At 34.4% G+C, this 72,089-nt stretch overlaps 2 protein-coding genes and 1 long non-coding RNA gene across 16 annotated transcripts; 1 reads left to right on the plus strand and 2 right to left on the minus strand.

The window, feature by feature from the left end:
- Positions 1 to 4,374: 4,374 nt before the first annotated feature.
- On the minus strand, positions 4,375 to 8,395 carry LOC112283277 (SKA complex subunit 1 homolog). 2 transcript variants are annotated; one of them, XR_016503298.1, is made up of 10 exons: positions 7,956 to 8,393; positions 7,482 to 7,600; positions 7,176 to 7,285; positions 6,716 to 6,782; positions 6,384 to 6,451; positions 6,103 to 6,208; positions 5,929 to 5,958; positions 5,523 to 5,636; positions 5,154 to 5,395; positions 4,375 to 5,042 (listed from the first exon to the last, which is right to left on the minus strand). XR_016503298.1 is itself a non-coding variant. In XM_024521799.3 (9 exons), exons 1-9 carry the CDS (start codon positions 8,059 to 8,061, stop codon positions 5,321 to 5,323), a joined length of 795 nt encoding a protein of 264 aa, XP_024377567.1. In that variant the 5' UTR covers positions 8,062 to 8,395; the 3' UTR covers positions 4,533 to 5,320. The 2 variants fall into 2 exon arrangements, 1 of the variants encoding a protein (XP_024377567.1); XM_024521799.3 differs by having other exon boundaries at positions 4,533 to 5,395; positions 7,956 to 8,395.
- Positions 8,396 to 10,190: 1,795 nt separating this feature from the next.
- Positions 10,191 to 15,223, plus strand: LOC112283981 (lysophospholipid acyltransferase LPEAT2). 13 transcript variants are annotated; one of them, XM_073534912.2, is made up of 8 exons: positions 10,200 to 10,344; positions 10,745 to 10,835; positions 11,850 to 11,893; positions 12,224 to 13,203; positions 13,596 to 13,873; positions 14,066 to 14,183; positions 14,360 to 14,518; positions 14,665 to 15,223. In XM_073534912.2, the coding sequence occupies exons 4-8, from the start codon at positions 12,403 to 12,405 to the stop codon at positions 14,794 to 14,796; spliced, it is 1,488 nt and encodes a 495-aa protein (XP_073391013.1). In that variant the 5' UTR covers positions 10,200 to 10,344; positions 10,745 to 10,835; positions 11,850 to 11,893; positions 12,224 to 12,402; the 3' UTR covers positions 14,797 to 15,223. The 13 variants fall into 13 exon arrangements, with proteins under 13 accessions (XP_024379175.1, XP_073391014.1, XP_090107303.1 ...); XM_024523408.3 differs by lacking the exon at positions 11,850 to 11,893; XM_090251173.1 differs by lacking the exon at positions 11,850 to 11,893 and having other exon boundaries at positions 10,339 to 10,485.
- LOC149989143 (uncharacterized) lies at positions 14,687 to 18,083 on the minus strand. The gene is made up of 2 exons (XR_016503299.1): positions 15,542 to 18,083; positions 14,687 to 15,306 (listed from the first exon to the last, which is right to left on the minus strand). It is a non-coding gene; the product is annotated as an uncharacterized LOC149989143 (long non-coding RNA).
- Between the last annotated feature and the right edge of the window lie 54,006 nt (positions 18,084 to 72,089).

Raw genomic sequence — 72,089 nt, forward strand, 5'->3', positions numbered from 1 at the left:
TGGATCTTGAACAAATGTCACAGAAGAGGACAAAATCCTTGATATCCTTCCACATTTGGGGCCACCAAAAATCTCAAGAAATAAGTTCGAAGGTCTTATTGAATCCAAAATATCCCGTAGTTGAAAAGTCATGTCGAGATTGGAGAACTTAGAGTCGTGCTCGTCCCTTTGGAATATACAACTGCTCTTCAAAGTATCAAAGATCTCCTTCTACCTTGAACTTGTCATTATTGACACGTTACATGATATCAAGGACTATAAAATCTCTAATAGTCACAGTCCGTAATTGGTTGAAGAAGTCAACAACAATTGGCACTATAGCAGAGCAAAGCCTGAATTGTTTCAACTTCAACAATGTTGTACACTGTTCATCAAACGCTGCTTTTCCAACCTTTGGCGCTAGATACGATCTCCTTGATAATACATCAAATAGTCCTTATTGCTTCCCAAGCTGATAAGTAATAACAAAGTCAAACCTGGATAGCAACATATTCCATCGAGCTTGATCACAATTCAGAAGTCAAGCAGACATGAAGTACTCTAAATTCTTGTGATCCACATATACGGTCACTTGATGCACAATTCCTTCGAGAAAGTGATGCCACTCTTGGAAAGAATCCACTATCGCAAGAAGTTCTTTATCATGGATCTTATAGTTGATCTCGGTAGTAGAAAAATTTTGAGAGTAGAATGCAACCAAATGAAGCTTCTCGTCTGTGCCTATCTACAAAAGTACAGCTCCCATAGCAAAATCTGAAGCATCGATCTCCAAATAGAAGGCCTTTGTAAAGTCCAGATGTACCAAGATTGGAATCATAGTAAATGTTGTCTTAAGAACTTGAAATACTTTTTTCGCTAGAGGTTCCCATTCGAGCTTGTCTTTACATGTCAATCAAGTGAGCAAAGCAGCAACTTGAGAATAATTCTTGATGAAGATCCGATAGAAGTTAGCAAAGCCAAGAAAGCATTGTACATCTCTAATCATCTTTGGAACTTTCCATGATACAATTACTTCCACCTTCTTAGGGTCCATCTTCAAACCTTCTATAGTTGCAATGAATCCCAAAAATTCCATCTCAGTTTGGTTAAACAACCATTTCTCTAATTTGGCATAAAGTCCTGGCTCGCGGAGTTTTTCAAAGACTAGACAAATATATTTTTTATGCTCTTCTATGTTTTTGGAAAATATCAGAATATCATTTAGATAGATGACAAAAAAAATCATCAAGGTGCTCCCGAAAGATGTCATTCATCATGTGTTGAAAGACCACTAGAGCATTGGTAAGACCAAAAAGCATGAAATTATATTCAAAATGGGCATACCTTGTATGTAAAGCTGTCTTCCATTTGTCTCCTTCCTTGATTTGCATGAGGTTGTAAGCTCGCCTTAAATCAATCTTTGTAAAGATCCTTGCATGCCTAAGTTACTTTAGAAGACTTGATATCAAAGATAATGGATAACAATTCTTCTTTGTCACCTTGTTGAGACCTTGATAATCTACGCACATCTGTAGCGAGCCATCTTTCTTCTTCACAAATAAAATTGGTACCCCAGTTGGAGATTTCGAATGATGAATGAAATTCTTAGCTAGATTCTTGTTAATATACTTTTGTAACTCTGCTAACTCTGTCTGCGACAAATTGTAGATTAGGCCAAAAGGTGGTTGTGCTCCTTCCTGCAAGTTAATGGCACAATCATATGGTCGATGCTCTAGTAGCATGTCGGCATTCTTCTTTTGAAACACGTCTTCAAAATCCTTATATTGCTCCAATATACTTGCTGTCGAAATCTTCTCTCTACTAATTGGAGTCGCATAAATGACAAACAATGTGCCTTCATTAGACGATGTTATAAATGCTTTTGCTCCAATAAATAAGGATTTTTTGATTTGGGATCTTTTAATATGTTTACTCTCAGAATGTTCTATAGGAAATATCATCTTTTGTAACCTCCAATCTATGGATGGGTTATGTATTTCTAACCAAAAAAGACCAAGAATAATAGGGTTTGACTAGGTTCTAATAATATTGAAAATAATATAACTACTATGGTCTTTAAACGTCACCTCTATATGTTCTGATTCATGGATGACACTACCAAACAATAAAGGTTGTCCATCTATTACTTCTACGTGAACGGGTTTAGATTTTTGTACTAGAGGAATCTCATGACGCTTAGCAAATTCTTCGTCTAAAAAGCAAGCAGATGCTCTTGAATCTAATAACGCTAAGGTTTTTAATTTTTGACGGCCAAAAGGTAGAAGAATGGTAAAACAATGGGCAGGCTGAGCGAAAAGAGAGGAACTTGATTATTGATGTGGTATTGAATTGTCCAACTGCATGGTCCCTATTATGGCTAGGCATCCTCGTTTTTCTAAATAAATATGCCTCTAGTCCTGATAATGCGTCGATTTTGCTTCTTAGGGCAGTTTCCAGCTCTGTGGCCTTCTTCACCACAATACAAGCATAGTCCTTCCTCCATACGCTACTTTTTTCTTCTAGAATTAGGAATTTGACACATATCACATCAATTTGCATGTCTTCCATCTCTAAATGTGAATTCAAACTGCTTTTTGATATAATTGGAGCATGGTGCAGCGTATGTTGTCTTAAACGTTGATCTTAGTGACGTTGGAATATGCGGTTATCGCACTTCACAGCTTGACTAATGGCTTTGTTGAGCGTTTTTAGATCGAAAAGAGAGAAATCTTTCACGTTGTCCCTCAAGCCCCAATAAAATTGACTCATCAATGCTTCCTCGTCCCAATTGATGTCGCATGCTAATTATCTGAAATCTGATGCGTAGACAGACACGAAACGTGTTCCTTGTCGTAGTGACCAAATCTTTGTTGTAGCCCATCACATCTTATCATATTTGCTAAATGCTTCCGCAATTACCTCCAAAAAAATTTTGAAGTTGTTCAAAATTGATAATCCTTTCTCAAATAAAGGAGCAAAGCATGATAGAGCTTGCCCCGTGAGCAAAGTTCGAACGAGTCCAACACGTGACTCTTCCATCGGATAGTGTTTGGACTGTAAAGCTATTATCAATCTAATTTGATTGACAAAACCTCGAAACTTGGAATGCGTACCATCAAACTTATCTGGAAGACTAATTCATGGCTCCTTTCGTTGTAAGACCAACAATCCTTATTGAACTAGAGGCAAAGTTGCTTCTCTTAGTGCTGAAGCTTGAGGTTGGTGAATCCTCAATTGTGCCATCTCGGATGTTCCATCATTATGAAGTCTTGCAATGATTCCTTCAATCTCTGCAATTCTCTGTGATAACGTAGCAAGAGCATTCATAATGGCATCCAACTTGGACTCCGAACTTTTAGTCATACTAATATCTTGACCTCCGACTATTCTAAGAGAAGGCCTTAAAATAATTCCTACATTCATACTTTAAGCCTTAATTGAAGTCTCATTTTTACTTTCAAAGTAATTGATGTCAAATAGTTGGTTGGATATTAGTATTAAAAAAATAAGTTGATAAGACCAAAGTTTTGTAGAATTATATAAATCTAGTATTTTTGAATTAACTTTTTTTATACTCTTTAGGAATTCAAAGAGCACAACAATTGAAGCATGACTTTTTTTTTGGAGATGGCTTTTTTGGAAAGAGCTTGCAAGGTTTGTAAGCTTTCAAGAAGAAGCTTACTTACTCAAAACCTAGTTATAAATATCCATGTTATAATCACTTGGCACATCTAGCCTCAAAAAGTGAGAATCCAAAATCAAAGAAGACAAGAAACAAGTAGTGAGGTTAAATTATGGTCTGTTTTTGGATTATGCTTGAAAAACTAGCAACCCCTTTTAAAGAACTCTTGAGCTCATAGTGGGGCATCTTGATGCCACATTGCACAAGCTCAGTAGTACTGCTACAATTTAGAGTGAAGTTTTAAGTATTGGTGATTTATTACATGGCATTTAACTCTATTAAGTAACAATGCCTTTGCCAATACTACAACAAACAATGAACAAGGCGTTGATAAAACATCTTTAATAAAACATTCAAGGACAGGTGCTTATGATCTTCTAATAATGTTTATAGTAACACATTGCACCTTGACAATCTATTTTCAAATTTGGAATTAATACAAGTACTACTGTTAGTAGATAATGATATACTTTTTGGTGATTCTGATGATGGGTGGATCAAATTAACGGCTGGTGGAGTCAATTTAACATTCTCCTAAATATAAATTAAAGAAAGAAATCATATTGAAAGCTGATATCAAAGGTGATCATGCATGTGCTTCACTTTAGTCGGACTTTTGAGATGTTTATTTATCATGTGGGGGTTCATCTTCCAATTTAGCTGTAGAATTCATCAATCAATGATTCGAGTACTTTACCATCTTTCACAAACAATTTATCTTGAATATGTTACCAATATATGTTGTCAGATGTGTCTTTGTGGCACCAGACACGGCTGGGAACAGGTATGCATGTCCCATCACACCAACAAGATGAGCTGTAAGTGTCAAATTGGCAGATCTTACACTCTGCACAGCAGCCTCACCATGCCCTTTTGTAAAACGCGTGGGTGCACCAAAATAAATCACTCAGGATAACGTACATATATGCAGTAGTAAGTTAAATGAACTTCAAAAACTACAAGGAGACAGCTCCACCAAATCTGAACAAGTAATCTGTCGCAAATGTTAAGTAAATACATCTAACATTTATTTAGCACAAATGACTTTGGAAGCAAGTGCGGCAATAACTCTTGGCTTATATTGAACAGCTAGCCAAAGGCTAAGCATTCGAACACTGTCAATAGCCAATATTTCAAGGTACCAGCATTTTGTGGGCAGTTTCAGATATTGGATTCAACTCTGTATTCTGGGTCTGTCCATTCCAGGTCCGCATGTGAAAGTGGAGTACTTCAAATGGATGTCGAAATGTCTGGAAACGTCCCCATGTTCACGTGTGCCATCTAAGAGTACAGTAGCTTCACACACAGACTTCTCGCGATTGGAAACTACGAATAGAGTGTCAGCAACGCTTCCTTAGATGCTCGTGTTGAGAAGTCACGGCTGCAACACATTTCTTGCCCTTGGTCAAAAATTAAATCAACTTCAGATGATCCAGATGGAAGAGGGCTTCCATACCGTACTAATGAAACAAGGCATCCATAATGTAAATACCTGGTCAACTTCAGGTGGTTGTGGCCAACTAGAGTAACTTATGTTGGTTGAACGGTGTCTCAAATTAACTGCAAGTATGAAGCAGATGAATCTTGAGGAACGACCACAGTGAGCTTTGAGCGAAAAACTCCATTTACGAAACATTCCACTGCCTTTTTTTTCACGACTCAGTTTCTATTTATAGAAAAAACTCGGTTCCGACCACAGCGAATTTCATTGATTCGACCAAGGTGTCGCAAAACCTGTTGAATTTCATGGTTAGAGAAGACGGTTATTACGTTTCGACATAAACAGAAGCAAATTCAAGGAACAGAGCAAAGTAATCAGTTTTTCGCTAAATAATTCATTGTAAATCATAACGGTACTCACAGTTAACACTGCTTTTCCGGTGTGATCCAATTTGAGGACTTCACCCTTCAAATCTGATTCCAAGAAAAAATGTTTCCCTTTGACATTTTCCGCAATTGCTATATCTCGGAGTTCCTGCGTTTATCAAGCATGTGTAAGAGCTCAACTTTAGCAAAAGTTCAATGAACAACTAGCACATCCTTCGAATTTGACAAATAATTTTGGGACAATGGGTCAAAAGATAGAAGTGCAGCTCCGAATTTCATTAGCGACCTGTAACAAAAGGAAAGGAAACCCGAAAGCCATGCACTGAGAATCACCCAAATCTAGGTACATAGATTTGGGTGACTTTATGTTAAAAAATAGAGAACAGGTGAAAATATTTCCAAATTGCGCGTATTAAAAATTAAAATTAAGAGCTTCTTACCAAAACTCTATTCCATCCTTCTTCGCCGAGCTGCAAAAATGAGGGTCGGGGTCAGAAGCAACACAAATACAACGTCATAAAGCAAAGTCGTTCTTCATAATTTACGTACTAATAAAAATACTTGGAAAATAAATTTCACAAATTTGCTGGTGGGTGGGGGGAGATTTCACATGCCTTTTGTCTAGGAGCAGTGAGAAGTTTAGCATTTCCAGTCGCAAATGTAGCCATTTCATCAATAGCAGTATTTAACTTCTCAAGTGTGAGACGACCTCTCATATAACTGAATCAGGAACAGCACGGTAAACGTTAGGACCCCTTCAATCACTAAATCACAGAACAAGCCTTCCCATTTCATCAAAGCATGAATGCATTCGCCACAATACAGAGATACTGCCCAAAGGCTGATTATTAAATTCAGCATCATTCAATCATTGTTAGAGACGGTGCTGGAGTACCTTGAAAGTGATGAAAGCTCATCCACACTCACGTACCATCGAGGGGGTGGTTCTTTGCCTCTCTTTTCCTGCATTCAACTCTTCAATCTTATGAGAAATCAGAGCAGAAGAGTCATGTTTCCACAAAGTTTGCAAGATAACAGTAGAAGTACATTTGACAGAGAAAAGACGCAGCCATACAGACTTCCTTCAAAGTTCTGCATTACTTGAAGCAGAGACATCATACTATACCAGAAGAATAATCAACAAAACTATCAGAAAAAATCTAATTTGAATACATCAGAAAATTCTAATTTGGAGAGATATCACACAAAAATATAGGAGCTCTTTACTTTTGGAGGAGCAGTCTTTGCAGGGACAGCTGTAGAATTATTGGCTTTCTGAGGATTCGACGTAGAGCTGAAGTGGTCACAACTACACTGTGAGAAGTATTTTCCAGAGAAAAAAGCAGGAACTATCACCTTTATTTAAAAATGTATGCCAAAGTACCACTAGTGCAAACCTTGTCACGCCCTCCTCAATTCTAAATAAACAAAGCTAAATTCAATCCTAAATACCAAGGATGAGGAAGACGGAACATAAGCTCTAAATATGGGAAGTGTTAAATTAGCATATTTTCTCAAGTCCATGTCACATATAATTTAATACCAAAGGATTTTTACATGAGGCTAGTTCATGCCTCACTAACACCGCCAGTGGAAGTGTAACTAACAGATGTATCCACTTGCATAATAACAGGGGCATATGTAAAAAGTTGAGAGAATAGACTAAGGATAAGAAACGAAGACAAACCTAGCGACAGCTGGCTCCACATGCATCTCGTTTCCAGGCAAGCGGGCTGGTAAATTGGAACAAATCTGTTGCAATTTTGCTGTTTGTTGCGAAGAAAGTTCAACTAACACCTGTCATTAAAATTCAGGTTCCAGAGTCAAGTCGGTAAAAGGTATAGTACTTAGTTCTGGTAACCGATGAATCCTGGTTTGATCATATTTTAAAAGACGGAAAGGCATACACAAAGCCCCGAAATATCTTTTGATGCTTGAAATAATTCTTTGATACAAATGTTTCAACACCAGGTTTTTGAGACAAACTTGGCACCTGCACTTTAGCCAACGACTCAGCCTCCCGCTTCATGAAGGCTTTGATGACTCGCAAGTGGTGCTCTGCTGTGCTCAGAGCTGTATCCAAAGACTTTAATTCTCCTACATGTGAACCTCCTGCTCTTGTAGCCACGATTCATGTTCAGTACTTCAAGAAAGTGTGCAATTCGGCCAGACAGGTAATTGCATGTCCTAACGTAAAGAAAATAATTGAGATTTGCAGATTAAATCAGGAATTCAAATCGAGGCTATCCAACATAATCCATACTACAAACATTTTGCACATTTAGAGATCACCGTAAACAAGTGAACACAGTGCACAAAAAACATTAGAGACCAGAGGTTACTACTCCTGAACCGTGCAGACATTCAGAAGGCGAGTAAATGAGATGAATAATCTCAAACCCTTCCAATACAACGGAGCAAAATGCCAAAAAGCAAGAGCACAAGAGGGATGAGAAATGCAACTCACCACTGCGCACGAGCGTGAGATTCCGAAGCAGATTGATTCGCTCATTGAAGGAAGCCATGAGGGCGTCCAAGTCCACCTTGGCTGTCCCTGTTGCAGACATCTCCATTCTCACAACCTAGAATCTGTCAAAACCTAAGTCAATGTTCCACTTGCGCAATCGCTCCAATAGGCAATCGACTCGATCGATTCAATCAAGCGTGCTCTAAATCTTCGGCACAATCTCCAGAGTGCTCATTCACTGCATCCACCTAACCACCCTCGTATACGATCGTGCAACAATTTCCTTGGAGAAGGATCGATAGTCAGTCAGCCACTGAGCTGATTGTTGTAACCCTAATTGTCCCAAACAAATTCCTCCCACGTCTTCAGTGATGATCGGCGAGTCCTCATGCGATGAAGCATTGGCGGAATGGACGGATCGTTCAAAGATAGATAGCAAAACAGAAGCGTCGTTGAAGGCAAAATCTAGAAGTGTCTTTCTCTGTTTGCCCCTCGATTCACTTTTACTTTATTAATTCAAAGTTTTAAGAAAGGGCGGGAGTGGGATTCACGGTCAGGTGCTCCTCCCACGATAATGAACGCCCTTCAGTCCGTCTTCATTTCGACACAACTATGTCATGCATCGTTGGTATTAGAATTGTTGTTTTTCTTGGAAAATATTAAATTGCGAGATTCTAAATATTATTTTAATTTTTTTTATCATTAAAAAAACTCTCCTCAGACCATAAATTTTTCAAACATAGAATTTGATTATTTGATCGTGGAATTATTAAGAAAATTCATTTACTTATGGAATTTTAATCATGGTTTTTGTAGTTTTCAGTCATAGATAAAAAAGATGTAATCCTTGGAAAATAGCTGATTTTTATTTTTCTAATTAATGAAATATAAATTTTATTATTTTATGCTCTAATTAAATTTAAAATAGATGTATAAATGTATGTATGTACATCTATTATGTAAAACAAATTAGAAATAAGTCAAAGAAGCCTTCTAATTGGCTATGAAGTAGGGAACATGGAGAATGCGAGAGCACTGAAACTTGAGAAATATGGAGAACACAGAATTTGACACATCTTATAAGTCATAAAAATATGTATGGTTTGAAATGAAACCATGTGTATGTTTGATTGAATCAATCAAGTTGCATGGTTTCACAATATATAGTTTCACACATTTTATAAGTTATAGAAAAAGAACCATACAATGTCTAATTTAAACCACATAAAAACAACAAATATACTAAAATAAACAAACTCTTCAAAATGTTATCAACAAGTCACAAGAAGAAGTGCTTCAAGAACCTAGTTGAAAGATCTGAATATATATATATATATATATATAAAAACAAAAAATTTATTTAGAATATTTGAGTCATTAATTGATAATAAAGCAATCCAAGACTAGCATGACAAACAACTTTAATATGACAGGAACAACATTCTGAAGGTTTGTTCAATGATTGTGAATGATTTTACACTTTTTACCTTTTAAATGTATACGTGTACAATGAAGTTCAAAATAGAAGTTTTTTTTTACTTTATTTATAGTAATATTTATGGTCTTGAATTTCATTTTCTGTCAGTTGATTGTTTAAATTTGATGCACACTGGTCAAGATTTGTTTTAAAAAATGTAAAATCTTCGATTTTTCAATTTTAGGCACAAACGAGTAAAAGAAGTTATTTCATTAATAGTATTTTATTTATATCTTTATTAAATATATTAAATATGAATTTGAGTAAATTTATACCTTTGACAACACTCAGTGTATCCCAATGTTTAAGTTTGACATTATTGTCAAACACATTAAAAAAAATCATATATGAATAATTTGGGACTTTTAAATTTTGATAGGGCAAAGAATGTGTGATGTTTATAAGATAGAGACGTGAAGTCTCAATCAGACCATAAATGCAACAAAAGCGTGAACAACATTAAGGCAGAGCCACTGATGGCGACATATTTTCACTCGGAAATAGCCAAACCCTTATCTCAGCAAAAAGGACAGGAAGCAACAAATCCCATCGGAGGACCCACCCTCCAACTATTAGTCCAAATCCCGACGTTGCGACCACATTCCGACGTCGACACAAGCACGAGAAACGAGAGGAATCCCACTCAAATCTTTCTTTCCACGTCATCCATACAGGACACACGCTGGAATTTCATCCACCACGTGGACTGTTCGTCGAGAATACACTCTGGTTTGTTCATCCAAATTCGTCTTCGCCGCATTTGTCTCCCGCAGCATCCTCTGTTGGCTGCATTGCGGGATCCTTTGCCACAGCTTTCCACCTCGTCACGCCATGCCACTCTCGATGCCGATCGCTTCCTGTCTGCTCCAAGCTCACCGCTGCCTGTAGTCGCAATGCTGACGCATCCGCCAGGTTCAGTTCGCCAACCCTGATTGAGACCGGTTTCTTCTTGTTAGCCTTCCCCCTGGCGATTTGCTTAGGGTTGTTTGCGCATCGAGCTTCTGCTGTCGTTTTCCCCTGTTCATTTCGGTGAATTGAACTTGTTGATTGATTGTATGTTGCCATTGTCGAATCGCTTGTTTCTCTTAACATCCTACTGGTTGTGGTCCCGATTAATGTTTTCCATCTGGTGCTTTACTTCCAATTCTATTTGCCTGCCTTGTCTGCTTGTTAGTTTTAAATATCATGTTTGGAAGATTTGAAAGTTGTAAACAGAGCGATTAGAATGTGGAGGAAGCTGGTTAGTCTGGGCTTTGATGGTTGGCTTGAACCGCGAGGTAGATTTTTATAAATTCTTTTTTTTTCTTCGAAGGTGATCGTTCCAGCACTAGTGGAAGTTCACTTGTTTTGTGCGTTTGGCGTGGAGGATGCTTCGCGGAGTAGTGTTTGGAATCATGCTGCAGGTCAGATTATACCAAATGACTGCCTGCTGGATTCGTTTATTCATCTTTGATTTGAAGGTGTCTTCGATTGGCTCTGCTACTATTTTGGCTGTATATAGCAGCTTTGTACCCTCTCAGCGGCCAGTTGGTCTCGTGTAGCGGTCTCTTGAGCACTCTTGATGCGCACAGTTAATTGTGGCATTTAAGCAGCTGTACATAACTCTTTCTGTGGCATTACTGCGTCTCAACCGGGAGTTTCGCATCGTGTTACACCTATCATAGTAGGTTGACGAGAAACTTTTTTGCTGAGGAGCTGCGAAGTTCAATTAATACTCTTTACTCATTTCAAGTGGTTTTACCTGTGCAATATCCGTTTCGGAGTTTGGTGCGAATAGAATTTTCCCTTGTGGATCCCCTGCAGTTCCTACTCGGGTAATTTGGAATTTTATGAGTCTTGATTGCGTTCAGACACGGCATAATTAATCTTTTAGTTGATATGCTTTGTTCTCTTATGTTTTGGAATCGGAAGTAGTTCATTATTAGGTGGACATTGGTAAGCTTGGTTGTGAATATTTAAGGCTTGAGGTTCATCTCAAATGACTTTTACGATTATTGGGGATTTTACGCATCTCCTAGAGCATATTGGCATTTTCCATTGCATTCAAAATTATATCTGGAGATAATTGCTGTACCTTGGGGTTTGGATTTTTTCATCATTAAATACATCCTTCATTTCAACTTGATCCTCTTGCTCTTGCTCTGCTCTTTCTTTGATTTCGTTCGTCACCTCTTATCTTCCATCGATTTACCATGGCTTCATGTCAATACATGACAGTAAGTTCTTGTCAGAATTGTGCTACCGATGTTGGGAAATAGATATGATTGTCATCGGAACATGAGAAAAATTGCTTATAGCACCAAGTAGCTAAAAGCTTCGTTTTTGTTCACCTTTTTATTGAACCTGAATATCTTTCTTCAATTGATGTATTTCCAGAACTGAGATGTTACTATTTGCATATGCCTTTGACTAAACAGATGAGAAATAACAAAGTTAAATAAATTCAGTATTATTCAATGAGGTACGATCTTGTAAATTGTAAATAATGGATTAACAGTCAGATCGAATATTGAGCTTAAGTATGTTGATCTTGAATTATGTGTATGTTTATAGTTGTTCTTTTGACCTTGTATTGAAAGTCGTGAAGTCAACCATTCTAAAACCCTATACCCTGGTTATTTAGATTGTGTCAAAGCATTATGTACCCAGTTTTGACTCTTTCATACTTTACATCCCCTTCGGTAGGAAGTTTTTTGATTGTGCTGTATAATTTGCAAGTATCTTCGCGGCTGTATTCACACAAATGGTGTAGGAAGACGTTAAATTAATGTGATTGTTGACGATTTTGTAGGTGAATTTTGCAAGAGGGCAGCGGTAGCAAATTGGTGAATCATCACAGGAAATTGAACTTCAAAGGAGACAAGTAATTGTTGGTTTATACTGGGGGTAGAGGGGGATCCTCTTTATGTGGTGAAAAGCTTGTTCTTAATCCATGTGCCTCAGTTTAGAAGGCACAAACGACGTTGCAAAATGAATTCTGAGCAGCGAAGGAAAGAGAGACAGGGTGCAGGGGCTCTGGGGCAACCACCAGAGATTGAGCTGAATGAGACTTTCAACCCATTTCGCAATGATAACCATTTTGATGGAGCATACGAGATACTTAAAATTATACTCTTGCTACCCGTAATGGTGGTGCGACTCTTAGTTTTTGTGACTTCACTTCTTTTAGGATACTTGCTTACCAAACTAGCTCTGTTCAGAGCTACGAATGTGTTGACAAGTCCATTTCCTCAATGGCGTCGTTCATTGATGCTACCAGTTCGTCTCTGTGCCCGGGTGAACCTTTTTGCCTGTGGCTTTCATTGGATTCATTTGAAAGGTAGGCCTGCTCCACGTCATGAGGCTCCCATTCTAGTGAGTAATCATGTGACGTTTGCGGATCCATTGTTCCTTTTCTTCAAGCATCTGCCAGTAATAGTCACAGCTTATGAGAACCTCAACTTGCCAATAGCTGGTGCTATCATTAAGGCGATGCAAGCAATTGCTGTTGATCGAATCTCAAGAACATCCCGTCAAAATGCATCTGATGCAATCAAGCGGAAAGCTATGTGCAATGACTGGAGTCATGTAATGATATTTCCTGAGGCTACCACGACGAATGGCAAACTTCTCATTTCCTTCAAAGCAGGGGCCTTTACACCCGGCTTCCCTGTTCAACCAATCCTTATTCGATATTCATATGTGCACATGGACCCATGTTGGGTTGCAGAGGGACCGGTCATTTATTGGCTTCTCTTCCGCTTAATGACCCAGTTTCATAACTTCATGTCGGTATGTCCTCCAAACCTATTGATGCTATTTCTTTTTATTCATTATAACTCCTTCAATCATCATAACCGTGTACGCTTTCGTGTAGTCGACTGGAATTGGTGGTGCCAAATGTCCTGTGTCGTACGGAGCAAAATGTGATTTTCTTGCTGGTTCATCCTGTATCCGCACATATTATTATCGTAAATACAGAGAATTGTTATTCTTTTGAAGATTCTTGAAAGACGCATATACTTATTCGCATACGTCAAGAGTAGTCATTGGGTTTGTCAAGGAACATAGTGAATCATTATTGTTATGGCCCTCCATTGAACTGAATTGTTTGTCTTTTTTTGTTATGTTTGGAATGTATCAACACTTAATCAGATGAAGATGAATCGGTTGAATATCTACAGGTTGAATATCTCCCTATTATCTATCCGAATTTGGCAGAAACAAAAAATCCGCAGATGTTTGCAGAACGGGTGCGCCTCACAATGGCACGAGCCATGAACACATCTGTGACTCAGCATACATTTGAGGATGCCACTCTGGCCATGGAAGCAGTGAGACTGAACATCGATAGTGGGTCTGCTCTTCTTGAATTTGGGGAATTCAACAAGATCTCTCCATTCAGAGTCAAGGACGCTAAGCGATGCTTATCTAAATTTCTAACCATGGATTCCTCAAAAAGGTTGGTTAATGTATTAGATGGAGGCACCTTATAGATTAGATTACATAGCTGCAAATTTGATAGCCTTCAATTGGCGCGCCCACATGTGCTCCAACATTCAATTGCAAGCTTAATCATATCGGTTTTGACTTGCTTAAGAACTGGATATTTGGGTTGTGATGTCTGACAGGGCTGGTATTGAAATTATTGCAGGGGTTCTCTCACTTTCGAGGACTATATTAAAGCGGTAAATTTGCCTAATTGTTCCCTGCTACAGCAGGTGTACCGATACTTTGATCGTACCAACAGTGGTTGCATCAGTTTTCGGCAGGTACTTTATCTTTCCAGATCTTACCAGGTTATTGTATCCTCAATTACTACAGCAGGAATTCTTATTCTTCAAAGATTAGTGAACTAATCTTTCATACTGCTTTTATGTTGTTTTCAGTTCACAACTCCTTTAAATTCCTAGCTTACCTTGTTTGCATGTCTGGAATTGCTGGGCAGTATGCTGTAGGGATAGCTTATGTAAGCAGTCATTTAAGATTCAAAGAAGCTGTAGTTGCAGCATACAACTTTTGTGGTGGTGAAGAAAATGATCTACCAGATGAACCGACGTTGCTGAGAAGCTTACGTGTACTCATCCCATCAGTTTCAAAGCAACAGGTCAAAATGATTGTATTTTGGGCTGTTCCAGCATTGTGTGCACAACTGACTAACCATGAGGAGGTAGATGTAGAGGTCTACGAGTTTACATGTATTGATGGTACTCAGGTGTTGGCCTCAACTGATAATTGTTCTTTGTACGGCAGGTTCACTTGCTTTTTGACAGACTTGATGTAAAGAAGGGAGGAATACTTCGACTGGCTGACTTTGCCAGCTATTGTGACGAGAATCCTGATTTCCTACTAATATTTTTGATTGGGAAGTCAAGTCTACTTTGACTCAAGATTTCACATAATAGGCAATGTTGCAGCATTCTCAGCGCGCAGAGGCGGGCAAAAAGCTTGAATGAGTGTTGTCTGATTGGTCTTTTCCCTGCACTATTATTTGGAGGTCGTGTTGGGTTCTTGTTGTAGTAGGCTGAGACGATCAGTGAAATAGAAGTAATTGATTCTGATACTGCTCGAGTTGAAGTGGCAGGCAGTGGTCCTCAACTGCGAATTCAGAGGATGGACATAATATATAGAGTCACGTATATCAATACCTTAAATTGGGCAAGTCCAGCTGCACATTGTGCGACAGAGGTCTATTCTTTTTGTAGAGTATTGTATAAGTTATAGCAACTCTAGGCCCAGTGATTTGCAAAAGCATAGTTGTTCACTCTGTTTGTAATTTTAAATTTTACATGCAAATTTTATACTTTCTCTACTTTATTCGACTTTCCTTGATCGCAATGTCTGCATTGCTCAATAAGAAGTCGAAACTCAAAATCGCTCATCCGTTTTGGCTTCCTGCATCAGAATTGATATGGAGCACTCCCGTTAAGTATGCCTGTTGTGAAGTGGAACTGTCTGACGAAAACATAGAAAAACAGAAATAACAGAACATGAATGATGATCTGGAATAAGATCTGTGGTTTTCTTTTACCGCGATGAAGAACATGCACACCAGCAGGCACACCCTGGACCTGAAAAACCAATCCTCTTTCCACCGACTTTGCAAGCTCTCGATGCTAATGAACCTTACCTAAATGGGCGAACTCCTTCGCTTGATATGACTAATTTGGTATGAAATCTTTGCACAAGTGACGGAAAATCCATGGGAATTCTCCTCTGGTTATCTTTTAGGGAAAATTTCATATTTGTATATCCTTAAAATAACCTAAAATATACAGAATACCCCTATATTCCTGATATTTCAGGATACTTGAGGGGTTGTATGAAAATTTCCCTATCTTTTATCTCGTGAGATCCTTCGGTGGAGTCTTCATATTTATCTACATTACCTACAAAACTAAGCGGCAAAAGATAATTACAATAGAAAACCACCTCAACCATCAACTTCTTTCCTGCAGCTGACATTTTTTATTTTATTTTATTTTATTTTTTTATTTTAAATTTGAAACAACTTTAGTGATCCTTGTTCATTAAGACGGCTTCACATTCTTCTTCATTTCTCCAAACATGTAATCTTTTCTTATTTCATAAAAGGTGGTTTCTCCAACCACCTTGTAGTAAATCTTTTTAATTTTTTCTTTTTTAATTGCACAGATGTTTAATTATATTTTATTTTTTTCAACTTTTTCATTAATTTTGAAACTAAAATACAAAGTGCAAGTGTTTTTTTTGTTCGTTTTTGTTTGTTTGTTTGTTTGTTTGTTTTCCTTACATGATCATAGTTTGAAAAATATTGTAAAATAATGTTTTTCTTTTGCCTTTTTTTATAAATTGCAAACTATAAGTCATTGTAAATATTAAATAGAAATTTTCTACTTACAATCTCATCTTAATTATTCTTTAATCAAATAAGGTAATAAATAATAATAATAATTTTTAATAGATTTCAAGGATTATCAGCCATAATTTTTATAACAATAATCTCTATAGATTTAAATATAAGTACAAAATTTAGTTATTGCTTAATTTTAAAATATATGGTAATACATTATTAAATGGTAATAAACTATATTTAAGTATTCTTTAGTCTTATCAATAATTTTTTTATTATAATTTATTACCACATTTGATCATTTTTTTTAATTGGTGTATTATCTAAATATATTAGTAAAATTTTAATTCTTTTTTTTTAAAAATATTTTTTATTTTATTAAATAATAACTATTTGAAAATAAATACTAAAATTTTCTATAATACTTAATTATTTATTAAAACCCTATGTTGTATAAACAAACATTGTTACACATAACATATTGAGTGCTACCAATCAATCATAAAGTATGTAATTTAAACTAAATACAAATGTACATCCAATATATTTTGAGGAAAGATTAGAAATCTACACAAAACTAAGTCAAGCTATTTCTTATACCACAAAAGGGGAATCCAAGAGTGCAAGTGTGAAAATAAGAAAAATCCTAAAGCTTTAGTAAAATGGCTAAAATACCATAGCCAAGCAAACCTTTACAACAAGCCCGCTCACTCTCAAGATCATTCACAAGACTTGACTTGACAAGAATATCAAGTCAAGGGTTACTTTCTACCTAAGCACTCAAATCCTAATTGACATAAATAAATCAATTAATGAAAAAACTATCAATGGATGAAAAACCACTTACTAAACTAAATTATATATATCCAATGGAATTTGGTATCCAATACTATATCATGTAGCAGCTATTGTGTAAACAAATATTGTTACATACAACATATTGAGTGCTACTAATCAATCATAAAATATGTAATTTAAACCAAATACAAATGCACATCCAATACACTTTCACAAAAATTTTTTAGTTGATTAAGAGCCCTTCCAATCAATTAGGACTACAAAATACACATTAATGAAGATAAACACTACCATGATGTGAATGCCAAATTATACTCCTCTAAGCTTAGTGTTATAGCAGTTAGACCACCGAAGTGTGTGAAACAGACATAATAGAAGAAATCTTCAATTTTTCATCGACATATATTTATCATAATTATTACTTAGGTAATATGAATAAATAGAAGTAGATAAAAGTAGATTAGTTTCATAATATCTTTTAAAAAAGCTTCCTAGAAGCTTTATAGACATTGCTTTGTCTTTACATGTATTTGTAGTTGATTGGTGGATTAGAAACTTAGTCAAAAAATTAACTACATGGAACATGTGTTGGTAGTTTGTGAAATAAGTTAACTATGTGATGTCCATATAGAAAACTTGCCTTGCAAGTTAAGTTATGTATTGTATAAAGTCAATATATTTTAAAAGTCCTATAGAACATCACCATATAGCTCCTAAATAGATAGTATATATATAAGTAAGAGATTAGTATTTTTTACTTTTATTAAATCTTTTCTTGATTCTAATTTAGTTTCAAGAATTTCTAATTTTCTTGTCTTTTTGCAGTAGTCATTCCAGTTTCTTTTTAATATATATACTTCTTTATTTCTATATTATCATACTTCTTTAAAAAAGTTTTACTTACTTATTTGATTTCATCAAGTTTTTATTTTTGACAGATTGACAAGAGTATACTTACAATATTAGAGCTTTATCTTTTCTTCATTAAGAATGGATTATGTTTTTTATTCTTGATAAGACATGAGCGTATTAGAAGTTATAGATTACCTTCTTCTAAATTGATATTGTTTTTAATATTTTTTTAATTTTCAAGTCATTTCTTTTACTTGTCTTAAGAAATATTAGATATTTTTATTTATTTATTTATTTATTTTTTAAGTATTATTATGGTAGATCTTATCAAAATAAAGAATATAATGGCAAGAATATAAGAAAAATTTAAAAAATTAATACTTAAAATACATCAACTCAATTTACTACCATAAGGAAAAATAAGAATGGTAAAAAGTAGAGATATATAAATAATTGGAGATGCTTTAATATCTATACCAAATCATATTCCTTCTTCTATGGTTGAACGCCATTGAAGTATTTGAAAATCAAAAATTTCCTTACTTGAGAAGTTTGATGGTAAAAGATCAAAGTTTTAAGGATTCATCAATCAAGTACAACTAGCAATTGAACTTCAATTCCAAAGCTATTTAATTCTAAAATCATAAGTCAAGTTTATTGAAATACTACTTTTTGATTTTGCATTGACGTATTATAGTTACTTGTAGTATGTAAAAGATTAATTAAAACATATATTATTTGTAAGTCTTGATGTAAATTAAAGTGGTTAATAAGTAAATTTAAAGAAAGTTGATATAAGAAAATTTATTTGGAAGTTTATTTATTTTGATTATAGTGTTTATATTATGTAGGATTTAGATATTTAGTATAAAGCTTAAAATAAAGTTAGAATCTAAAGATGAAAGTGTAAACTATTAGGAGGCTTATTGGAAAGGATGAAAGCAAGGTATGGTTGGATGAAAGCAAGGGGTGAAGATCTTCATCACTATTGGTCGAATGTCATGTCCAATTGGCTTCAAAGAGGCTGCCCGAAGCCTTATTTGGGATTAGGATTTTTTTTCGAAGTCATTTGAGATTTAGAGGCTAAATTCAATAAGTTTAGGTTTTTGGATATACTTTGGGTGAAAATTATGTGTGATTTGGAGTTTTTATGAAGGAGTTATAGATGCTCAAAGTTAAAGTGTCAATTTTGTACCTATTGTCATCCTTTGGGGCATCACATATGCTTACAAAAAGCAGAAAAGGATCAACAATTAGAGTTGGAGAGAGAACTTTTTTGGCTAAACTTTTCATATATTTTTTGATGAATTCTAAGTTTGGTTGAAGGAATTATAAGGCATTGAAGACAACACATGTAATTCAAAGATAGTAATAGAGTTGTTTTGTTGATAGTAATGATTGGAGTCATATCTTGAGTTTTTGGACGAATTATTGTCTCAAAATTTCTATAAGTGTGTGTTATTAAATTAAAAAGCTTTAAATCAAAGTTTCATGGTATTTGAGTACTTATTTTATGAGATATGAAGAAAATTGCATACAAGTATATGTAAGTAAGGATTTGAAGCTATTATTAGGATTTTAGTGATATCTCAAGATTTGTATCGAATTTGTAGTTGAAATTTGTTTGAATAGTTGTTGAAAGTATATCAATACTTCATGTAAAATTTTAGTTTGTTTGGACAGTTAGATCATGAGATATGAATTGTTGAAGTTTGGAAAAAATTTCCCTTAAGGATATATAAGATTTTAAAACATTTTATCATATATTTGGATATTTTTTTTTGTTGTATTTAGGCTTATGTTTTGATTTAATTTCCCTAAAAGAGAAAATATTATATATATAAACTTGGAACTTTAATATCTTAGACTTGATTGAGCATTTAATAGCAACCAGAAGCCTAGTGCTTTCTTGAGGCAAACTCTCTCTATTCTGAAAATATTATCATAGTTTTTATCTTTTTTTAAATAATTTGATTCAATATTGGATAATTTAAAAAAATCTAGGTGGATTTTTTATCTATATATAGAGAATATAATGTAGTTTGTATTGCAACAAAGAAGATCTATATTTTATGACAATAAAATCAATCTATAACATTGTATTCTTCACAATTTTGACAACTTGTAATTGATATCAAGTAAGATGATGTTGTATTTATTAGCTAATTTTTTTATGGATTACAATATGAGATAAAAAAATTGATGCTTAATTTATTTGATCTTTAAACATTGAATTAAACAATTGATTTTGCTATGAAGTATGATAATCAATTTTTTGAATTTTGGTATGAAAATCACATAAGTAGGCTTCAATATTATTACAAGCCAATATCAACACAAATTTCTTTTCAATACGTACCTTCAAAAGTAAAGGATATGTAAATTGATGCAATGTGTTTCAAATTTCTTATTGAATAAGAAAAGATTTGTTGTTGTCAAAAAAGATTATATTTATATTATAAAGAATCAAAGCACATTATTCAATATTATCTAAAGAAGTAATGTAATTATAAAACAAGAAGTATGATTGTCAAAGAAGACAACATGTCAAAAAATAACTTTATTCTGCTATAGTAGGAATGATGTGGCTAAAATCTTGCACAATATCTAATGAAGATCTTATTCTTTCTTCAAAATCATCTCCTTATTTTATAATAGATATTAGTTTAAGACCTAAACATCACAAAGCCTATTCTTTGTTAGATTCAAGAGCCTCAACTTATTTTTTAGATGAAAAGTTTATTAGAATTTATAATATATCTTTAATTAAAAAAAAATATTCATGTAGAAGTCATAGATAGTCATCCATTGTCTTATAAAGATATTATTCATGAAATATTTCCTCTAAAAGTAGTAAATAATCATCATAGTAGCTTTATGGTATTTAATATCATTAGATCTCCTTTTAATCTAATCTTTTCAAATTTATCATGGTTAAAAAGTACAATCTTTAATAAATTAAAATTTTTATAATCTTAATTTTTTTAAAATTATAATTAAAAATATAATTAATTAAGTAGAAATTCATTAGTTTAGTATAAACAAAGCTATATTTATAGTTTCAAGAACTTTCTTATATGCTACAAAAGAAAGATCACCTTATGTCATTTATGCCAGATGTAATCTAATCATGGAAAGACTTCAAATAGCATTCTTAGCCAATATCAAGATTTTAAAGATGTATTTGAGAAAAAAAATGTAAATACTCTTTCAAAACATGGTCTCTATGACTTCAATTGATCTTTAAGAAGGAGCTCAACTACCATTTAGACCAATCTACACTTTGTCATAAAATGAGTTGGCTTAATTTAAAGAGTATATTGAAAAGAATTTGGTCAAGAATTTTATATATTATTCCAAAATTCTAATAGGAGCTCCTATTTTATTTGTGAAGAAAAATGATAGTTCATCACAAATGTGTATTAATTATTTAGGAATCAATAAGATCACCATTAAAAACATGTATCTACTACCTTTGATATTTGGACCTCTTGATCATTTGAATCAAACTATGATCTACATAAAAATAGATTTTTGAGGGGCATACAATCTGATATACATCAAAAAAGGAGATAAATGGAAGATTGTATTTCAAATCAGATGTGGATATTTTGAATATAATGTCATGCCTTTTGGACTTACAAATGTACTAGGAATTTTTCAACATTTAATGAATGATGTCTTTTGAGAGTTTTTGGACGATTTTATTGTTTGTTATCTAGATGACATTTTAATCTATTCTAAGAATAAAAAAAAAATATGAATTTCATATTTATTGTGTGTTAAAAAAATTAATAGATGCAAAATTTTATGTTAAGATAGAAAACTATATATTTTACACTAGTCAAGTTGACTTCTTAGGTTATATCATTTTAAATGATGGACTTATAATAGATCTTAAGAAATTTCAAAGTATTATGGATTGAAAGATTCCAAAAATAATAAGAGATGTGTAATATTTTTTTAAAATTTATCAACTATTATTGGATTTTTATTAAAGATTTTTTTTTTTTTTTTTTTTTTTTTTTTACAGCTCTACTAACCTGTTTAACTTATAAAACAAATTTTGATAGAATTAAGAAGCAAGAGCAATATTTGAAGCTTTGAAGACAACCTTTATTTTTATACCAATCTTGTATTGTGTTGACTTTTTCTAAGCCATTTTTTATAGAAATAGATGCATCAAACTTTGCTCTAGGTGCCGTATTGTCATAAATAAGAATAGATGATAAACTTCATCTTATAGATTTTTATTCCAAAATATTTTTAGCAACCAAGATTAATTATGAAATTTACAACAAAGAAATTCTTATAATTGTAGATTCATTTCAAGATTGGTACTATTATCTAAAAGACACTTATAATTTAATCATCATATATATGGATCATAAGAATCTTGAGTATTTTATGTCAATATGTATTTAGAAACAATTCCTATGCTTTCAACATCCTCATTTTTAACTAATGAGGGGCTTCATCACTACAATATTTGTGTAAATTAAAAAAGTTGGTAGAATATAGAGTATCTTTCAAAAAAAAAACTTAAGAAAGAATCTTTTGAATATATATATATTTTTTTTCAAATTTTTAGCTAAAATTAAAAAGATACATTGAACTTGTAGGTCATTAATTACTTGATTTTATAAACAAAGAAATGATTTGGATTCCACAACTTAAATAAGTTAAACATCCACTATCTCTTAACCATTGTTCTTTGATTTCAGAGTACTAAAATGGTCATAAAAATACTTTTGAATAGTAAGGCATATGCCAAAAATCCATTTTAAAGTCTTGAAGTCCATAGCCTAGCTTAAGAAAGAATGACATTATCCTTTAGTAAGTTCATAAGCAGCTATGGTATTAGTTAAAAAGCCCATGGTACACTTCTTTTCATTGGCATTAGGTTCTTCATAGGTTTGTGAATTTTCATTCTAAACCATACCAAGTCCATGTGCTCAAAATGCAAATGATATTAGAAATGTCACAAATATAAGAAATGTACGATGAGATGTCTCTATGTTATCAAACAAGATAAGAGGATGTTCATTAATTTTAGTAATAACTCAAGAAATTTGATTATCATCTAAAATATCATCAATATGGCATCCAAAAGATCGTTAAACTTTAGAAAGTACTTTTTGCAAGCACGTGAAACAATGCCAGGTTGGTCTAAATCAAACAAGATTGATGGACATAGGAATCCAGAGCCGCAATATCTACAAAGTTTGGAGGACCAAAGAATTGATTAATATATTGATAAGACTCCAATACTCATGTTCAAATGTCACTTAATAGTGGTACATTTTCAAAAATACACATATGTGATATAATTTGATACATAAATCACTTCTATGTAAGCAATATCAAATTTATAAATAATTTGGATTGAAGATCATCAAATTTGTGACCTATTCTAACATATAAATGACCTTGATAAAGCCACCTAATAATTAATAAGTTAATGTGGCATAATCTCCTCAAATCTTCATCACTAATAAAGATGATATCACAAGGGAGTTGACTAAATCAATAAAGAATGGTAAGAGGTTGTAATTGTTTAAGATATATAATCAACAAAATTTAGAGATGATGTTGGACTACTTGGTTAGGTGCAGTTTCAGTATCCATTTGAATATACCATCAAATAACAAGTCCAACCTCTAATACTGCTACTAATGCCTACAAAGAGTTCTATAAGGATAATACTCTCATTTGGTGGATGCTATTGAATAGGTTGGACAAAGGTAGGTAAAAAAGAAGATTTTTATATCTTTAATATATCTAATGAAGATATGATCTCTTCACATTGGCAAAAAAGTTTTGTATGAGTTTTTCAAGAAAGAGATGGATCCTTCCAGTGTTTTGTATAAACTTCTAAAGATGGTGGATTAGTTGGTTCTATAGAATGAGACATAAATATTAATATTTATTTTAATAGAATTGCTCTACAAGGCAAATCAAATGCAAATACACTATATTTAAATAAGATTTTTACTGACATAATTATAGCAATGGCTGCAAATATGACTTAAATGAATTCTTTCTTTCCATCACCAATAGACCATCTCAATCAAATTCATACTTCTTCAATATAATTATCTAAACCAAAATCAAATAAACAAAAGGCTTATTGATCGACTAAAATATTGTAGTTGGTGGCACTAATTAGTATATACTTTAGAAAAAATATGAATACTTTACAGATTTAGTATAAAATATTAATTATAAAGAATAATTAGTATGGCTGTTAGCTTGCTTTGTGCCTCCTATTAAAGTGACAATGATGAAAAGACAAGGTTCCAAGTTTGTAGGAATAAGGCCTAATTCTTGAGCGAGTTGCTTATCAATCATGAATGGTTGAGTCTTGAAATCTAGCATTACATGCAAAGGTGTAGCACGAGTGATATTACCACTAGTATGGCTAACAATTAGCATATTGTTGTTGTTGATAACTAATTGTACAATTTTTAGAGGCAAATTTTGATATTTTTGAGTAGGTCTAGGAGCAATATTAGATAAAAATGCTATCTTTATAGCCAATGGCATCTCACTTAAAGGATTTTTTTTGTGGCCTTTAAATGACCTTTATCAAATATGACAATAGCTTTAGTTGCAAGTTTTACTTGTAACTTAACTAAATCTTCTTGTATTAAAGGCTTTATTATTGCTTGAGTTTTTTCTAATAATAACATAGATACTTTGCCTTCTAATATTTTACTAGCTAATTGAAAGATCTCTGTTAAATTAAATTTTGAAGCCAACAAATTAACACTAGAAAATATAGGCATATTCAATATTTTATAAGCCAAAGTATGTACTGTGTTATTAATACTAATATCTTCATCTTGTGCTGAAGTTGAATTAGAAGGCTTTGTTATAGAATTAATATCTATAAGGCTAAAAAATAAAGGCAATTGTACATGAATATTAGTATCTCTACAATTGCTTGAACAAACAGACAAAGATTATAGTACCTCACTTGTTGTAGGTTCTATATTCTTAGCTATTATTTGGGCATGTGTGGTAGCTACAACCACCATTTATTTTGATGCACCAAACATATAATTTTTTGAAAAAAAAGAACTTCTTTCATTTCTAATAGTCACATAAGATCTAGACATTTGGCTTAATTAAGCCACACTATTGAATCTCTTCTCTAGTTCATTAATTTTAGATTCTAAGGCCTTTTTCTTATCCAAAGTAAAGAATTTGTGTAGATATAATATGAAGCAATTATCTTCATTGTAGTTAAGCTTATGTCAAGGACAAGAACTTGATGAAAAAATAATTCAAACAAGTGAGCCTTCACTCAAAGAGATGTAACAAAATATATATAAACAAGGATATATATTGAAAAAGAAACTGGAATAGCTATTGCCAAAAGACAAGAAAACTAGAGACCCTTAAAACTAGACTAGAAGCAAGAAAGGAGTTGACAAGAGTGAAGAAGCCTTCACTCTTGTCTCTATATATACTATCTAATTAGGCGCTACATGGCGACGTTCTATAGGACCTCCAATATGTGTTGACTTTGTAGGACACATGCCTTGACTTACAAGGCAAGTTCTTCTACGTGTGGGCCACATAATTAGCTTGATCTTCAAGCTAACAACATGTGTGGCACATGACTAACTTGTTGACCACGTTTCTAATCCAAAAAGTCAATTAAAGACACCTATGAAGTCAAAGTAGTGTCTATGAAGCTTCTAGAAAGCTTCCATATTAAATACTATAGAATTTACTTACTTTTACTTACTTTTACTTATTTCTACCTAGTTGTATATATAATTACTAGCTTACATGATTATGTCCGTGACATTATCCCCCCTTCTAGGGACGAGTTCCACGAGGAGCGGATATCATATGTTGAGAAAATCTATGATGCGACGAATTGTATTCACCACATACTCTGATCTTTCTTTTCTTCAAAGATGATTGATAGGGCCTCTCAACTATTGGTAGTGTCCCATACCAGGGCGGGAAGACCACCCAGTTATTTGATCATTGTTGAGGCCTTCGTAACTTCCTTCGAATAGAATATTTGAAACACCATCAAGAGTTGTTCCTACCTCTAGCACAATCACCAAACATCGGGAGTCCGTTCCCAAATCGTAATACCAAACACGTTATATCTCGCCATCTATTCGGGGAAGAATATGTCATTTTTGAAGATCTTCATCTCGATTGTATCATCTTAAAGGTTGTGACAATCATAATGTCTTGTCCGACAGGTCAGCAAATGAAGGCTCTTGAGTCGAATCCGCTGGTTGTTGGTTCTCTATATGTTGAGCGTCACTTCTACAAAGAAGCTACGAACAAGAATTGAAAGTAGAATGTTATCTTGCCTAGATGTTGTTTCTTTTATAAAGAAGATTTTTATCTTGATTTTGATGGATGTTGTTGATGAAAAGCCTCCACCACCTTTGCTGCATTTACAAGATTCTTTATTGGCTCCCATGTGCATTCACTAATACCATATCCGCACCAATGGACAAGATATTCTAATTTATTTCGGCACCGCCTTGAATCTAAGACTTCTTCTACTTCAAACTCTTCATTACTGTCCACTTCTATAGGAGGAGGTGGAGCTTGTCATCTTCTTGGTATGTCCACTGTCTTGTATGGTTCAAGAAGAGACATGTCGAATACTAGATGGATTTTCATTGACTCCGATAGATGTAAACGATATGAAACTGGATTGATTTGTGCAGAAATAGAAAATGGTTCTAGCCTTCGATAGTCCAACTTGTCATAAGGATGAGTAGTCTTGATATTGTGACGAAGTAGCCATACCTTATCACCCAAGATGAATGATGGTTCTTCATTTCGATAGACATCTACATTGACCTTTTGTTGTTCTTGAGCCTCTTTTAACTGCGCCTTCATCGTTGCATGTAGCTCTGATAAATGAATTGCCAAATCTTTTACAGCAGGATTATCAACTTTTGAAAAGTCAAAAATATCAAGTCGTGGATGATAACCATAATTAGCAAAGAAAGGTGTTTATTTTGTAGAAGAATAAATCATGTTATTATAAGCAAACTCTACCAATGGCAAAAGAGTTATCCAATCATCTTGTTGGTAATTAATGGTACATCTTAAATATTGCTCCAAAACTTGATTAATACACTCCGTTTGTCCATCAGTTTGAGGATGGAATGTCGAAGATAGTTTTATATCCACTTTAAGAATCTTAAAAAGAATCTGCCAAAATCTTGATACAAATTGAGTTCCCCTATCTGATATAATATCCTTGGATAATCCATAATAGCGATAGATATTGTCAAGAAAGAGCTTAGCTGTATCTTCACCTGTGATAGATTTTGTACATGGTACAAAATGTGCCATCTTGGTAAAACGATCTACTATCACGAATATAGAGTCATAAGAACTTGAGATTGGAAGATCCGTGATGAAATCCATAGAAATAGAAGACCATGGTTGTTCTAGAATGGATAATGGCTGAAGAAGTCCAAAAGATTGATGACGAGGAGTTTTCAATCTTGAGCAAACATCAAATGATTGTATAAAATCTTTAACTGCCTTCCACATTTGAGGCCACCAAAAATCCCTAGATATCAGCTCCAAAGTCTTATTATATCCAAAATGTCATGCTGCTGGGAAGTCGTGACGAGCTTGAAGAACACGTAAACGTGCTTCTCCTTCTGGAACATATAGGCGTGCTTCAAAATAGAATAGGTTGTTCTTAAATTTAAATTTAGAGGAATCATGAGATTTAGAAGAATTATTCTTGATATCATGAACAAGAGGGTCTGAAGACATACTTAACTGGACTTACTTAAGAAAAGTTAAATCAATAGTCAATGTTGATTTTATTGCTCGAAGATGAAATTGCTCCGGCTTCAAGAGAACCGTTCTTTGTTGCTCAAAAGCTACATCTCCTTCTTTTGATGCAAGATAAGAATGTCTAGACAAGGCATCGGACAAATCTTGTTGTTTTTCTAGCCGATAAGTGATGATGAACTCGAATCTTGATAAAGACATGCTCCAACGAGCTTGGCGATGATTTAATACCCGTGCTGACATAAAATATTTGAGGTTCTTGTGATCCGTATACACAGTGACTGGATTGGAAGCGCCTTCTAGATAATGATGCCATTCTTAAAAAGAATCCACAATTACAAGAAGCTCTTTGTTGTGGATCTCATAATTAATTTCTGCTGCTGAGAATTTTTTTGAATGAAAGGCTATTGGATGAAGTTTGTCATTTGTTCCCATTTGTGATAACACCTCATCTAGAGCAAAGTCTGATGCATTTGTTTCCATAAAGAATGCTTTGGAAAAATCAACACGATACAAGATTGGTGCAGAAACAAACGCTATCTTCAAAGATTCAAAAGCAACTTTCGTTTCTTGATTCCATTGGAGTTTGTCTTTACAAGTCAAACATGTAAGTGGAGCTGCAACTCGAGAGAAGTCTTTGATGAAGATTTGATAGTAGTTGACAAATCCCAAAAAACATTGGACATCTCTTACCGTTTTGGGGATCTTCCAGTCTATAATAGTTTGAACTTTCTTAGGATCCATCATAAGTCCATCATTTGAAATGATGTAACTTAAGAAATCGACTTGAGTAGTGTGGAACACACACTTTTCTATCTTGGCATAGAGTCCTGCATCTCTTAATTTTTGTAACACATGACGAACATGAAGTTCATGTTCTTCTGAATTCTTAGAATAGATTAAGATGTCGTCTAGATAACAGACCACAAAATCGTCCAAAAACTCTCGAAAAACATCATTCATTAGATGTTGAAAAGCTGCTGGTGCATTTGTAAGTCTTAAAGGCATGACGTTGTATTCAAAATGTCCATACCAAGTTCGAAACGCAGTCTTCCATTCATCTCCTTTTTTGATACGTACTAGATTGTATGCTCTCTAAAGATCTATTTTTGTATAGATCTTAGCTTGATTCACCTGATCAAGAAGTCCAGATATTAAAGGTAGTGGATACCTGTTCTTGATGGTAATCTTCTTGAGTCCTCGATAATCAATACACATCCACAATGATCCATCTTTTTTCTTCACAAATAGAATTGGAGCTCCTACCGGAGATTTAGAATGGCGTATGAAATTCTTGGCTAGATTTTCTTCAATATACTCCTTGAGTTCAGCCAACTCATTTTGTGATAAACTGTAGATTGGTCCAAATGGCGGTCGTGCTCCTTCTTGAAGGTCAATTGAGCAATCATAGGGAGGTGTTCTGGGAGTGTATCCACATTCTTTTTTTCAAATACATCTTGAAATTCTTGATATTGGCTTGGAATGCCACTTGAAGTCTTTTCACCAATAGAAACGGTGTCGAATTATATACTTTCCTGCTCAAGAACACGTCGGGCATCTGGCTGCAAAAGGTAGTATGGAGATTCAATAATATTTAAGCAATCTATCAATTTTTGACTGTTGGAATATAAACGACTACAAGAATATACCATAAATCTATACGGATGTCCTTCGACTGCTCGCTGAAATCCTTTTTGCCCCAGTCGATAGGTCTCTAGACGTTACAAAGAATCCCAAACAACCCAATCTGCTAATCTCCGATACCACTTTATACTCACGACCTTGTATCCACTGTCTTGTTAGATTAATCCAAAAATTTTCAATCACTCCGCATATTCAATCCTATAGACACTCTTTTAATCCTTCAATCATAGTGTCAAGGACAAGAACTTGATGAAAGCTAAAGAGTAAGTGAGACTTTTCTCAAAAAGAAATAGGACAAAATAGAAATATGTATATTAAGAAAGAAACTGGAATGGCTATTACCAAAATACAAGAAAACTAGAGACCCTTGAAACTAGACTAGAAGCAAGAAAGGAGTTGACAAGAGTGAAGAGGGCTTCACTCTTGCCTCTATATATACTATCTAACTAGAAGCCACGTGGCGATGTTCTATAAGACCTCCAATATATGTTGACTTTCTAGGCCACATGCCTTTGCTTGCAAGGCAAGTTTTCTATGGATGGACCACGTAGTTAGCTTGTTCTTTAAGCTTCCAACATGTGTGGCACATGGCTAACTTGTTGACCAAGTTTCTAACCTAAAAGTCAACTATAGACTCTTATAAAGTCAAAGCAGCGTCTATGAAGCTTCTAAGAAGCTTCTCTAGAAGATATTACACAATTAACCTACTTTTATCTACTTTTACATACTTTTATCTATTCATATAGGTAATTATATGTATGTCCGTGACATTACCCCCCCTTCTAGGGACGAGTTCCACGAGGAGCGGTGATTATATATTGAGAAAATCTAATATGCGGCGAATTGTATTTGCTACATACTCTGATCTTCGTTCTCTTCGAAGATAGTTGATGGGTCCTCTTAGCCATCGATAGTGTCCCATTCCAGGGCGAGAAGACCACCCTGTTATTTGATCACTATTGAGGCCTTCATAACTTCCTTCAAATAATACATTTGAAACACCATCAGGAGTCGTTCCTATCTCCAATAATATCACCAAACATCGAGAATCTCTTCCAAGGTCGTGATACCAAACGCGTTGTATCTCACCATCTATTCGAGGAAGAACATGTCGTTCTTGAGGGTCTTCATCTCGGTTGCGTCATCTTGAAGGTTGTGACAATCGCAATGTCTCATCCGGTAAGTCAGCAAACGAAGGTTCTTGAGTTGAATCCGTTGGTTGTTGGCTCTCCATCTAATTAGCGTCACAAAATGCAAAGAAGTTACAAAGAAGGATAGGAAATTGAATGTTATCTTGCCTCAATCTTGTCTCTTTTATAAGAGAGGTTTTCATCTTGGTTTTGATGGATGTCGTTGATGAAAAACTTTGACTTTAGCTGATGCATTTGCTAGATTCCTGGATGGCTCCCATGTGCGCTCACTAATATCATTTCCGCACCAATGAACAAGATATTCCAGCTTATTTTGGCGCCGCCTTGAGTCTAATATCTCTTCCACCTCAAATTCTTCATTATTATCTACTTCTATAGGAGGCGGTGGCATTTGTCTTCTTCCTTGTATATCCACTGTCTTATATGGTTCAAGAAGAGACACGTGGAATACAGGATGGATCTTCATTGACTCCGGTAGATGTAACCGATATGCAACTGGGTTGATCTGTTCAGAAACAGAAAAGGGGCCAAACCTACGATAGTCCAATTTGTCACAAGGTCGAGTGGTCTTGATATTGCGACGAAGTAGCCATACCTTATCACCCACGTTGAGTTGTGGTTGCTCTTTACGATATACATCTGCATTTATCTTTTGTCGTTCTTGATCTTTCTTCAACTGCGCCTTCATTATTGCATGTAACTCTGACAACCGATTTGCCATATCTTCTGCTGCAGGATTATCAACTTTTGAAAAATCAAAAGTATCAAGTCGTGGATGATAGCCATAATTGGCAAAGAAAGGTGTTTGTTGCGTGGAGGAATGTACCGTATTATTATAAGCAAACTCTGCCAATGGCAGAAGGTTTGTCCAATCATCTTGTTGGTAGTTGATGGTACACCTTAAATACTATTCCAAGACATGGTTTACGCGCTCTGTTTGTCCATCAGTTTGAGGATGGAAAGCTGAAGATAGCTTTATGTCCACTTTTAAAATCTTGAAAAGAGTCCTCCAGAATCTCGACACAAATTGAGTTCCCCTATCCGATATGATATCTTTAGGTAATCCATGATAGCGATAGATATTATCAATGAAAAGCTTAGCTGTTTCTTCACCTGTGATAGATTTTGTACATGTCATAAAATGTGCCATCTTGGTGAAACGATCTACTATCACAAATATAGAATCATAAGATCTTGAGTTTGGAAGATCTGTGATGAAATCCATAGAAACAGAAGACCATGGTTGTTCTGGTATAGGTAATGGCTGAAGAAGTCCGTAAGGTCGATGTCGAGGAATTTTTGATCTTGAACAAATATCACATGATTGTACAAAGTCTTTGACTGACTTCCACATTTGTGGCCACCAAAAATCTCTTGATATGAGTTCCAGAGTCTTATTATATCCAAAGTGCCCTGCTGCTGGAAAGTCATGACATGCTTGAAGAATACGCAAACGTGCTTTTCCTTCTGGAACATATAGGCGTCCTTCAAAATATAATAGATTATTCTTGAACTCGAACTTAGAAGAATCATGAGACTTGGAAGAATTATTCTCGATATCATGAACAAGAGGGTCTGAGGACATACTGGACTGGATTTGCTTGAGAAAAGTTGAATCAACAGTCAATGTTGATTTCACTGCTCGGAGATGAAATTGCTCCGGTTTCAAGAGGACCGTTCTTTGTTGCTCAAAAGCTGCATCTCCTTCTTTTGGTGCAAAATAAGAACGTCTAGACAGGGCATCGGACAAACCTTGTTGTTTTCCTGGCTGATAAGTGATAATGAACTCGAATCTTGACAAAGACATACTCCAACGAGCTTGACGACGATTCAACACGCGTGCTGACATGAAATACTCGAGGTTCTTGTGATCTGTATACACAGTGACTGGACTAGAAGCACCTTCTAGATAATGACGCTATTCTTGAAAGGAATCCACGATTGCAAGAAGTTCTTTATCGTGGATCTCATAATTGATCTCGGCTGCTCAGAATTTTTTTGAATGAAAAGCTATCGGATGAAGTTTGTCATCTGTTCCCATTTGTGATAAAACTGCATCCAAGGCAAAATCCGATGCGTCTGTTTCCATAAAAAATACCTTGGAAAAGTCAACACGATATAAGACTGGTGCAGAGACAAACGATGTCTTCAAGGCTTCAAATGCTGCTTCCGCTTCTTGATTCCATTGGAATTTATCTTTACTAGTCAAGCGTGTAAGTGGAGCTGCAACTCGTGAGAAGTCTTTGATGAAGATCTGATAGTAATTGGCAAATCCCAAGAAACATTGGACATCTCTTACAGTCTTTGGAATCTTCCAATCCATGATTGTTTGGACTTTCTTAGAATCCATCATAAGACCATCATTTGAAATGATGTATCCTAAAAAGTCAACTTGAGTAGTGTGAAATGCACACTTTTCCATCTTATCGTACAATCCTGCATCTCTGAGTTTTTGTAATACTTGACGAACATGTATTTCATGTTCTTCAACATTCTTAGAATAAATCAAGATATCGTCTAGGTAGAAGACGACAAAATTGTCTAAGAATTCACAAAATACATCATTCATGAGATGTTGAAAAGCAGCTGGTGCATTCGTGAGTCCAAAAGGCATGACATTATATTCAAAATGCCCGTACCTGGTTCGAAACGCAGTCTTCCATTCATCTCCTTCTTTGATCCGTACTAGATTATATGCTCCTCTTAGATCTATTTTTGTATAGATCTTAGCTTGATTTAACTGGTCAAGGAGTCCTAATATCAAAGGTAATGGATACCTGTTCTTGATTGTGATCTTGTTGAGTCCTCGATAGTCAACACACATTCGTAAAGATCCATCTTTTTTCTTTACGAATAAAATTGGAGCTCCTGCTGGAGATTTTGAATGGCATATGAAATTCTTCGCTAAATTCTCGTCAATATATGTCTTGAGTTCAGCCAACTCATCTTGCGATAAACTGTAAATTGGTCCAAATGGTGGCTGAGTTCCTTCCTTGAGATCGATTGAACAATCGTATGGGCGATGCTCAGGAAGAATATCTGCATTCTTTTTCTCAAAAACGTCTTGATAATCCTGATATTGACTTGGAATGCCACTTGAAGTCTTTACGCTTTCAGAAATAGGTGCAGCATAAATAGCAAAAGTTGATCCTTCTTTTGCTGCGTGTATAAATGCTTTTGCACCTATAAGTGCGAGTTTTACTATACTAGACTCATGGTTTTTTACTTGATTAATAGAACTGTTACTAATGCTCTGAGGAAAATCAAGTTTACGAGAAATCCAATCTATTCGAGGATTATACTTTTCTAACCATGATAAGCCTAAAATTACTGGATTAGAGGGAGATCTAATTATATTAAAAATTACGCAACTACTATGACCATTTATTACTACATCTACAGGAAGTGTTTCGTGAGTTACATCTCCAGAAGACAACGGACGACCATCTATGACTTCTACGTGTACAGGTTTAGTTTTTTGTATTAATGATATTCTATGACATCTAGCAAATTCTTCATCTAAAAAACAAGATGAGGCTCCTGAATCTACCAAGGAAGAGGCTTTGTAATTATTAGGTCCTAAACGCACATCTATTATAAAACAAGGAGATGGTTCTGAGGAGAGGATAGGACCTTCATTAGAAGTTGTACAAGATTCCAGCCGCACGGTCCCTATTGTAGCTGGACGTACTCGTTTTCCGACATACTGTCTTCTTTGACAGCCGTACTCCTCATTTTGTAGTTACGTCGCTTCTTTGGACAATGTTGAGTAGTGTGCTTAGGTTCTCCACAATATAAGCACAATCCTTCTTGTCGACGACGAGACTTTTCTTGCTCAGTAAGAGGTTTGAAACGTATTGCATCAATTTGTATATCCTCTACTTTTGAAGGTATGTATTGAGGAGACGTCGGTGTTGCCATTGAATTGTAGTAACGTTGAGGCCCACTTGTGCGACTCTCGGATCGAAATTCAAAAAGTCGATTGTCGCACTTCACAGCAAAGTCAATTGCTTGACTCAATGTTTGAGGATCAGGTAAATTAAGCATCAATTTCTTTACCTCATATTGTAATCCGTAGAGAAATTGACTCACAAGTGCGGCATCATTCCACTTGATATCAGTTGCAAGTTGTCAAAATTGCGAAGCATATAATGTTACTGATCGATTGCCTTGTCGCAAAATATGGATCTTGTTGGTTGCAACACGAATTGCATCATGTTCTCCAAACATGGATCGAAACTCCGCCAAAAAAGCCTCCAGATTATCCAATATTGGATCTCGTCGTTCAAGAAAAGATGAAAACCATGACAATGCTGAACCTGAAAGAAGTGTATCAATGAATCTAACTTGTGACCCTGGAGTTGGATAGCTCTGGGGTTGAAGTTCAATCACTAGTTGGACCTGATTGATGAATCCTCGAAACTTGGATCTGGTACCATCAAACTTCTCGGGCAAGGCAACTCTCGGTTCTCTAACACTCGAAGGGTGTTCCATTCTGGGAGAAGGAACATGGTTTGGTGCAGATGTTGAAGCAGCCCCAATCATCTCTATATCTTCACTTCCTACCATTCTTGTTGCTCCTTGTGGTGGTAAATTGAGTTGATGCATCGCAAGCATTAACTCCCTCAATTGTTCTTGCATCTGTGCCATTGCACTCTTCATTTCAACAAGCTCTGCCATAGTAGCACTTAGAAAAGAGAAGATGTCTAATAACGCTCAAAACAAATAGAAGAGAGGAATTGATAACAAAGAAAATACTAAGAACAATATCAGTTTAAAAGAGGGTAATCCGCAACTTCTAATGCACTTATGTCTTATCAAGAAAAAGGGGTAATCCACTCTTAATCAAGAAAAGACAAAGCTCTGATATTGTAAGTGTACTCTTGTCAATCTGTCAAGGACAAGAACTCGATGAAAGCTAAAGAGTAAGTGAGACTTTTCTCAAAAAGAAATAGGACAAAATAGAAATATGTATATTAAGAAAGAAACTGGAATGGCTATTGCCAAAATACAAGAAAACTAGAGACCCTTGAAACTAGACTAGAAGCAAGAAAGGAGTTGACAAGAGTGAAGAGGGCTTCACTCTTGCATCTATATATACTATCTAACTAGAAGCCACGTGGCGATGTTCTATAAGACCTCCAATATATGTTGACTTTCTAGGCCACATGCCTTTGCTTGCAAGGCAAGTTTTCTATGGATGGACCATGTAGTTAGCTTGTTCTTTAAGCTTCCAACATGCGTGGCACATGGCTAACTTGTTGACCAAGTTTCTAACCTAAAAGTCAACTATAGACTCCTATAAAGTCAAAGCAGCGTCTATGAAGCTTGTAAGAAGCTTCTCTAGAAGATATTACACAATTAACCTACTTTTATCTACTTTTACATACTTTTATCTATTCATATAGGTAATTATATGTATGTCCGTGACACATAGACGTAACTTCGATTTCACAAAACAGCCAAGAGTAATCACACCTACTTCATTAAAACCCCGATTCACTTGTACAACACTGACTTCAGCAACGATTGCCTCAGTCTTCCCAAAACCCTATGAAAAAAAATCCCAATTCTCTATCTTTTTTTTTCTCCTTTCGAAGCATGAAGCTAGCTCTTCGACCCTTTCTAAAAACTTTATTCTCTCTCCTTCATTTCTTAACCTATCCTCCCCTTTAACCCTAATTCTTTCCTCTTTAAACCGTAGCCTCTGAATTTCTTCAATCTTCCATCTTGGATCCGGAATTGGCTCTGTCGTCAGAGCTTTCTCCTCTGTTTTTACCTTTAAGAGATCTTTTTACAGAAACGACGTTCCCGAAATGGCACAAAGGACGAAACAACCTAAAACAAAATCGAAGCCTCGTAATCGGGACCACATTGAATCGTCCAACTAGTTCAGGTCTCATATTGGCTAAGAGGCCTGTAGTAAGACCTGGATTGGATGTCTTGAAATTGGATCCAATTGGCTCTTCGAACCAGGCTCACTCGTCATTGAATTGGTCCTTTTCCTTTCTGCTGACTCCCCTTATTGGAATCGAACAGAGCATTTCAGTATGCCCCGGCTGACTGTAACGGGGTAACTGAACCTGGCCTCTCAGTATTTACAGTGGAATTGGTCGTTGCTCCCAATATTCGAGGTTACTGAATATTAATAAAAGTCCCCTTTCTTTATATTTTCATGGTATACTCATATTACAATACGACATCTACCCCCTCTGAACTTGTGCATCCTCCGGTATGCACCAATTTATCCAATTTCTTTTTGATTTAGAATATATTCTCTATGTCTTTGTCTAGTTCATCTTCGTCACCTTCATTATCCAAATCACTTTCATCTTCTTACTGCAGAATCTTTATACCTTCATTAAGGTCTTCCATATTCATCTCCGTATGTCTTCGTTTAAATATTTTTACTCGCTTCTCTGCAATTGGTATCTTCAATTTTGTACCATCTAACTCCCGTAATGAGTAAGTCGCATTATCATGAACAATTGTTACTACATATGGTCCAAACTAATTTTTTGAAAATTTCTGCAAAATACTATATTGATTATCCAGACTATTGTCATAAACAAGTACCCAGTCACCTTCCTCGATTGCTTTAGGTCTCAATCGATGTTGCTTATCAAATCGTGCCTTATTTTGTAACCTTGCTCTTTTTAACCTTTCCAATGCTATTTGCACATCTTCTGATCTTTGCTCCAATTGTCAAATTCTAATAACGAGAAGTTCTTCTCTTGTCAATCCATCTTCCCATGGTAGCATACTCCAAGTAAGTACCTTTTCTTCAATCGGCATAATTGGTTTTTGACCTGTCATAAGTTCTACTGGCATACATCCTGTCACTGAACTATGTGTTGTTTGATCAGCCCATAATGCAAATGACAAAAGTCGTGGCCACTCTCTAACTTTCCCATTACAAGCTTTAACTAATGCTTTCACAATCGGTGGGTGACCACGTTCGCTTTTTGCATTCCCTTCCGGATTATAAGCAGTAGTCAGTGATAGTTTAACTCCACATCTTTCAAAGAACTTACGAGCTTCTTGTGCATTTAATTCTCCACGATCTGCAGTGATTTTTTCTACGCATCTGTAGCGGCAAATGACATCTTCAAGCAAAAACCTACAAATCCCCTCTATAGATTTTGTCCTCAATGCTCTTCCTTCTACTTGATTTGATAAATCTTCATGAGCTAAGACCAAATATCTCATCTGCCATAATCCAACTGGCATAATAACCAAATCAACAACCCATTTAAAATGAATAGCCAGAGGATACGTAGGATGAAGACCATCTCGATGTCGGATATTAGAATACCATTGACAGATTTCACATGACTCTACAAATGAGAGCACATCTCGATACATATTTTTCCACCAATATCGTTCCTTGAGTTTAGCAAAAGTAGCCTAGATTCCTCTATGCCCTGCCCATAAACTATCAAGAAACTCCTTTAATAATTTTAGTTTTTCTTCCTTTTTGCCTATCACTCGTTGTGGCATCCTAATTCCTTTCTTCGGTCTCTTCCATAAAAATCCATCTTGAAGCAAAAATCCATATACTTTTTTTCTTATTTATTTGAATTTTTCTGTAGACCAATTCTCCTGCTTAGTCAAGGTATTCAAGTAATGACCAATATTCAATAATTCTCCTTCATAAGATTCTTCAAGAAATAGCTTGTCTTCTCTGTTGAGATTTGATATTGAATAGAATTTCAATCCGACATCATCAATGTCTTCAATCATTTCGTCCTCCCTCTCGTATCTTGCTCGAGATAGCATGTCTGCTACTAAATTGTTCTTCCTAGTAACATGCTTAAATTCTGGATTTAGTGACTTAATATAAGCAATCCATCTCAACATTGCAATATCTGGCGTTGAACAGTTAGTAATCATTACAAGCAATGGCAAGCAATCTATTTCAATTACTACTACTGTCCCAATCAAATAGTCCTTTTCAGCTTTCATAGCCGAAACAACTTCCCAAAGTTCTCTTTTGACTTGCAAATATGCACGCTAATGAATACTTAAAACTTTAGCTCCAAATCAAACTGCAAATCTATTCCTACTTAAATCATCTTGATCCACAGCCCATCCCCCTCTTATCTAAAGTTTCATCCTTGTCTCCTTCTCTGCACCCTTTTATAGGAACATCATCCAAAAAAGGCATAGTCTTCTCCGGAATAAAATCTCTCAATACCTTATTCATCCCATTCATCATATGTGCAACTCAGTTGGTCGTGCCTTGAGGAAGAGTGCACATTCTAACCAATCCAAGTGGTATCTTCATTGTTGTCATATCTCTACTTCCTTCGATAAGTTGAAATTGATCATAACCTGAATACAAGTCACTGATTGAATAGATCACCCTTCCAGCAAATACCTCAGCAAATTCATCCACAATAGGTCCAATTCCTACATTCTTGACAGTTAATGCATTCATCAGTTGCATATCTTGAATAAACCGTAGTGACCCATTCTTCTTAGGTACCGTAAATCATCGACTAGAATACGGTACAAATGAGGGTTCCAATATTTTCATCTTCATCTTTTCTTTTAATAGTTCCACCAATTTAGGTAAATGTGCCCTCGATATTGGAATTGGTCTTAGATTCCAAGGTACATGCGGTATAGTGAAGATAACCATAGGTGTTATAATATTCGGATCCACACACCCAATTTCATGAGATTCGAAGGCAAACGATCTACCTTGTTTAGCCAACATCTTTTTGAAGCAAGTAATTTCCTCTAGTAATAAAGAACCATCAGAACCAATCTTCAATTCTTCAAAAGTCTCTTTAGTAAACTGATGTCCAATACTCATTGGATCTCTTAAACTTGCTTTTTTTGATGCTTCTCCAATTTGTTCCTTAGAATCTTTTGGTAATGGTTCGGCAACAGGATTTATCTTCTTATCTGCCGTTTTATATCTCGTCTCTATAGTAACTTTTGGTGCTTGAAAAGATTCAAGTATGGTATAAACCTCTCTTGAATGAATCTCAACAATCTTATCATTATCCTCTAACCCAATAGATGTAATCAATTCCAATGAATCTTCCAGTCCATTTTCTTCATAAACACCTAAAATCCTATCATCATCTTACAATGTACCTAACTTGCATAATTCTCCTTCAATATTATATAATCTTTTTCTTTCTTTTCTTTTAAAATCATTAATTTTCTTATACATAATATTTCTATTCTCCAAAATACCAATAAAACTCGCATCAAAGGTACCTTCATCTCACGAGAATACCTCCTCTTTTGTACCTCCATAATCTCGCTTTACAGTGGTACCTCCCCAAAATCCTTAAATCCTTCAACAATCTTTGGCAATGGTTTCTCCCTCAACCTATCTCAATTCCGTTCATGGTTAGGAAGTACTGTTAGAAATTATACAGCTTTCCTCCCATCTTCGCTACGTACCCTTGCATAAGCAGAACCATCGTCAAGTACTTTTGTTTCCATCTGTGTTGCCGTAATATAAGGTTGTCCTAAAATCAATGGATAAGACGTTGTATCTTGAACAAAGAAATGTTGCTCCGTCGCAACATCCCCAATCCGAATTTTGACATCTGGACAAGCTCCATATAATTCGCCCCGTGTGTTATTAGCTGCTCGTATTGCCCATCCATGTTCCATATCAATTGGCCATTTTTGCTTCTTATAAAGATCTTTAGACATAAGATTTATTTCAGAATCATCGTCGACTAAAGCATCAATTGATTCTTCTATATCTCCTACTTTCACCAATACCTCAGTAGTTGCCCTTACCCAATGCTTTCGAGTATAATGACTCAAAGTTTCTATTTCCTTATCACTATAATCTTTGAAACATACTCGTTGATTATACCCATTCTTTTCATTTGTTGGTTGCTTGTAACCAATATCAACCTCTTCTTCATCTTTATATATTGTTCCATCAATAGCATGACTCATTCCAAATTTGTCCATTAATTGCCTCTTTCGCTTAATGCTGTCAATGATAACATCATGAAACTCCTTCTTTGCAATTCTCAAGATTTCTTTCAATGTGAATTCCACCTTAGCATTTAATATACGTTCTTCCAACACCCCTTTCAAATTTGTTGCCGCTTCAATGTCAGAAAGTAGCTTATAAGCAATTGATTTGCCCTTATCTTTTGTCTCTCTTGTTTTTTCTTCCAATGATGCTGAGGTATCTTTTACAGGTAATTCTTGTGAAGCTGCCTCCCGAGCCTTGTCTCCTCGAGTTTGCCTCTTAGAAGAATTTTCTTCTCTCGTATCATCAAAATTTCCTCGTCTCTTTTCTTCCATCAAAGCTTCATGTTGGCTCTTAGCAATATACGCATGAACTGAAAGAGACTCAACAGGATCCTCCCAACCTATTGCACTTCGTATTGTAGCTGTAGTCCTTAATAACGCTTCTCAAGGTAATTTCCCTTCTTGCATTGTAGAAATGGCAGAAGCCCAAAACTCACTAATTTTCGTACTTCCACCAAGGTCATCATCTAGTCTAGCACCATAACTTGCACTTTCTCATGCTGTTGTTTCATGCTCTTTTAAGTAATCTTGAACCAATGCTCTCATTCCTCCCTTGCCAAAATTGGTTTGAAGAAGATCCTCCCTATCTTTTAATGCTATCTTCCCATCTTTCCAGCAAATAATTCCTTGCCGTATCATATTATTAAATTCATTGCAATCTTTCTTAGTGTGTGAAGCATCATCACATCAAATGCATCTTTGTACATATCCTTGTTTTGAAACATTCTTCGAATTGTAGAAGTATTCTCTTCAAGTCTTGCCAATTTGATTTGAAGATCTCGCATTCCTCGTATAATTTCTTCTATACCCATATCTGCTTTCTTTGATAAGGATGTCGAAGGTTGAACTGTAGGCATTCTTGGTGGTGTTGTACATATTGGAGCTTTGGATGTTTGTACTATTTTTGGAATATTACTGCTATCCTTTCTCTTTTCTCTTTTTGTAAGCAACCCCACCGCATCATCAACGTTCTTCCATTTTGTTGTCAATCCTTCATCTGCTTCTTTATCTTCAAAAAGGAGTTTTAATTTCCCTTGGAATTCTCCATCAGCAGCTTGAAGAAATAGATCAACCTTGTTCGGCTCCAATGTCAATTTTTCTACCTTCGATAATTGAGAGTATTACCTCTCAAATTCCCTTAGTAGCTCTGTTGCTTGCAAATTCTTATTAGGCCATTCAATCCATTCCAGAAACAACTTCTTAGTAACGCAATTAGCATCTTCCAAGAAATATTCGTCTTTCAATGCATGTGAAAAAACCTCCCATGAATTCCCATAATGATTCATAATGGATGTAATATGGTCTCTTATCTCCGATATCGTGGCAAGTGCCAAATAATTCAACCATTTTCTTCTCAGAAACCCGATTTAATTCCATTTCACGAACATAACATCTTAAATACCTTGAAATATTCCTCCCATCAAATTGATCAATTTTATTGACCACTGCTTGCAATGCTTTGGTTGCCAAAGCTTCCTTTCGATCATTGCTTTGCTGTTGCTGTATTGATAATGAAAAGGCTTGAAACATACTAGCAATAGATGGATCCATGTGCATACCTTGTCCTTTAGAAGAACCCCCACCAGAAACTCCTCCCAAAGATCCTTCAAAATTTTTATTTTTATTTTCCATAAAAATAAAAATAAAATCAAACGAAATCTAATACCTTCCACCTCAAGCTTTCACGTCGGGTTCACCACTTATGTCGAATTACGTGCTTTCTTGCTCGAGAATGCATTGGACATCTGGCTGCGGAAGGTAGTATGGAGATTTGCTAATATTCAAGCAATCTATCAGTTTTTGACTCTTGAAATATAAATGACTGCAAGAATATATCGTAAATCTATACGGATGTCCTTTGACTGCTCGCCGAAATCCTTTTTGCCCCAGCCGGTAGGTCTCTAGAGAACCCCAAACAATCCAATCTGCTAATCTCCGATACAGCTTTATATTCACGACCTTGTATCCACTAACTGTCTTGTTAGATTAATCCAATAATTTTCATTCACTCCGCATACTCAATCCTATAGATACCCTTTTAATCCTTCAATCACAGACATAACTTCGATTTTACAAAACAGTCAAGAGTAATCACACCCACTTCATTTAAACCCCGATTCACTAGTACAACACTGACTTCAGCAACGATTGCCTCAGTCTTTCCAAAACCCTATGAAAAAAAAACCCAATTCTCTGTCTTTTTTCCCCCTTCCAAAGCATGAAGCTAGCTCTCCGATCCCTTCTAAAAACTTTATTCTCTCTCATTCATTTCTTAACCTATTCTTCCCACTTTAAAACCCTAGCCTCTGAATTTTTTCAATCTTCCCTCTTGGATCCGAAATTGGCTCTGCCGTCAGAGCTTTCTCCTCCGTTTTTATCTTTAAGAGATCCTTTTACAGAATGGACGTTTCCGGAACGGCACAAAGGACGGAACAGCCTGAAACGGAATTGATGCCCCATAATCAGTACCACATTGAGTCGCCCGACCAATTCAGGTCTCATATTGGCTAAGAGGCTCGTAGTAAGACTTGGATTGGATGTCTTGAAATTGGATCCAATTGGCTCTTTGAACCAGGCTCATCCATCATTGAATTGGTCCTTTTCCTTTCTGCTGACTCCCGTTATTGGAATCGAACAGAGCATTTCAGTATGCCCCGGCTGACTATAACGGGGTGACTGAACCTGGCCTCTCAGTACTTACACTGGAATTGGTCGTTGCTCCCAATATTCGAGGTAACTGAATATTAATGAAAGTCCCCTTTCTTTATATTTTCATGGTATACTCGTGTTACAACACGACAACGGGTGTCGCATAAATATTATATGGTGATTCTTTCATAGCAGCATGCAAGAAAGCTTTTGCACCTATAAATACGGGTTTAATTGAACTAGACTTATGACTCTCTACTTGATTAACTACACTGTTAGTTATACTTTTAGAGAAAGTAAGAGTTCGGGAAATCCAATCTATTTGCGGGTTGTATTTGACTAACCATGATAAACCTAAAATGACTCGATTAGTGAGAGATCTCATGATATTAAATACTACAAAACTATTATGACCATTGATTATTACTTTTATAGGAAGGGTTTCGTGAGTAATATCTCCAAAAGATAATGGAAGACCATCTATGACTTCTACATGAACAGGTTTAGTTTTCTTTACTAAAGATATGCTATGTCTTTTAGTAAATTCTTTATCTAAAAAATACGCTGAGGCTCCTTAATCTAACAAGGCAAAGACTTTGTAATGTTTAGGTCTTAAAATAACATTTAATGTAAAACAAGGAGAGGGCTCTGAGGAGAGAATAGGACCTTTACTAGATGTTGTGCAAGGTTCTAGCGACACGGTGTCGTATTACGTGTTGTCTTGTTCGGGAATACACTGAGTATCTGGCTGTGGAAGGTATAGTTGTTTTTACAAATAACAAAGAAATCCTAATAGATTTTATCCATGTATGAAGAATATAATTGCAATATCAATTTCCAAGTATTTAAAAACACTCCTCATAATCATTTTAACCATACAATATTCCAATTGCTTTATTTCTTTTATAATTAAGTTGTTTTTGTTTTTCTTAACAAGCCCTAATCCTAGCCAGTGAGCTTTGACAAGCTGTAACTTTTGATCCAACTGTCCACTTAGTGTGAAATTTTGCACTCAAATACTAGTATAAGCCTTCTATATGCTCAAAAAATTTCAACCCAACCCAACTTACAGATTGCAAGAAAACGCCCAAAAACCGCACTGATGACACTCGGTCACAACCTTGAAATTTGATGTAGAAACTCTAGAAGTGATTTCTCCTTCGTCAACCGTTAAGTACAGCTCAAAATTGAATAGCCGCTTGATCTCCAAATCTTCTATTACCAAGCCAAAAATTACGTCGATCCAACTGGTAGATCTTCAGATATCATAGAAACCCTATCCAACCCTAGACTGCCAACTTCCGACAACCCTTTGTACTAAAACCCAGATATCTCTTGATTGCATCATTAGATTAACACAAATTTTTGTATACACTTAGCACACCCAACTATCCAGACAATACCAAATTTTGATCCATAGATGCTACACGACTTGCACAAACCGATTGAGAATGCAAACCATCAATGTTTTATATAAAATCCAAAACACCAAAATAAACAATGACTTTGAGCAGCGATTGCTCTCCCCTCACAAACCCTAATGAAACCAACCTAGTAACCTTGAAAAGAGCTTGAAGCTAGCTCTTCGATCCAAAAATCCCGATCTGAAAAAATCCCCTTGAATAAACCTCCACTGAAAAAAAAAAATCCACTGAAAAAAATCCCACTGAAAAAACCCCCCGTGAAAAAACCCCCACTGAAAAAAAAAACCCACTGAAAAAATCCCCCCCATTTCTTAACCTTCCTCCCCTTTAACCTTAATTCTCCCCTCTTTCAAACCCTAGCCTCTAAATTTCTTCAATCTTCTGTCTTGGATCCGGAATTGGCTCCTTCCGTCTTGGATCTGGAATTGGATCTCGCCGTCAGAGCTTTCTCCTCCGTTTTTACCTTTAAGAGATTCTTTTACCGAAAACACCGTTCCCTGAAACGGCATAGAGAACAGGACAGCCTGAAACAAAATCGATACCCCATAATCGGGACCACATTGAGTTGCCCGACCAATTTAGGTCTCATATTGGATAAGAGTCCAGTAGTAAGACCCGAATGTTTCCGTAATTGGATCAAATTGGTCCTTCGCGTCAGATTGGCTGAGGCCCGTAGTAAGACCTGGATTTTTCCGTAATTAGACTGCATTGGGTTGCCAGACCAATTCAGGTCTCATATTGGGTAAGAGGACCCGGATTGGATTCTTGAAATTGGATCCAATTGGCTCTTCAAACCAGGCTCATCCATCGTGTGAATTGGTCCTTTTCCTTCCTGCTGACTCCCGTTATTGGAATCGAACGGAGTATTTCAGTATGCCCCGGCTGACTGTAACGGGGTGACTGAACCTAGCCTCTCAGTATTTGCACTAGAATTGGTCGTTGCTCCTAATATTCGAGGTAATTGAACATTAATAAAATTCCTCTTTCTTTATATTTTCACAGTATACTCGTGTTACAACACGACAATGGTCCCTATTGTAGCTGGACAAACTCATTTTCTGACATATTGTCTTCTTTCACAGCCATACTCCTCATTTTGTGATTGCGTCATTTCTTTGGACAATGTTGAGCAGTGTGCTTTGGTTCTCCACAATATAAATATAATCCTGCTTCACGACGACGAGTCTTTTCTTGCTCAATAAGAGGTTTGAAACATACTGCATCAATTTGCATATCCTCTACTTCCGAATGTATGTGTTGAAGAGGTATTGGTGTTGCCATTGAATTATAGTAACATTGAGGTCCACTTGTACGGTTCTCAGATTGGAATTCAAAAAGGTGATTGTCGCACTTCACAGCAAAGTCAATTGCTTGACTCAATGTTTGAGGATCAAGTAAGTTGAGCATTAATTTTTTTACGTCATATTGTAATCCGTAGAGAAATTGGCTAATAAGTGCAACATCATCCCGCTTGATATCAGTTGCAAGTTGTCAAAATTGTGAAGCATATAATGTTACTGATCGATTGCCTTGTCATAAAATATGGATCTTATTGGTTGCAACACGAATTGCATCCTGTTCTCCATATATAGATCGAAACTCTGCCAAAAAAGCCTCTAGATTATCCAATGTTGGATCTCGTCGTTCAAGAAAAGATGAAAACCATGATAATATTGAACCTGAAAGAAGCGTACCAATGAATCTAACTTGCGATCCTAGAGTTGGATAGCTTTGGGATTGAAGTTCAATCACAAGTTACACTTTATTGATAAATCCTCGAAACTTGGATCTGGTGCCATCAAATTTCTTGGATAGGAAAATTCTTGGTTCTCTAATATGTGAAGGGCATTCCACCATAGGAGAAAGGACATAGTTTGGTGCAGATGATGAAGCAGCTCCAAACATTTCTATATCTTCACTTCCTGCCAATCTTGTTGCTCCTTGTGGTGGTAAATTCAGTTGATGCATCGTAAGCATTAACTCCTTCAATTGCTCTTGCATTTGTGCCATTGCACTCTTCATTTCAACAAGTTTTGCCATGATAACACTTAGAAGAGAGAAGATGTCTAATATCGCTCAAGACAAATTGAAGAGAGGACTTGAGAACAAAGAAAATACTAAGGACAATATCAGTTTAAAAGAGGGTAATCCGCAACTTTTAATATGCTTATATCTTATCAAGAAAAAGGGGTAATCCACTCTTAATCAAGATTAGACAAAGCTCTGATATTGTAGGTGTACTCTTGTCAATCTATCAAGGACAAGAACTCGATGAAAAAACAATTCAAACAAGTCAGCCTTTACTCAAAGAGAGGTAACAAAATATATATAAACAAGGATATATATTGAAAGAAAAATTGGAATAGCAATTATCCAAAGCCAAGAAAACTAGAGACCCTTGAAACTAGACTAGAAGCAAGAAAGGAGTTGACAAGAGTGAAGAAGCCTTCACTCTTGTCTCTATATATACAATCTAACTAGGAGCTACGTGGCGACGTTCTATAGGACCTCCAATATGTGTTGACTTTGTAGGACACATGCCTTGACTTACAAGGCAAGTTCTTCTACGTGTGGGCCACATAGTTAGCTTGATCTTCAAGCTAACAACATGTGTGGCTGTCATGGACATACATTGGAAGATTCTTCGAATATTCTTCTAGAATATTCTCTAAAGATTCTCTAAAGATTCCTTTAGAAGGTTCTTGAAGATTCTTAGAATATTCCCTAAAGATTCTCTTAGAAGGTTCTAGAATATTCTGATAGATTCTAGGAAGTTGCTCGAGAAGTTTCCTAATTAGTAGAAGTTGTTGGAGAAGCGTCCTAGTTAGCGGAAGTAGCTCAAGAAGCTTCCTATTTAGTAGTATATATAGGAGTCGAGGCTGAAGGGTTCTTCAGTCTCGACAACACATCTCTTGGAGTTCTAGCTCACCTTTCTGGTGTTGTTCTTGTACTCATCTGTTTAATCTAGTTCTGCCACTTCTTCTTGAACTTCTTGTTAGATTTCAAGTCTGTATTTTGTGTCCGTGACAGTTTGTCGAGACTGCATTTTCACTGGTATTAGAGCTAGTTCCTTCTTGTTAGAGAGTGGATTACCCCTCTTCTTGAAGGTGTGCTAGTGTTTTAGAGGTTGCGGATTACCGTCCTCTAAACTGATATCTCTTCTTTCTCAATATTGGAGCCTTATTCTTCTTGGAGAGAGTGGATTACCCCTCATCTTGGAGTCTTAAGGCGTTTTAGAGGTTGCGGAGTACTCTCCTCTGAACCAATATTGTCCTCTTGTCAAAACTCTTTTTTCTTCTTTTTGAAGGTTAGCCGAAGTTTAAGACGTTAAAATGGCTGAAAGTTTGGAATCCAAACTAGACGCCATCATAAATGCTCTTGCCTCGTTGTCACATAGGACAACAGAGATCGAAGGAGTCATGGTAGGACTCCATAACAATGGAGCATCTGGGATAGCGCCATCTAAAGCATATCAGCCTCAAACTTCTGCGCCAGAAGAAGCAGTTCTACCTCCATTTCAACAAGATCGAGTAGTCCTACAACGAAAGGAGCCTCGAGTTAGTCTTCCGGATAAGTTTGATGGAACTCGTTCCAAGTTTCGAGGTTTTGTCAACCAAATCAGGTTGATAACAATTTTACAGCCCGAACGTTATCCGACGGAGGAAGCGCGTGTTGGGCTTGTTGGAACCTTGCTTACAACACAAGCTCTGTCTTGGTTTACTCCCTTGTTCGAGAAGCGATCGCTAATCTTGAGCAACTTTGAAACGTTCTTGGAGGCGTTTGCAGAAGCATTTGGCGAGCATGATAAAGTTCGATGGGCTACAACAAAGATCCGATCGCTACGACAAGGAACACGCTCTGCATCAGTCTATGCCTCAGATTTCAGACAATTGGCAAGTGACATTAATTGGGGTGAAGAGGCGTTGGTGAGTCAGTTTTATTGGGGCTTGAAGGATGATGTGAAGGACTTGCTGTTATCTCTTCCTGATCCTCAAACGCTCAACGAAGCTATTAGCCAAGCTATAAAGTGTGACAACCGCCTATTCCAGCGTCGCCAAGACCAACGTCCAAGACACCAAATGACTCGTTACGACGTGACTATGTCTGCAAATAGCTTAAACTCACATTCGGAGGCAACAGACATGTAAATCGACACGGCGCGTGTCCAATCTCTTACTCCAACAGAGAAGAAACGGCGTATGGAGGAAGGGTTATGTTTGTACTATGGAGAAGAAGGTCACAAGATTAGAAATTGCCCAAAGAAGCAAAATTGGCACCCTGTCAAGACTAGAAGTGCGATGATTCCAGAAAACGACGACGCGCAGCCACAGTAGGAACCGTGCGGCTGGACAATCTAATATCACGACAACAATTAGGTTCTTCCTTCTCTGTCCAACCTGCCCGTTGTTTTACAATTCTTTTATTTTTAGGCCATCAAAAATAAAAAACTTTAGCTTTATTGGATTCGGGGGCATCTACTTGTTTTTTAGATGAAGAATTTACTAAACGCCACAAGATCCGTTTAGTACAGAAGTCCAAACCTGTTCACGTAGAGGTGATAGATGGACGATCCTTATTGTAAGGCAACGTTACCCACGAATCAGAACCTATAGAAGTGGTGTTTAAGGACCATAGTAGTCACGTTATTTTTAATATTATTAGAACCCCATCAAGCCCTGTTATCCTTGGTCTTTCTTGGTTAGAAGATCATAATCCGTCCATTGATTGGAGGCTACGAAGGATAACATTTCTTGAAAAAAATAATAATAAACCTGTTGGTAGAACCTACATGAAGAAATCCATGTTTATTGGAGCGAGAGCGTTCTTAAGATCGTCCAAGGAAGGCACACCATTTGTCATTTATGCAGCTCCAAGTAGCGGCGAGAATATCTCAACATCGAATATACCAGAGCAATATAGGGATTTTGAAGACGTGTTTCAGAAGAAGAACGCCGATATACTGCCGGAACATCGACCATATGATTGCGCCATAGACTTAGAGGAAGGAGCGCAACCACCTTTTGGTCCAATATACAACCTATCGCAGACGGAGTTGGCAGAATTGCGGAAGTACATCGATGAGAATCTAGCCAAGAATTTTATTCGACATTCAAAGTCGCCAGCTGGAGCACCAATCCTATTCGTGAAGAAAAAGGATGGCTCACTGCGGATGTGCGTGGACTACCGACGACTCAACAAAGTGACCAAGAAAAATCGCTATCCCTTACCTTTGATCTTCGGCCTCTTAGATCAACTTGGACATGCAAGGATTTTTACAAAGATTGATTTAAGAGGAGCCTACAACCTTGTGCGAATCAAAGAAGGAGATGAATGGAAGACAGCCTTTCGTACAAGGTATGGCCATTTTGAGTACAATGTCATGCCTTTTGGTCTTACCAATGCTCCAGCGGTCTTTCAGCATATGATGAATGACATCTTTCGGGAGTACCTCGATGACTTTGTTGTCATCTATCTGGATGATATTTTGATATTTTCCAAGAATGAAGAAGAACATGAGAAGCACGTTTGTTTGGTTCTTGAAAAACTACGCAAACGAGGACTCTACGCCAAGTTGGAGAAGTGTCAATTTCACCAGAATGAGATGGAATTTTTGGGCTTCATTGCGACTACAGAGGGCTTGAAGATGGATCCAAAAAAGGTAGAAGCAATTATATCTTGGGAAGTTCCGAAGACGGTTAGAGATGTTCAGTGTTTTCTTGGATTTGCTAACTTCTATCGGATCTTCATCAAGAATTATTCTCAAGTTGCTGCACCACTCACGCGTCTAACAAGTAAAGACAAGCTCGAATGGGGATCACAAGCAGCAAAAGCATTTCAAGATCTCAAGACGGCATTCACTACGGCTCCAATCTTGGTACACCCTGACTTTGTAAAGGCTTTCTATTTATAGATCGATGCTTCAGATTTTGCTTTGGGAGCTGTGCTTTCACAGATGGGCATAGACAAGAAGCTTCACCCAGTTGCGTTCTATTCACGAAAGTTCTCTGCTGCTGAGATCAACTACGAGATCCACGACAAAGAGCTGCTTGCTATAGTGGATGCCTTCCAAGAGTGGCGTCACTTCCTCGAAGGAGCTGCACATCCAGTGACTGTTTATACGGACCACAAGAATTTGGAGTACTTCATGGTAGCTCGAATTTTGAATCGTCGTCAAGCTCGATGGAATATGTCTCTATCACGATTTGACTTTATTATCACCTACTGCCCTGGAAAACAGCAAGGATTATCTGACGCATTATCGAGGAGATCGTATCTTGTGCCAAAGGCTGGAGAAGCAGCGTTTGATCAACAATGTACAACATTATTGAAACCAGAAAAATTCAGGATTTTTGCTACTGTTGCAACTATCGATGACGGCTTCCTCAACGAGGTACGTACTGCGACCATTGAGGATTCTATAGCTCTTGACATCAAACAACGTGTCGATAATGACAAGTTTAAGGTGGAGGGAGATCTTCTGTATTTTGAGGAGTGGTTGTATATCCCGAAAGGACCAACTCGACTCCGAGTACTTCAATCTCGCCACGACTTTCCAGCTGCGGGACATTTTGGATTCAACAAGACTTTGGAGCTCATTTCACGAGATTTTTGGTGGCCCAAAATGTGGAAGGATGTGAAGGAATTTGTCCTTTCTTGTGATGTTTGTTCAAGATCCAAGATCCCTCGACATCGTCCGTATGGACTTCTCCAGCCATTGCCTATTCCGCATCGACCATGGTCTTTAGTTTCTATGGACTTCATTACGGACCTACCGCCATCGAATTCATTTGACAGCATCTTTGTTGTGGTGGATCGATTTACAAAGATGGTGCATTTTGTGCCTTGCAAGAAAACATCGTCAAGTGGAGACACCGCAAGACTCTTTCTTGATAACATATATCGTTATCATGGCCTACCAGATGATATCGTGTCGGATCGAGGTACTCAGTTTGTATCCAAGTTTTGGAGGTCTCTCTTTGAGATATTGAAGGTGGATATTAAGCTCTCTTCGGCTTTTCATCCTCAAACTGACGGTCAAACGGAGCGGGTGAATCAAGTTTTGGAGCAATATTTACGATGCAGCATCAACTATCAATAAGATGATTGGACTGCATATCTACCGCTTGCTGAGTTTGCATACAACAACACTCTTCATGCGTCAACTCAACAAATACCATTCTTCTCCAACTACGGATACCACCCCAAGCTCGATTTATTGAGTTCTTCAGCAAATAACAACCCAGCAGCTGAAGGATTTGTGAAGCAACTATCGGAGCTTCAAGCGACGTTGAAGCTTCAATTGCAATCTGCCCAAGAGAGTTACAAGGCATCTGCAGATAAATATCGAAATGAGGCGCCTACTTTTAAAGTTGGAAGTAAAGTATGGCTTCTTCGACGGAATATCAAGACCAAGCGGCCATATGACAAATTGGACTATCGGAGATTAGGGCCATTTGTTATCGGGAAGCAGATCAATCCGGTGGCATATCGTCTGGAGTTACCAGCTACTATGAAGGTACATCCAGTCTTTCATGTGTCTTTGTTGGAACCTTATCGAGAGTCAGCTTTTCCCCAAAGAGTACAAAGTCCGCCACCAAGTATCGAAATTGAAAACCATGAGGAATACGAGGTGGAAAAGGTACTAGATTCATGGCGTAATAGGAAAAAATTGGAATATTTAGTGCATTGGAGTGGATACGACATCAATGAACGAACGTGGGAGCGTGCCGAAAATCTTGCCAATACACCAAAAAAGGTACAAGAATTTCATCAACAATATCCTCATAAACCTAAGCCGATTCAACGATAGCTTCTTGCTGAAGCTTGCTCATCAAGTAGCATAAAAAGGGGGGAGGGCACCTCCAAAACCCATAGTTCGATAGTGTAGAACTTTGTTAGCAACTATAGTTTGCTCTCATCATTTTAGCCTTTGGACATGGATAGTCAAGATACTACACTTGTTATGTCATCTCAAGCGACTTGCTCACGAAGACGACCGCGAGATGAAGAACCGCCTGCACCACGACGACGTCGGAGGATACCGAGCAACAGATCGCTAGTAATTGTATTTGAGGTCGTGCCTGCCTACGACGGTCAACCAGAAGGTGTGTTTGGAGGACAGTTTCACAATGAAGACATAGAAGTCCACGCTTGGTCAAAGGTTGAAGGTGTTGGTCACTACCGTTGGCTCCAAGGGCCGATGAATCATTTGCCTCGCGAACAACAATTGGAATTCATAGCGGATGTGATACGAGAGATTTTCATTTTCTTGCGTTGGTATTGACTGATAACAACATTGCTTCTCGGAGACCTCGAAGTTAGAAGAGGAGGTGATGTCATGGACATACATTGGAAGATTCTTCGAATATTCTTCTAGAATATTCTCTAAAGATTCTCTAAAGATTCCTTTAGAAGGTTCTTGAAGATTCTTAGAATATTCCCTAAAGATTCTCTTAGAAGGTTCTAGAATATTCTGATAGATTCTAGGAAGTTGCTCGAGAAGTTTCCTAATTAGTAGAAGTTGTTGGAGAAGCGTCCTAGTTAGCGGAAGTAGCTCAAGAAGCTTCCTATTCAGTAGTATATATAGGAGTCGAGGCTGAAGGGTTCTTCAGTCTCGACAACACATCTCTTGAAGTTCTAGCTCACCTTTCTGGTGTTGTTCTTGTACTCATCTGTTTAATCTAGTTCTGCCACTTCTTCTTGAACTTCTTGTTAGATTTCAAGTCTGTATTTTGTGTCCATGACAGTGGCACATGGCCAACTTGTTGACCACGTTTCTAATCCAAAAAGTCAATTAAAGACACCTATGAAGTCAAAGCAGCATACATGAAGCTTCTAGGAAGCTTCCATATTAAATACTATAGAATTTACTTACTTTTACCTACTTTTACTTACTTCTACCTATTTGTATATATAATTACTAGCTTACATGATTATGTTCGTGACAGCTTAGTACAATGAATACACCTCAATTGCTTCTTCTTAGATTTATCTCTTACTTTAGCCATCTGAACTTTTGGCTTAGACTTCTCTATGTGTAAAGTTTTTTTCTTCTTAGAATAGTTGAGTTTATTCTTTATGTGATCAGATTCACTACATCTCCAACAATATATAGTCTTTTCAGATTGAGTTTCTGTCAAGCTACTTGTGGCAATTACTCACTTCTTGGGCTTAGATACATTTGATATTATGTTAATAGCATCAAATTAACAATGTATCTTATCACATTCCTTAATTTTAGTAAACGCTTGTACTAATGTTGCCTTGCTTTTATAGTAAAAATAATTCGTAATATAGCTAATTCTAAGAGTCTCTTATCAATATTAGATAGGAAAATCTTAATAAATTGGCTCTCAGCAAACACACCTCTTGATTCTACTACCAACCAAGCTAAATATGTATATGTAGTACAAGGAGTTTTTATTTTTATTTTTATTTATTTATTTATTTTTTATAATAGAAGTCTTGAATGCATTATATTTGATCACGCCTAAAACCTCTATACATATGCTTCAAGTGATTAATAAACATTTGGAGAGGCTCAAATGATGGTAGCTCTTCCATTGCAAATAAAGTTGCCTTCATTGCTTGAGCCATGTAAGATAAAGTAGTTGGAGTATTAATTAAGAAAGTAGCTATTTATTTTTCTTTGATATCTTTTAAAGGTGTACCAAATTTTTCTTGGAATGGATCTTCTTCCTTCACCATAGGTATGAAGCTTGAGATAGCACCTTCTTTACGAGTTGAAATAAGCTCTAGGCATGCCTCTCAATATTGCTCTATTTCATACAACTCAAATGAATATTCTTCATTCTATTTCCCATAGTTTTACGACCAAAGTTTAGGGTTCCTAGTGTTGTGGTAAAAATTAAAAGTCATGCCACTCATTGAAAGTAAGAGACCTTTGATACTTTTCTTTCATGTATGTTTGAAACCTAAATTTCCAATCCAGTAAAGAAATGTTTCCAATTCTTCGTCTATTCCTCATTATGTTGCGAGGATTGTCTTCCATCTCGTAAAATGTATCCATCTCCAAGATTAAAGCCTTCGAGTGGTATTCAACATTGAAACAAGCTGAAAAGTCTCATTAATATCCAACTTTAACCAAAAATCCTCAATATGGTCACTATCTAAGTAATCTGAAGGAGATCAATAATATTGACTCTTAATATGTACCAAAAATTGACTACTTGAATACTTGCAACTATCTAAAAGTTAAAAGGGCAACTTGTGCCTACAAAACTAATATGCTTTGCAATTCATCAACAATCACCTCCAAATCACTACAAGTCTAACATCTCCACAATCAAAGGGAACTTGTTGGCTATCAATCCAACGTCATCCCTACCATATACATATCAATTCAAACTAGTACAAACACAAAATGGACTAACCATGGAAAACCTCTAGGAACAATACCTACAACTAAAGAATGGTACCAAAAATAAAATCCAAAAATCTACACTAGATTCTTATTCCCAACAACATATAAGCAAAAATCAAAAGTGAACTAGAGCAACTGACACCCACTTGCAATTGATGGTCAAAAATTGCAAGACCTATGATAATAAAATGAAATGTGGAGAAGTGAGAGAAAATCAAAACTCACTTAGAAAGCATTTGGCATTTAATAATGTCACTTCAATGCTCAAAATGACCTCTATTCTAAAAATTGAGTATGCCAATGAACTTCTTGAGCCTCTTCATCAAAAAATTGACTCAAAAATAATCAAATTTGGATTCCATATGCACTTGGAGTGAACTTCCAAATTTTAGCACTTAAGAATTTTCGATAATGTGATTTTTATTATTTGTTATTTTTAAACAATATCCTATAACCGCGAAATGGAACCGATGACCGTGTAGAGTCCTGTCACCGTGGATCGTATGACTGCAAAGTGTGTTTGACCATGGGCCCTGTTACCGTGCTCACTTAAGGCCGTGGCTTGACGCCTAGAGCCGCAAGAATATGCCGCGAGCCGTTGTTGGTCGCCGCTAGCCGTTAACTCACCAACGCGCTCACCGCCACCGATCCAATTGTTTCGCACAAAATTTCTAACAAAATCAAAATCACCACGATGCCGCAATTCCGAGCCAACTTCTACCACACCAAATCACTATGTCGCACCATCCAATGCGCAATGCAACAGAAGACGATAAACACAAGATTATAAATTGGCACTGCACTGCCTCAAAGTATTGCAGTGTTGTGGGATTTTGCGATTAGCTCGCACCAAATTCGTGCCTGTCTTGCTTTGCGATGTTCCATCTCGCACAATCTAGTGAAGCGACCCCGCACTCCTGTGACACTATATTCTAGCTTTGCCTCGCGCCACAGCTCCTGTATTACCTCGTCACCTCGCTGCATCGCAGTATCGCTTCGCATTGTTCTTCGCGACCGGGCTCTGTGACCGAACTAGCCACCTGTGCGAATTTCGACCCTGTGTTGCAGCTACGCCTCTCTTACGATGCTCCTGTGCAGCATTGCGACCTCGCCTCGATGCACTCCGCCCGGTGACGTGACCTAGCGTAGTCCCAATCCAGTACCCCGTATTGCACAATACATGCGACGACCAATACGGCTGTATGCAACAGTGCAGCAGTACAACCTAGCTGGGTTCCGGCGCTTAGCACAGTGGTGTCCAGAACCCAGCAGCAAAACAAACCCAAATTGCAAATATTTTTTTACCTACTTCATTCTAACTTTCTATACCACAAATTGAAGAGGAGAGATTCTTATCAAGAGAAAGATTAGAAATCTACTCCAAATTAAGTCAAGCTAGCTCTTACACCACAAAGGGGGAATCTAAGAGTGTAAGAGTGAAAATAAGAGAAACCCTAAAGCTTTATTAAAATGGCTAACCACCATAGCCAAGCAAACCCTTACAATAAGTCCTTTCATTCTCAAAATCACTCACAAGACTTGAATTGACAAGAATGTCAAGTCAAGGGTTTCTCTCCACTTAAGTATTCAAACTCTAATTAACATGAACAAATTAACAAATAAAAAAACTATCAATGGATTAAAAACCACTAATTAAATTGAACTACATACAACTGATGTTGTTGTGGTAGAGAGAATTTGCCTTAAGAAAGCATTTGGGCTTAAGGATGTCATTAAATGCTCAATCAAGCCTCTAGATAAAGAAATTATTAAGTCTACATATAAGATTGTCCCTATAGGGGCAATTACATCAATAAATAAGCCTTAAGTACCAAAGATTACTAAAAATGTGATAAACATATTATTAAAAAACTTATATATCCTTAAGATAAATTTTTTTCAAACTTCAATAGCTCATATCTCACAATCGGATCGTCCAAACAAACCCATATTTTACATGAAGTATAGATGCACTTTTAACAACTATCACAACAAATTTGAATTATAAATTCATTACGGATCTTGAAATATTGCCAAAATCTTAATAGTAGCTTCAAACCTTTGCTTACATACACATATGTGCAAATTTCTTCATATCTCACAAATTAAGTATTTAAATACTATAAAAATTTGATATAGAGCTTTTTAACCTAATAAAACATACTTCTAGAAATTTTGAGCCAAACATTCATCTGAAAACTCAAGATATGGCTCCAACCATTACTATCATCAAAACAATTCACATATTGCCTTTCAATTACATGTGCTATCTTCAATGCTCCATAACTTCTTCATGAAAAATCCAATTGTAGAAATTCTTTTATAATAAATGTAGATCTTGGAATTATCCTTGTGGTTGCATCTTTAGATTACCAAAATCTGTCATTAAACTCCTCGTATCCTCAAAATAGCAATATTATGTCTTAAAAAGGCACCTTAACTTCAAATGGCTATAACTTCATTACTTTAACTTCAAATCCTCTAAAATTTGCATACAAATTTTAGTCCAAATCTTAAATCTTAGAACCCTTGCTTTTGATTTTTGAATAATCTTCTTGAGGTTGCCGAAACCTTTATTATTGTTGCACACAACTTGTTGATTGTCTATTGGGAACGACCTTTGACTAATAGGAATAAAGACCTTTATTTTTAGCCTTCATCCTTCCAATTAAGCTTCTTAGAGGTTTGAATCTTCATCTTTGAGTCCTAATCTTCTCCTTAAATTTTATATTAGTTATTTAAATCCTATATATTTTAAACACTATAATCAATATAGGTAAACCTCAAAATAAATTTTCTTATATCAATTCTTTTTAAATTAACCTACTAACCATTCTAAAATACATCAATACTTATAAAAATATTATCTATTTTAGTTAATTTATACATATTATAAATAATTACAATACAACATTTGGCATGCCAAAAAATGTGCAAGTAACTTCTATTAGGAACCACATACAAGATAAGGATTCAAGACCAAGAAATAGAGTTAGTTTGACATTAAAATAATAATTGGATATAAAGCAAGATGGTCTTGGCTAGATCATAAGAAATAAGTTGTTGAGATTGAGGATCCTATTAGCTTCGACTACTATATATATTAGGTCCTAGGAAGCTTCTTGAAAAGTATTCATGAGGCTTGGGAACAAAGCAAGCTTAAGATCCTTCTTCAACAACTTCTTAAATCATCTAAAGCCTCTTAGAACCTTTTAGGATCTCTTATGACCTTGTAAAAATTTTTTAGAATCTATTGAAACCTCTTAGAATCTTCTTAGAACCTATTAGAATCTTTTGGAATCTTTTAAGATCTACAAAAATCTTCTTAGAACCTCTACAACCTTTTAGAATCTTTTAGAATCTTCTTTAGTTGTATATCTATGATATCACCTCCTCTTCTAACTTTGAGGTCTCCGAGTAGCAATGTTGTTACAAATCAATATATGTGTAAGAAATTAAAGATCTATTGTATGGTGTCTGTTATATATTCCAATTATTTTTTGCAAGGCAAATGGTTTATAGGTCCTTGTAGCCATCAATAGTGCTCCAAGCCTTCTATTTATGACCAAGCATGAACTTTGATATCTTTATTATGGAATTATCCTCTAAACACTTTTTCTAGACATCCTTCATAGGTAGGTTCTACCTCAAACACAATTATCACTGACTTGTTATTGGATAATCCTTTGACATCTTTGTGATTCAGGCAGCTCTTCATCTCAGGGTCATTTTCACAAGCTACTTAAGATGGTATGACTGACAGGGTGTCTATCTCATGACTATCCATATCACATAAAGTAGATAAGACCAAAAGAATATAAATAGGCAATGGTCGTGAACTTGAACTACTGACTTATATTGTTCTAAATATTTGAAAAAATTGCCTCTTCAGAGGTTGCCTACTCCTCTTTTTTATGAAGCCAAGAACTAAAAATCTTCATGGTGAAGCCATCTTATTAAGCTACTATTTTTCATTTTGCTCCTTTTGGTCTAGATAGGTGCCATTGATGGAACTTTTGAATCTTTATTTGTATATTTATAAGGTTGCTAGCTAGTTCCTACAAGCAATTATTGATATCATATGTGCACCAATGGATTAGATATTCAAGCCTTCTATATCTTATTCTTCAATCTAATACTTCTTCTATCTCAAATTCAACATGATCATTGATTTCAACCAGTAGATGGTGGTTGTCTTCGATCTAATATGTTCAATTTTTTATACCTTTGCAAAAGTCAAACATGAAAGACTAGATGAATTTTTATAGATGAAGGTAACTCCAAGCAACAAGTTATATTATTGATTTGTTTTTGAATCACAAATGGTCCCAACCTTCAGTAGTCCAACTTATTACCTAACTTGTTGGTTTTTATATTGTGCCTAAGAAGCCACATTTTTTCACCAATTTAGCATGGAGGATGTTCCTTCCTCAATTCATCTGCTAGTAGTTTATAATGTTGTTGAGCCCTTTTTAGGTGAGTCTTCATGGTTTCTTGGATGATGATTGTAGTTTGAGTAGAATGGCATTTGTTGCATAGATGCATGGATTATATTATTATATGCAAACTCTACCAATAACAAGTAGGAAGTCTAGTCGTCTTGTTTATAGTTGAGGTATACCTCAAATATTGTTCAAGAATTTTGCTAACTCGCTCTATATGACCATCAATTTGTGGATAAAAGATAAAAGAAAGATTGATATCAATCTTAAGAATCTTGAAGAAAGCCTTCCAAAACCTTGATATAAATTGTGGCCCTTGATCCAACACAATGTTGTTTGGCAATCTGTAATAATGTTAGACTTGTCAATAAAGAGTCTTGCTATCTCTTCACTAGTAATTGACTTCTTACAAGATATGAAATATGCTATCTTACTCAATCGATCAACAACTATTAAGATAGTGTCAAATGAGCTTGATGGTAGAAGATTTATAATGAAATCTATGGAAATAGATGACCATAGTTGTCTTGGAATAGGAAGGAGTTGAAGAAGTTCATATGGCCAATATCAAAGGTTCTTTAACCTTGAATAAGTATCATATGATAGTAAGAATTCCTTAATGCCCTTCTACATTTTAGGCCACCAAAAGTCTTTAGACAGAAGTTCGAAGGTCTTGTTAAATATGAAATATCTGGCTACAAAGAAATCATGGCGTATTTGAAGAATGTGCAGGCAAATTGGCCCTTTAGGAATGAACAGACGTTCTTCAAAGAATAAGAGGTTTTCTTCATATTTGAATTTATAAGACTCTTCAAAAAGGTTGTTGGCAAGACATTTGATATTAAGAACAAGAGGGTCCATTTTTGAGGTTTTACAAACGTGATCAAGAAATGATAAATCCACAAGCATTGATATATTGTTTTCTCAAAGATGAAATTACTCAGGCTTTAATAAGATTATCCATTGTTGATTATATGATGCCTTTTCTATTTTTGGTTTAAGATAAGAATTTCTTGATAATGCATCTGATAATCCTTGTTGGCTTCCAAGTCAATATGTGATACAAAAGTCAAATCCTAATAAAGTTGTACTCTAACATGCTTGGCAATGGTTTTAGACTTGGAATGACATGAAGTATTTAAGATTCTTATAATTTGTATATACAGTCACCAAATGAGAGGTGCCTTTAAGAAAATAGCGCCATTCTTGGAAAGAATCTACAATAGCAAGCAACTCTTTATTATAGATTTTATAGTCGATTTCCATTGTTGAAAATTTTCTAGTATAGAATGTAATTAGATGAAGTTTTCCATCTTCTCCAGATTACAACAAGACTAATTTCAATGCAAAGTCTGAGGTATCAGTCTTCATAAAATAGGGCTTATTGAAATCTGGATGTATCAAAATTGGAGCTATTGTAAAAGCATCTTTTAAGCATTGAAAAACTTTCTCTACTTTGGGGCCCTAGTCCAACTTGTCCTTGCATATCAACTGCATAAGTGGAGTAGCAATTTTGGAGTAATTCCTAAAAAAAAATCCTATAAAAGTTTACAAATTCAAAAAAATATTGGATATCACATACAAATTTTAGCTTTGGCCAATTGATGATTGCTTGTACTTTCTTTGGATCCATAAAAAGGCCTTTATTGGAGATAATATATCCAACAAATTTGACTTGAGATGCATAAAATATACACTTCTCTAGTTTTTCATATAGCCCAGCACTTTGTAGCTTTTCCAATACAAAGCGGACATGTTTTTTGTGGTCTTCTAGATTCTTGAAAAGATTAGAATATCATCTAAATAGATTACAACAAAGTTGTTGAGATACTCACAAAATATGTGATTTATTAAGTGTTGGAATATAGATGGTACATTGATAAGTCCAAAAGATATGACATTGTATTCAAAATATCCATATCTTGTGCAAAATGTTGTCTTCCATTCATCTCCCTCTTTAATGCATATTAAGTTATATGCACCTCATAAATCAATCTTTGCAAAGATCTTTGCTTAGCTAAGTTGATCAAGAAGTCCAAATATCAACGATAATGGATATTGATTTTTTATCATGATTTTATTAAGTTTGCAATAATTGACACACATTTATAAAGATCCATCTTTCTTCTTCATAAATAATATCAAAGCACCAGCTGGTGACTTGGAATGTCGAATAAATTTCTTAGCCAAATTTTCTTCAATGTACTCATTTAAAGTCGCAAGTTCTTTTTGGGATAAATTGTAGATGGGTCCAAATGGTGGTTGAATACCTTCTTGAAGATCAATCATACAATTGTAAGGGCAATTCTTTGGCATGATGTTTATATTTTTCTTTTTAAATACATCTACAAAATTCTTGTATACCTCTGGAATTATTGTTGTAGTAATCACAAGTTTCGATTGTAGATTTGAGTAGACAGAAAATATAGTGCCTTGTTTGACTGCCCTCACAAATGCTCTAGCTTTGATAAATGAATGTTATTTAAATTTTGGCTTATCAGGTGTTAAAAGCTTTTTTAAAGATTTGAAGGTTCTATGATCTACTAGAGAAAATTCTAACTTTTGGGATATCCAATCTATTTGTGGATTATATTTTTTAAGCCATGAGAGTTCTAAAATGACTAGACTTGATGGTGATTTAATGAAGTTGAATACTACTTGGCTGCTATGATTGTCAAAGGTTATTTCTAATAGAATTGTTTCATAAGTGACATCTCCAAAGGATAAAGGTCGACCATCTATTATTTCTATATGTACGACTTTGGATTTTTTGACCGTACAGATTTTGTATGATGCAGAAAATTCTTTGTCAATAAAACATGCAAAGGTTCTTGAGTCAAGTAATACATGATACTTTAGTTTTGTAACTTCTAATTATATAGGTATAGATCTCCAATAGAATAGATGGCATGTCTTGTAAAAGCCTTAATAACTTCATCCATAATTAGTCTCAATCTCTTATTTTTGATAATCACTTTGTTGGCTAGCTGTATATCTTGAATAAATCTCAAACCTCTAGACTTTTTTGGTACTATGAACTATCAATTAGAATATGGAGCTATAGATGGTTCAAATATTATTATTTACATCTTTTTTTTTTAATAGACTCATCAACTTAGATAACAAGGCTTTTGGCACATGAATTGGTTTTAAATGCTAAAGCAGATGTAGAATAGTAAAAATGACCATTGGTATAACAACCTTTAGACTAATACATCTAATCTCATTTGATAAAGAGGCAAAAGCCTTACCATGTCTAGAGATCATTTTTTGAAACCTTTTTTTCTTGGGTTCTTCCAAGAACACACTCTTTCTAATCTTTAGCTTGGTCAATGTCTCCTCTATGAAATCATGTCCAATCCTTCTTATCTCCCTGAGTCCAAACTCTTTTTCAACCTTTCTAATATGATTTTTAAAGTCCACTAGTAGTTGTGTTGCCACTGACATCATCTTCTTTGCCACAATCTTATATTTGGTATCCACAATTGCCTCAATTTCTAAACCATAACTTTCAATCAACTTGATATCAGTAGCTATCTTCAATATTTCTTCATACAATCCTCTCGAAAGAATTTCCACCATCATATTAATAGATGTAATATCTTCTCCTTATAAAGTTTTTAAAACTTTAAAAATATCATTTGAAAATTCTTCTTCTTTAATAATTCCAAAAATAAACTTATTACTCAAAATCATACTAATTCTTTTTAATTTTTTTTTCTATCTTCTTAATTGAACTTCTATACTTAGAATTGAAATCTTTAACTCTTTAAAAACTCACACATCTATCTTCAATCAAATTCCAAACCTTACAACTACTTCTTTGTACATTGAGACATGTTATAGTAGATGATTTCTTTGCACTTATATCACCTCTTACTCTACATGTGTAATCTAGAAATTCAAAAAAATTATCATGCTCATGATGTATGGAAGTTTCTTGAAGTTGATATCTATGTGTCTTATGATCTTGTCTTACTATGAAAAATTGGACTAATCTCTTACTATCATGACTATGAATCTTGGCATAGTATGATCCATCATTCAATACCTTGGTCTCTATCCTTGTTGCAATGATATATGGCTGTCCCAAAATGATTGAATAATTTCCTTGATTTTATACAAAGAAATTTTGCTCCACTTTCACATCTTTAATTTTGATGCCTATTACTAGACATGCTCCATAAAGGCTATATCTTTCATCATTGGCAACTCTCACTACCCATCTATAGTTGGTATTAATTGGCTACTTATTCTTCTCATAAATCTTTCTAGACAAGATGTTGATTTCAGAGCCATGATTCACTAATACTAAGATTGGTTCTTTAAGGCACCCAATCTTTATACATGTCTTCGTAGTAGCTCTTATCCAAAATAGATGAGTATAAGTTGTCAAAGCTTCACCATTATTCTTCCATAGATTATTAACCTCACATTGAGACATCTTGGCCTCTATTATAATTCCTTCTTTTTAGTTCTTGCTAGTATTGACTTCTACATTCAAGTTAGCTTCCATCACGTAAAAATATTTGTAGCACTCCATCCTCCTTTTCATCATGCAAATCTTCTTTTATAATTTTAACTTGTGTTTTCATAATTTTATCATAAATAATTCCATATCTTTTGTTTTGGTCACTATTGCCCATATTATCACATTTCAAGGCAAAAACTTGTCCAATCTCCTTTTCTTCTTCCTTGATCATCAAAGTATCTAATGCTCTTGCCATCACTGTTTCAACTGTCATTTGCTTCTTTTTCTTGATAATATCAATGATGAGCACATGAAAATCTTTTTTTAGCAATATTAAAAGCTTTTTTCATGATAAACTCAATCTTGGGATCCAAATCCTCTCTTCTAAGATGTCTTTTATGTGAACTGAGGATTCAATATCAAATTGAAGTTTATAGGCTAGTTCTTTAATATTATCTTCACTTTCTTTGCCCTTGCTGCTATCTATTTTTTCCTCTCACTTTTTTTTTAAAGATAGAATATCAACTCCTAGATATGAAGTTGAAGGCCTTACCTCTTGTTTCTGTCTTGTGTTGCTTATTGATTCTTCTCCTAGAGTAGTGTTTCTATTACTTGGAGTCTTTTTCTTGTTGGTTCTTCTCCTAGAGTAGTGTTTCTATTACTTGGAGCCTTTTTTTTGTTGGTTGGCTCTACTACCTCCTCGTCTTTATTAGTTCTACCTCTCTTAAATTCTATTGATGCATCATAAGATTCTTTCTTTCTATGCTAACTCACCAAATAAGCCCTAATGGTAGTTGCATCATTTGGATCATCCCATCTAGTTAATCTTCTAATAACTTGAGCTCTCTTTTTTATTACGTTTTTAGATATATATATAGAAATTCTCACCTTGATGTATTTAGCTTCAATGGCATAAGGCTCTGCTACTTTACTAAGTATAGAGTTGTTCTTTTTCAATCTATCTTCTATCAATTTCTTCATGCCTCCTCTCTCAAAGTTAGTTTCTAAAAGTTTATTCATTATAGCATTTCTAATTTTACCTTTTTTGAAGGTAAAAATGCCATTCTTCATAGTATTTGTATATAATCCACAATCACCACATTTGTGATTTGGATCATTATATCAAATGTACCTCACCACAAATCCCTTTAATCCTTTAGTCGGTTGTGAAGTGCCTAAACTTGTGTCTTTCTTTAAAGCAATCATTTCTATTTTTAATTCCTTCATGCTCATTATCAATTCATCATGGATTTCTTCATCTACATTCTTATTCTTTAGAGAACTTGATGAAGTACGAGTGGACAAAATTTTTGTTGGAGCTTTCATACCTTTCAATGGTGTAGCTTCTATCCTTGCCCCAAACCTTCTAAACTTTACACGTTGTTGCTTAGCAATGAGGTTCATCATTGTTGTGATGTAATATGACTATATAATGAAACTATAATCAAAATTACATTTTTAATTAATATCTAATTATCTTAGTTTAATAATAATTTGAAGTATCTAAACATGGCTTTTAAAAAAGCCTTTTAAGTTATTTTTTTATCTTAATAGTTAATAAGTTGAAAGTTAGTTAGTAATTTTATCTTTTAGGTTGTAGAGACTCTTTTACTACCTTAGAAAGACCATAAATTGATAAAATCATACTAGAAGAGATATATAATTAATATAGTTGATATTAGGATTAAGTTGAGGATAGGGTGGGGCTAAAAATTCTTAGGATAAGTTATATTGATACTTAGAGATTGACTGTTTTTGAGACAAGTTTGAAATCAGACCTCTAGCCACTAAAATGACTATCTAGGATAAAATAGGATTTTATTTGAAGATCAAAGATTAGGATTTGAGAGCTAGGTTAGAGCTTATTCCAAAGACATAAGGTTGGTTTTAGTAAGATTTAGAGAGACTTAGCAATTGTTATTAGAAGTCGAGGTATGTATTGGCAACTTGGGATTTATGCAATAAAATTAAGGCTAGCACTCTCTGCTAGTTTGTATAATTAGTATCACATCTATACTCTAAATTTTGAAAATACTTAGTAATTTAGGTGTTCTAAGTGTATGTAAAGTTTTGTGATAATCCAAAAGTGCAATTGAGAGATATCTGGGTTTTGGTACAAAAACATATTAGAAGTTGGCAGTTTGGGGTTGGATAAAATTTCTATGGTACCTAGAGATCTAATAGTCAAATAAAGGTGAAATTTTGCATGGTATTGAAGGACTTAAAGATTAAGTTTCTTATCAATTTTGAGTCAAAGTTAATTGTTGGTGAAGGAGAAAACACTACTAGAACTTATGCTTCACCTTTCAAGTTGGTGGTTGAGTGACATTAGTGTAATTTTTGGAGGTTTTTCCACAATTTGTAAGTGGATTGGGCTAAATTTTTTTGAGCGTATAGAAGACTTATATTGAAAATAGAATACAAAATTTCACATTAAGTGGACAATCAAATTAGAAGTTACAACTTGTCAAAACTTATTGATTAGAGTTGGGGCATATAAGAAAAATCTAAATTACTTAAATATGAAAGTAACAAGATAATTGAAATTTATGTGTGATTGAGGCTACTAAAAAGATTTTTTTTAGCACTTTTGAATTAGAATTTATATTATATTCTTCTCATATGGATGAAACCTATTAGAATTTCTTGGATGTTTGTGAAGCACAGCTTCGCCTTCCATAGCTAGGTACCTAGTGCATTTTCAAACAAGACAATACATAATATGACATCGCCTCTTTCAACCTCTTCCAATCAATAGAAAAACCACCTTCTATTGTTCCATCTTAAAAAAAAAAAAAAACAATCTATCCTCTAGTATCTTATCTGTAACTTGCAAGAATAGCTCTAATTTCCTCACCTCTAAAAGGTGCTTCTTAGATAATGGGAGTTTTCCAAATTTCTTTTCAAACTCCCTCGACAATTTGTTTGATCCCATATGTTTACCTGGTTGTTGCTCCATCCAATTAAAAAAACTTCTTTTAATCATCTTTTCATTGTTCTCATCAAAGTATTTATCTTTCAATCTCTCCTCAAATTTAGCCCATATTTTTACATCAATATTTCCATATAATTGTTTCACCCCTTCTCTGATCTCTAAGTTAATTACTAAATTAAAGGTCTCAATTATCTTATCTTTTGGAATTTGATAGATATCTATTCCATAAGTATAGATCCTCAAAAATTTAATAATATTTTTTCCATCAAACCTCCTTACTTTGCTAATAACATTCCTCAATGCTTTGGTAGCCCTTAGCCAAGTTGCATTAGTACCTTGTTGGTCCATAAACATTTGCATGGCCCTTAAAAATTCATCAATAAGATTCTGACTACCTCCATTGTTTAAGCCTCCTTACTTTGTATATCCTATCTTCAGTAGTCAAAAAATTTAGAACCTTAAGGCTCTCTCAATAGAAGAAATAATATATCATGGTAGAGAAAATTTTCCTTAAGAAAGTACTAAACTTCAATTTGTCATTAAATACTCAATCAAGCCTCTAGATAAAGAAATTATTAAGTCTACATATAAGATTGTCCCTATAGGGGCAATTACATCAATAAATAAGCCTTAAGTACCAAAGATTACTAAAAATGTGATAAACATATTATTAAAAAACTTATATATCCTTAAGATAAATTTTTTTCAAACTTCAATAGCTCATATCTCACAATCGGATCGTCCAAACAAACCCATATTTTACATGAAGTATAGATGCACTTTTAACAACTATCACAACAAATTTGAATTATAAATTCATTACGGATCTTGAAATATTGCCAAAATCTTAATAGTAGCTTCAAACCTTTGCTTACATACACATATGTGCAAATTTCTTCATATCTCACAAATTAAGTATTTAAATACTATAAAAATTTGATATAGAGCTTTTTAACCTAATAAAACATACTTCTAGAAATTTTGAGCCAAACATTCATCTGAAAACTCAAGATATGGCTCCAACCATTACTATCATCAAAACAATTCACATATTGCCTTTCAATTACATGTGCTATCTTCAATGCTCCATAACTTCTTCATGAAAAATCCAATTGTAGAAATTCTTTTATAATAAATGTAGATCTTGGAATTATCCTTGTGGTTGCATCTTTAGATTACCAAAATCTGTCATTAAACTCCTCGTATCCTCAAAATAGCAATATTATGTCTTAAAAAGTCACCTTAACTTCAAATGGCTATAACTTCATTACTTTAACTTCAAATCCTCTAAAATTTGCACACAAATTTTAGTCCAAATCTTAAATCTTAGAACCCTTGCTTTTGATTTTTGAATAATCTTCTTGAGGTTGCCGAAACCTTTATTATTGTTGCACACAACTTGTTGATTGTCTATTGGGAACGACCTTTGACTAATAGGAATAAAGACCTTTATTTTTAGCCTTCATCCTTCTAATTAAGCTTCTTAGAGGTTTGAATCTTCATCTTTGAGTCCTAATCTTCTCCTTAAATTTTATATTAGTTATTTAAATCCTATATATTTTAAACACTATAATCAATATAGGTAAACCTCAAAATAAATTTTCTTATATCAATTCTTTTTAAATTAACCTACTAACCACTCTAAAATACATCAATACTTATAAATATATTATCTATTTTAGTTAATATTTACATACTATAAACAATTAAAATATAACTATGCCACATCATGTGACTCTTCGTAATTCACTTATAAAATAATTTATTTAAAGAAAAAATATTTTCAATTTTTTTCAAAAAATACATCATCTAAGAAGATATTTTTTAAAGTTTACTTTCAAAGTAGTCTTTGACTAAATTTTTTAGTTATTATTTTTAAATATATAGTTCTATTAAAATATTCAGGTTAATATACATAAGATTTCTATTTCTTTGTAATGTTTCAACATGTTTGACCACCCAAGAAGATTCTTTTTTTTTATTGTAGCAATCTTGTCTATAAGCAATTTAAATTTCTATAATTTGATTTAAGCTTTAAAACTATTTATAAATATTTGAAAGCTATATAATCTTACATGGTTACAATTGATATTTTTTATTAAAAAAATTCAAACTATTTAATTTTATAAATATATATTATTTATATTTTTTAATATCAATTTTTTTAAAAGATATAAAACCAAATATTTTATGAAATTTTTTATCAAATTAAATAATATTTTATATTTAAGTTTTTATCACATATAAAATATTTGGTTATTAAAATTTAATATTAAAAATTATAAATATTAGTCAAAGAAGACTTGATAAAAATCTTTTTAATTTTTTTAAAATAATATTATAAATATATTATTGTGTATATAAGTTTTGATTTAATTTTTTTTATAAATTATTTTTAATCATAAATTTTTATATATTTATTATTTGTAATTAAAAAAATTGATAGTTTTCATTATGCATGATTATCTCAAATATTAATTTTAGAATGCAATAGAAGTCTGACTTAATTAAATAAATAAAAATAAACAAAAGTAACCTATGATTTTATTTTTTATTAAAAATAGCCATTATAATTTTTTTATCTTATTTTTATTTCTTTTTTTCTTAATTCTTCTGTTTTAGTAAAATATAAGTGTATAATATATATATATATATATATATATATATATATATATATATATATATATATATATATATATTTAAAATTGTGATTTTTAATTTTTGAAATTTTTATAAAATAATTTAATCACACTAATATAAACCTTTGTAATAAGACTATTTTAATCAACCAGATACATATTTTTTCTTATTATAAATCCATTAAATAATAGAAGACCAAATTATTTATATTTTAAATTCTCCTTCGACTAATAATTTAATTTTGTATTGTATTATTGATTTTATTTATTTATAATTACAATAAAAACATCAATTGATTAAGTTTTTTGACTGCTATATGTATATATTTAGTCTTTTATAACTTATATTTTTTTAATATTTAGTAATATATTGTTTTTTCTTTATTTTTAGATTAACTTTTTATTATTTTTTATTATTTTTCAATGAAAAATTATATTATGTTGCTCTTATTTTTTAATGCATGGTTTATTTGAGGTATTTTTATATTATTAGAACTTTAATTTCATATAATAAATTAATATTCTATATTTTGTAATTACTTCATAGTCAATTTTATAAGTATATAAAGCTTAATATAGTTTCTTATTTTATTTTGTCTACTTTAGATTTATAACCTTTTTTTTAAAAAAATCAATACTTTACATATAAAATTTATAAATTTATTTATTTTTAAATAATAAATAATAAAATTTTAATGCTAAATTATAAATTTTATTGTAAGAATTTGAAATGTATTCTTTGTTACACAAATCCTGATTACTCACAAGTTCTAAAATATATCTATATCTAGTTATGATTTTTTATAGAATAATTATACTCTTGATTTTATTATTTTATCTTAAAGTCTTCTATTTTTTATTTATTTAAAATCTTCACTTGATATAATAGAAGTTAAAAAACGGCTATTTGAAGGAGTCTTATATATATCTCATATTGATACCTTTTTTAAGAGGTTTGTTATACATATTCTTTAAAAAACATCCAAAATAAGTTTTTATGAGTATTTTTTTTATATTATTTGAGAAATAGGTTCTATTACACATAGAAGTTTTCTTTTAATTATATATATGATTATTGGATATAGACTTGTTTGGAATATGAATATTTTTTTTCATTAATATATATATATATATATATAAGATTGGAAAAAAGCCAAAGATTTATATTTAAATACAAATTCTTGAATTAAAATTGTAAAATACAAAAATTATTAACAATATTGAGGATAATTATAGTCTTCTTTTATATATACTAGCTATCAAAATGGACATGTAGAACCTTTTTGAAAACCACAAGGCTTTTGATCCAAGTATCTAAGTTGTAAATCCTCTTTAATAACTTCTTAAGAATACAAAACTTTAAAAATAAGTTTCTAATATCATGTGGCATATCTAAAAGCATATAAAAGCATGTATACTATATAATTTTTTTCTCAAAAGATTTTTTTAATATTTTTTGACAAAGATATTATCCATCTAATCTATTTATAGTTATTTCTACTTAATTCTATTTTATTTATTTACTTCAATAATATAGACATTCAATGTTATATTATATAAATTATAGCTTAGAAATGAATTAGACATTGTGTTATAGAAAAAATATAGTTAAATCCTAAATTCTTCTTAACATTCAAAATAAATAAATAAATAAAAATAAATAAAAATAAAGAGAGATGTTTAAAAGCACCTTTCTTAACAACCTTGAGCTTCTTAGAAATCTTAAATTCAAGCAATTCTAAATCTTATTATTCTAAATCCTAAATTCTAGCAATTATAAATCGCAACTTCTACCAATCTTAAACAACTTATGTAGAATTCTAAGAAAATCCTAACAAATCCTAAATAAAATCTTTAAATATTCTAAATAATTCTAAAAAACAAATCTATAAAATCTTATATTTTTTTATAATAATACCTTAAAGAAACTCTAAAAAGTCTTTAAAAAATCAGGACTAAAATTCTAAAGAAATTATAAATAATTTAAAAAATACATATTATTAAATCTTATGAAACTTATAATATTTACAATCAACACACATTATACCACTAAATTATAAAAAACAAAAAATCTATTATAGATCTCAACAAATAGCTTAAAATGTATACTTTTTTTTTATTACTCAAAATTGTGTTGTAAAAACCAAAATCATAAATTAAATTAGCTCTCATAATGTTATTCTAAATTCAATCCAAACAAGTATTATATCTTTCAATTTTACTTTAAGTCTTTTCTAAAGCAACTCTTTTTGATTTCTATAAGAAGTCTTTATTTGATGTAGGTTCTTATTTTAGTATATTAAAATTTGATTTTGACTAGGTCTCTCAAATGATCATCTTCAAGTGTCAATCTAATATCTTTTGTGGTAATTTTTGCTAAAATCCACTCTTCACTTGAACCTAAAGATAATTTTAGTACATATCTATATCTATATATATATAACTTATTTTGTTTCATTTATAATCCTAAAATATACACAAAATATTCTCATCTATTAAAAAAGAAATTAAAATATTAAATTTCCAATCACTTTAAATTTATTAATTATGATGTTTTTTAAAAACTATGTTAGTATTTTAACTAAGAGTATTTTAAAAGTCTTCATTCTCGCGGCATCCGGCGGCATCATATA

The sequence above is a fragment of the Physcomitrium patens genome, chromosome 6, assembly GCF_059467195.1.
Source record: "Physcomitrium patens ecotype Gransden chromosome 6, ASM5946719v1, whole genome shotgun sequence".
NCBI classification, from domain to species: domain Eukaryota; kingdom Viridiplantae; phylum Streptophyta; class Bryopsida; order Funariales; family Funariaceae; genus Physcomitrium; species Physcomitrium patens.

What these genes read in the sequence shown, in the direction of transcription:
- LOC112283277 (XM_024521799.3), bottom strand. Translation starts at nt 8,061, where the DNA reads ATGGAGATGTCTGCAACAGGGACAGCCAAGGTGGACTTGGACGCCCTC. An exon ending in CAAAGACTGCTCCTCCAAAA is followed by an intron (nt 6,452 to 6,715) that starts GTAAAGAGCTCC and finishes AGTTGAATGCAG; the next exon opens with GAAAAGAGAGGCAAAGAACC. An exon ending in CCGGAAAAGCAGTGTTAACT is followed by an intron (nt 5,396 to 5,522) that starts GTGAGTACCGTT and finishes GAAATTCAACAG; the next exon opens with GTTTTGCGACACCTTGGTCG.
- LOC112283981 (XM_024523407.2), top strand. Translation starts at nt 12,403, where the DNA reads ATGAATTCTGAGCAGCGAAGGAAAGAGAGACAGGGTGCAGGGGCTCTG. An exon ending in AGTTTCATAACTTCATGTCG is followed by an intron (nt 13,204 to 13,595) that starts GTATGTCCTCCA and finishes GAATATCTACAG; the next exon opens with GTTGAATATCTCCCTATTAT. An exon ending in ACCATGGATTCCTCAAAAAG is followed by an intron (nt 13,874 to 14,065) that starts GTTGGTTAATGT and finishes AAATTATTGCAG; the next exon opens with GGGTTCTCTCACTTTCGAGG.